Source organism: Vigna unguiculata, chromosome 7 (genome assembly GCF_037176805.1).
Source record: "Vigna unguiculata cultivar grain cowpea cultivar isolate G323 ecotype 2 chromosome 7, ASM3717680v1, whole genome shotgun sequence".
Classification (NCBI taxonomy): domain Eukaryota; kingdom Viridiplantae; phylum Streptophyta; class Magnoliopsida; order Fabales; family Fabaceae; genus Vigna; species Vigna unguiculata.
The window spans coordinates 30,856,253-30,928,341 of NC_140798.1; the positions used below are offsets into that span (position 1 = coordinate 30,856,253).

The following is a 72,089-nucleotide window of genomic DNA, read 5'->3' on the forward strand; positions in this document are numbered from 1 at the left end:
AAGACTCTGCCTGTTGCCTTGGGTTTCTCTATAGCTGGTGCAACTGTCTTTCTCACTATTATATCCTTCTTATTTGGACACTTGTCAGCATAGTGTCCAGGCTGATCGCATATGTAGCATTTACGGATGAAACTTGTTCCTCCTGTTTTGCTTGTCAACTGAGGGCAATTCCTCTTCAAGTGTGCTCCTCCGCACTGATAGCACTTGAACTCTGGCCTGGTCCAAGTAGGTCGGCTGTATGGCTTTTTCATCTGTCTGGCCTCAGCGACACTCTTCTGGCGTCGAGCCACTGGATCAGGATCCTTCTCCAACTGTTCTGCACTCTTAGCCTGCTCCACCAAAACAGGAAATTGTCGTACCCTCAATGGCACAACCACCCTCTTCAGCTCATGCCTAAGACCTCTTTCAAACTTCAAACAACGCCATTCCTCAGTGACGGCTTGCGAGTAGAATCTCGCCAAGTGCTCAAACTTGTTCACATATTCTTGTACCATCATACTCCCTTGCTGCAATGCCAGAAAGTCGGCCTCTCGGTCTTGCTTGGCCATGTCGGGGAAATACTTTTCCAAAAACCTAGTACGGAAATTGGTCCAATTCACCTGCTCAGCCCGGTTCTGCATCTGCTGCTGCATCCCCGTCCACCAGTGTTCCGCATCATCTATCAGTAAATATGAAGCGAAGTTGAGCCTCTGCTCATCCGTACAGTTCATTACACGGAAGATCTTTTCACACTTCCGCATCCAGGCATCAGCTTCATCCGGACTAGCTTTGCTGGAGAACTCAGTAGGTTTGTGGCGTAGAAAGTCCTCCACCCTGACTGGTCCAACTGCTTGTCGGGTTTGAGTAGCTACAGGAGGTTGCATCGCATCGACCATTCGATGGATAGCTTCAGCAATATCCTCCGCTCCAGTGCCATTGCCGTTCCTTCTCCTTCCATTTGTCGCCATCGGAACAAACCAAATACTTCTCTGTAGATACCAACATAGACTGAGCTATTATCTTAATAAATTTCAAAATTAGTAGTCAGCATATTAGCACAACCAATACTATCTAATGCGATACTCTCACTTCCCAAGAGCCCAAAAATCATTTCAGGAAAAGTTTTGCTCTGATACCAAGTGTAACATACCTCCAGGAATATTACTTGGTAAAATAATAATAAAAGGAAAACATACTCATATTCATTAAACATAATTTCCCAAAAAGGTAGGAAATTTAAAACTTCAGTTATATCTTACATCACATATGATTTAAAATTTATCACAGACCACTCATAGTTTTAAAACATAATAAAAACATTTAACATAAATCTTCTTGAAACATTCCATAGACCCCTCTCCGTGCCTATGCAGCTCCTGGCTCACCTGCATCAGTATCTGCTCCCGGATAAAAATTTATCCGATCATCGCCACACACACAAACAGATAGGGTGAGCTATGCATATAAAATGAGTAAATATGAGAAACCCATACCCCAAAAGAATTTCATAATTATTTATGTTTAAACCTTTCAATTCCCTCTCACTCAAGACCCATTATGAGTGTCATGCACATGCTCTTGGTCTCGGGATTTCTTGTGCTCCCACGAACCTCCCCGCTCGTGGTCAAACCTACGAACCTAACTCGTTCGTAGTCCAACCCTACGGACCTCCCCGTCTGTAGTCAAACCATCCGAACCTCACCCGCTCGGACCATGACACGCATGCAATCACCATACTATGGACCTCCCCGCCCATAGCAGCACCAGGACTAACTTGTCCAATATCCCATCATGCGGTCCCAACTCATCACGAACCTCCCCGCTCGTGACCTCATCCGAACACATCCCGGACCCACTAAGAACTTAGTCCTTAAAGCCCAAAGGTTAGCACAACAACCTGCCGCAACAGAAAATAAAACACCGACACTGCCTAGGCAATTGTCAAGTGGAACAACATCACTGACCGCCTGGCGCCACACTCAGCGCTGCCAGGCGCCAGGTTACAGGTACCAAATCAGAAACAACCTCACTTCGCCTGGCGGTAACAAACAACCCGTCAGGCGCCACACATCCACACAACAATACAAGCATCGAATCTCGCCTGGCGAGACCAACCACTAAGGCCAGGTGCTAGCCTAAGGAAGTCCAGAAATTAGAATACTCATTTACAAAGCAATGTCAACGTTACTAACCGACACCTATTACGGTTTTATCACTAATTTTCTCTACAGATGTCTAATTGAGGTGATTCCTTTTTGATTAGAAACTAGACTTCCATATCTTTAATTTGACTACTAAACCACTAGTTTTGGAGGTCTAAGCTATTGGCAATTTAAAAAACGAAAATCAGGGATCCTCTAGCGTTTTTCCAGCTTTCCTGTCCTGACGTCTGCTCATTGTTTCGATCGTTACGTTTTCCATAGACATCCAAAATGAATCTCTACCGTTCAAAGTGAAGAACAACATGTTGTGAAACACCTTACACAATTTCACCTAAATCGGACGGTTAACGAAGCAGGAAATGCAGTTTTACAAAAACTGCACAGACCAGAAAAATCGATGGAGCCTGGCGGCATGAAACTAGCGCTGGGCGGTTCCTGTTCCATGAAAAGTACGAAAAACAGCGTTTTTCATGAATCAGAGCACCACGCCTCACTGGTATGGCGCCTGGCGGTAACCAACGTGCCGCCAGGCGGTTCCTGCTGTTCCAGGAACCCAAACATTTTTCTTTGCACTTGCGAACCTCAACCCTTTCACAACAACTCTGAGTTCAACCAATTTATGACTCTATAGGATACGATTCCATCTTTTAGGATTACAATTCATTCTCTAACACTTCCCATACCCGAATTCATTCACCCTTTCCATTTAAATTAGTGTCGTTTTCGAAATCCCCAATTCATCAACCCTAAAATAACCTTCATGCAATCTTCTTCTCAATTAAACCCCAATTCCACGAATTTCCAATGAAATACGATGTTTAATCATTCATAAATATTAGAACGTGATTTCTCCTTGATTAGAAACCTCCCAGAACCTGTGAAACATCAAAATCGAGCCAAAAGTGGCTCGCGTCGCCTAGCGGGTATTCGTCACCGCTAGGTCCTTCATAAAACCCAGAAAACTGGGTACTCTAACATGCACCGCCTGGCGGTTAAGCCCGTGCCGCCAGGCGGTTTCGTCTCTAGAACCCCCAATTACCCAGAAACAAGATGAATCGCCTGGCGGTGATTCATCACCCGCCAGGCGATTTCTGGAAAATTGCAGAAAATACGAAAATACATGAAATAACATAGTACATGCATTCAAATTTTCATACATTTCATACAAATAAAAACAAGAAATAAAAGATTCGGTTCCAGCTCCCCTAACCTGGATCTAAGCTTCCAAGGAGTTCCTTCAATGGTGGTCTCCTTTTTTCTTCTTCTGCACACCTTTCCTCCAAAATTTTCAGATTTCCCTCTCTTCCACACTTTTCTGCTCTGCATTTTTCAGACTTCCCCTCCCATTTTTATGCAAATTTTCGTCCAACTGAAATGAGGGCTCATTAATGCCACCCCCTTCTATGCCTAGGTTCTAAAAAAATTTAATAAATAAATTAAAAAAATAAAAAAATAAAAAAAAATGTGGAAATTGAACTTCTCTGGCCAAGGTTCGAAGCAAGGACCATTGGTTTCCCCCTCTCACGCTCCAACCACTTAGCCATTCCACTTTTTTTTTGCTAAAAATGCGTATACAATAAAATATAAATTATACTTCCGTTTTCTCTTACTTAAAAGAAAACATTAAAACTCACACAATTTACATACATAGGTCTTGAACCCAAGTCCTCACACACAACCCCAAAGTACTCTCACCACTTGAGCTAGTACTTTGCTACGTCATGTTAGTCCAATTAGCGCTATTTATTTCTTCCCAGATATAAATTAAATATTCATTCTTTATTTTAATTTTTTCTCGGGTCTTACAATATGGACTCTCTGTGATACCAGCACCCCTTAAAGGTCTTCCATAATAAAGAATAGTTGGTGAAGTTGGGACAGGATTTGAGGATGATGATGATGGGGTGTTTGTAGTTAGAAGAGAAAGGATTTCTTCAGGTGATCTTGTAAAGGTGACATACAATTCAATCATTGTGTTGAAAGGGAAAGAAGAATTACATTGCAACATTTGAAAAACATGTTCATCTGTCTTTATTTCAAATGCGTCATAGACAATATTTCCTTCAGAAGTCATGGTGGGTCGTTTGAAGTATAGGTTGTTTATGATTGTGTTTGATTGGCATGGAATGGCTGCACAAACTCTTTGGTTGAGCATGTTGTATGTGTAGTTGTATGGAATGCGAAATATCTGCGGACTCTGACATATAAACTTCACCCCATCCTCATAGAGTTTTATTTCGTCGTTTGTGTATAAGGCAGCTATGTAAGAATTGGTGAAATCCTGAGACTCTGTGATGCCAAACATTTCTGGGGAAAAATGTTTCATCTTACGGTTTTCAATTAAGAAAGAAAAGGAGGAAGGAGATGCCAAGCAATTGATGTGTTGGACACTTGAAAGTTTGCATTTCGTGTAGTGTAGGGATGTGGTATTTATAAGCATAGTAGTTGCACCATTATTGAGTGAATAAAGAAAGAAAAAATTATACAGCTTCAATTCATTACGTACATATGCAATTGTCATATTCAAATAGTACACATACATAGTACAATATTCTCCCATAATGTGATAACTTTATTTGACAATAACATTGTTCAACGATGGCTGCATGTGCCGCATGGTGGCCTCCGTGTTGGTCGTCGAGGTCTTCTCTCAGGTTGTGGGGGAGGAGGAGGGGGTGACTCACTTTCGTCATCAGTATCTTCCACTTCCACAGATTGAGAACGTTCTTCTGAAACATTAAATGAAATTTCAGGTCTGTAGTATGGTTGTGAAGATGAGGGGCCTCGGTATGCAGATGGTGGAGTTAGTGATGATGTCTCAAACATTTGTGATGGAACACCCCCATAGCTGGAAAATTATGGGCCAGATGAACCACCATAATATTGCGATGGACCTGCTCCAAAGTTTGATGGCGGTGGGAAAAAACCATATGAAGTCGGGACCTGTTGAGATGACGATGGAGGATGCATTCTTTGATCCAAATTCCCAAAACCAGGAGTTAGATTTGTGACTGAAGAGGCCTGAAAAAGGTCTATCCGGACGAAGCTGCTGATGTGAAGGCAGATTTTGATATTGCTCGGGCATGTCATACTAAAAGAAAATTAAAAATTAATTGATATTATTGAAAATCAATTATTATTAAAAGTTTAATTAAAATGTTGTGCATGAAAAAAATGATTCACACTTCATCATCGGATGATTGCGCAATAGCCGTGATATACCGAATGGTATGATTTACGTACCATTGCATATAGGGCGAGTTATCACCCAGATGGCCAATTTTGGTGAAAGGTTTGCCCTGAACAATGAAATTATGACTATTATTCCATAACATGATAAACTGATGGTGATATTGCCTCCAATTAATTTCCCCTTTCCTCGGAGATCAATTCGGTGAACCTCATCCAGGTTCATCGGGTCGGATGGGACGTTTTGTCGCCAACCAAACTGTCTGACTACCCGGTCAACTTGGTGAAATTCTATAGTCGCAAAACATATAAGAGGAACCAATGCCCGACTAATGGGAGAAACATTTATGATTATCATGTTGATATGGTGTCCATAAAAACTGCATAAATTAATGTTAATATTAAAAAAAACAAAGGGAATTTCAAGAAACAAAATAGTAGAGCATTGGTGATAACGAACCTGCTTTGGTTGAATTTGATTAATTTTTTTTCGGAACCCCACCACAGTAGTTTGGTCATGGAACACGGAACGTGTTTGCCGACACCACCTCACACTTAAGGGGAACGCAAGGCCAGCTACAATCTCGTGCTCCGTGACTGGTTGTATTTCTGGAGAGATGCATGTGAATCTCTCTCACGCCCAACACTGCAGCAATAACATGCATCCACAATTGTTGTCTTGTTGGAATTTTGTGTTGTGATCCAGTGCACGATACAGACATGCCAATACTGCGAACCCCTAACTAAAATTTGAAATATGATCCAATTCTCTTAACAATGACAAGAACATAAAATGCACGAGATTGGTTGATGTATGTGGCATCAACATGCTGCCAATCAATATGAGGATGTGTGCTCGTGCATACTGTCCAATGGTTGCCAGGGTTACATCATCCAGTAATTCTCGGAATCTGCTATTTAGCAATGATAGCTTTATGCGGTTCCCTGTAATCATATTTTCGGGTGGAATATCCCCCAATAAATCTTGACACAATTGCAGCAGGTTTCCAGAACTTCCATCGGTGACAGGTTCACCATCAATTAGCACCCCCAGTTGTAGTGAAACATCTGCCAGGGTAACAACTGTTTCTCCTAGTGGCATGTGGAAGGTGTGAGTTTCAGTCCTTCACCTTTCACATAATGCTGTTACCATGAGGTGGTTAATCTCCACATTACTCACTTTTAAAACGTGACCAAACCAGCTGCATCAATTAACATTTTGACCTTAGAGTCAATAAGATTTGTATGTTTTAAAATCCAGATAGAATGGCGTCGTGGCAGGAGGACCCTCTCGTTTCCTTACCAAATCTGGTTGGTGATGTGATCGTCTTGATGACGCAATACAGACAAGTTTGCTGGGAGGTTGTTGTTCTGAGCCATAATAAACTACGTAAAAGTATATGAAAAGATTACCAAAATATCATTTAAAGTTAATCAATAACAAAACAAACACAAAAAAGATTATCAAAAAATTGACCGAACCTGTTAGATTGACGGATGATAAATTAATTTTGATACGCTGCAAATCCAACTACAATGGCAAAGCAATGAAGTATTTTGTGATGTGAAATAACTCTTACACCTAACATGGCTATTTAAACTACATCACCATACTATTCATTCACATGCCTCACTTTTCATATTTCTCTCTCTCACATACCAAATGACTTGTCTAAAACATAGCAGCCTATTGTCCTACACCTCCATGCACACCACCACATGGTTTCTTCTATTCACCACACACACCTTTCTCTTCAATAATAATAACTTTCTGAAAGATTCTCACATTATTTTTCAAAGTTACAGGTGCATGAAAGATTCTCTCTCACACCATTATTGTGAATAGTATTACGCAGAAGAGAAAGGATGCATTATTTTGAATAGCAATGTGTAGAAGCGTGAATTATTGTGAGTGCAGAAGCGTGAAGTTGAAATAGTATTATGGCAGGTGCAGCAGTCCAGGAATCACGCTGAAGCGGGAGAATCAAAAGGTGTAAGAAGAAAACGTCATGGGGGTGCGCGTTTTTTAAATTGAAAGTGTATGGGGAGTGCACATTTTCTGAATAGAAAACGTGTGAGGGTGCACGTTTTCTATTAGAAAACGTGTGGGGGTACACGATTTCTCTAAGAAAACGTTTAGGGGGTGCACGTTTTCTTTAAAAGAGATTTTTTTTTTTCTTTTCACACCCCTAACCCACTCCTTTCGCATTCGAACCCACTCCTTTCGATTCTGCAAACTAAAACGCTTATATATCCATGCACCCTACCATTGCTTCTTCTATCAATACTTCTCTACATACCAAGATTCACATCTCAAATATCTTGATCTATATTTCCATACCAACGTGTTCATAATGAGTTCGTGAAATTATGGAGGATCTTCTTCGTCTAATCCAATCGAAGACCAACCTGTCATTCCAGACATTGTCAAAGAGTTTACTTCCGATGATTTTTATGAAGACAACGCAGACGATCAAGAAATTGTTCTGGTTCCTATTATGGATTACAATCCGTATGGGGAAGTCGAACTACAAGAACGCATGCAATTCGATTCAAAAGAGGCAACGGTGTCTGCCATCAAACATTATCACATCACCAATGGATACAACTTCAATGTGGTAGAATCAAAACCGCATCTTTATGTTGCATGATGCATCCATTACAACAATGGATGTCAATGGCGTTTGAGGGCTAGTTATAGTAAAATCAGACATCATTGGGAAATTAAGTCCATTGATGGTACACATACTTGTTTCTCTACATTAATTTCACAAGATCACTGCAATCTGGATTCGACCCAAATTGCTTCCATTGTTTTTCATTTGGTCCGCACAAATCCAAGCATTCGCATCAAAAGCTTGGTCGCAGACATCAAAAGTCATTACGGATACACGGTCACATATAGAAGAGCATGGATTGCGAAGGAGAAAGCAATTACAATGGAGTATGGTGATTGAGACCAATCTTATAATGAAGTTCCAAGATGGTTACTAGCTGCCCAACAAACCAATCCTAAGACAATTTTTCAACTTTTTGGTCCTCCAGTTAATGTTGATGGGTCTTCCGATCGTAGGGCTGACAAAATGCCCTTGTCTCTATCATTAATTAGACATAGATTTGGTTGAGGAGTTACATGCTCTCGTAGTAGTTGAAAAAATCAAATCAATGCCTCTTTTGTCTCACCTTCTACTACTGCAAATGCTAAAGGAAATATGTTTCTATTTCCATCCTGAGCAATTGCAGTTAACAAGGTGACATGATATCTGCCTGTTAAAAAGGTTGCATCCACTTGAACAACAGGTTTACAATACTTAAAACCTTCAATGCATGGTCCAAATGCCCAGAAGCAACGTTTCATAATATATGTGTAACTCCCATCCTCAGCATCAACATTAACTGGAGGACCGGAAAGTTGAAAAATTGTCCCAGGATTGGTTTGTTAGGCAACTAGTAACCATCTTGGAACTTCATTATAAGATTGGTCTCAATCACCATACTCCATTGTAATTGCTTTCTCCTTCGCAATCCATGCTCTTCTATATGTGACCGTGTATCCGTAACGACTTTTGATGTCATCGACCAAGCTTTTGATGCGAATGCTTGGATTTGTGCGGACCAAATGAAAAACAATGGAAACAATTTGGGTTGAATCCAGATTGCAGTGATCCCTTGAAATTAATGTAGAGAAACAAGTATGTGTACCATCAATGGACTTGATTTTCCAATGATGTCTGATTTTACTATAACTAGCCCTCAGACGCCATTGACATTCATTGTTGTAATGGATGCATCGTGCAACATAAAGATGCGGTTTTGATTCTACCACATTGAAGTTGTATCCATTGGTGATGTGATAATGTTTGATGGCAGACACCGTTGCCTCTTTTGAATAGAATTGCATGTGTTCTTGTAGTTCGACTTCCCCATACGGATTGTAATCCATAGTAGGAACTAGAACAATTTCTTGATCATCTGCATTGTCTTCATAAAAATCATCGGAAGTAAACTCTTCGACAATGTCTGGAATGACAGGTTGGTTTTCGATTGGATTAGACGAAAAAGATCCTCCATAATTTCACGAACTCATTATGAACACGTTGGTATGGAAATATAGATCAAGACATTTGAGATGTGAAGCTTGGTATGCAGAGAAGTATTGATAGAAGAAGCAATGGTAGTGTGCATGGATATATAAGCGTTTTAGTTCGCAGAATCGAAAGAAGTGGGTTGGAGTGCGAAAGGAGTGCGTTGGGGGTGCGAAAAGAAAAAAAAATCTCTTTTAAAGAAAACGTGCACCCTTACACGTTTTCTTAGAGAAATCGTGTACCCCCACACGTTTTCTATTCAGAAAATGTGCACTCCCCATACACTTTCAATTTAAAAAACGTGCACCCATGACGTTTTCTTCTTACACCTTTTGATTCTCCCGCTTCAGCGTGATTCCTGGACTGCTGCACCTGCCATAATACTATTTCAACTTCACGCTTCTGCACTCACAATAATTCATGCTTCTGCACATTGCTATTCAAAATAATGCATCATTTCTCTTCTGCATAATACTATTCACAATAATGGTGTGAGAAAGAATTTTTCATGCACCTGCAACTTTGAAAAATAGTGTGAGAATCTTTCAAAAAGTTATTATTATTGAAGAGAAAGGTGTGTGTGATGAATAGAAGAAGCCATGTGGTGGTGTGCGTGGAGGTGTAGGACAATAGGCTGCTATTTTTGAGACAAGTCATTTGGTACGTGAGAGAGAGAAATAAAAAGTGAGGCATGTGAATGAATAGTATGGTGATGTAGTTTAAATAGCCATGTTAGGTGCAAGAGTTATTTCACATCACAAAATACTTCATTGCTTTGCCATTGTAGTTGGATTTGCAGCGTATCAAAATTAATTTATCATCCGTCAATCTAACAGGTTCAGTCAATTTTTTGATAATCTTTTTTGTGTTTGTTTTGTTATTGATTAACTTTAAATGATATTTTGGTAATCTTTTCATATACTTTTACGTAGTTTATTATGGCTCAGAACAACAACCTCCCAGCAAACTTGTCTGTATTGCGTCATCAAGACGATCACATCACCAACCAGATTTGGTAAGGAAACGAGAGGGTCCTCCTGCCACGACGCCATTCTATCTGGATTTTAAAACATACAGATCTTATTGATCCTAGGGTCAGAATGTTAATTGATGCAGCTAGTTTTGGTCACGTTTTAAAAGTGAGTAATGTAGAGATTAACCACCTCATGGTAACAGCATTATGTGAAAGGTGAAGGACTGAAACTCACACCTTCCACATGCCACTAGGAGAAACAACTATTACCCTGGAAGATGTTTCACTACAACTGGGGGTGCTAATTGATGGTGAACCCGTCACCGATGGAAGTTCCGGAAACCTGCTGCAATTGTGTCAAGATTTATTGGGGGATATTCCACCCGAAAATGATTACAGGGAACCGCATAAAGCTATCATTGCTAAATAGCAGATTCCGAGAATTACTGGATGATGCAACCCTGGCAACCATTGGACAGTATGCACGAGCACACATCCTCATATTGATTGGCAGCATGTTGATGCCACATACATCAACCAACCTCGTGCATTTTATGTTCTTGCCATTGTTAAGAGAATTGGATCATATTTCAAATTTTAGTTGGGGGTCCGCAGTATTGGCATGCCTGTATCGTGCATTGGATCACAACATAAAATTCCAACAAGACAACAATTGTGGATGCATGTTATTGCTGCAGTGTTGGGCTTGGGAGAGATTCACATGCATCTCTCCAGAAATACAACCAGTCACGGAGGACGAGATTGTAGCTGGCCTTGCGTTCCCCTAAAGTGTGAGGTGGTGTCGGCAAACACGTTTCGTGTTCCATGACCAAACTACTGTGGGGGGTTCCGAAAAAAAATTGATCAAATTCAACCAAAGCAGGTTCATTATCACCAATGCTCTACTATTTTGTTTCTTGAAATTCCCTTTATTTTTTTTAATATTAACATTAATTTTTGTAGTTTTTATGGACACCATATCAACATGATAATCATAAATGTTTCTCCCATTTGTCGGGCATTGGTTCCTCTTATATGTTTTGCGACTATTGAATTTCACCAAGTTGATCGGGTAGTCAGACAATTTGGTTGGCGACAAAACATCCCATCCGACTTGATGAACCTGGATGAAGTTCACCGAATTGATGTCCGAGGAAGGGGGAAATTAATTGGAGGCAATATCACCATCAGTTTATCATGCTATGAAATAATCGTCATAATTCTATTGTTCAGGACGAACCTTTCACCAAAAGTGGCCATATGCGTGATAACTCGCCCTACATGCAATGGTACATAAATCATATCATCCGGTATATCACGGCTATTGCACAATCATCAGATGATGAAGTGAGAATCATTTTTTTCATGCACAACATTTAATTAAACTTTTTATTATAATTGATTTTCAATAATATCAATTAATTTTTAATTTTCTTTTAGTATGACATGCCCGAGCAATATCAGAATTCGCCTTCACATCAGCAACTTCGTCCTGATAGACCCTTTTCAGGCATCCTTCAATCACAAAATCTAACTCCTGGTCTTGGGAATTGGGATCAAAGAATGCATCCTCCATCGTCATCTCAGCAGGTCCCGACTTCATATGGTTTTTTCCCACCGCCATCAAACTTTGGAGCAGGTCCATCGCAATTTCATGGTGGTTCATCTGGCCCACAATTTTCCAACTATGGGGGTGTTCCATCACAAATGTTTGGGACATCATCACTGACTCCACCATCTGCATACCGAGGCCCCTCATCTTCACAACCATACTACAGACCTGAAATTCCATTTAATGTTTCAGAAGAAGGTTCTCAATCTGTGGAAGTGGAAGATACTGAGGACGAAAGTGAGTCAACCCCTCCTCCCCCACAACCTGAGAGACGACCTCGACGACCCACACGGAGGCCACCATGCGGCACAAGCAGCCATCGTTGAACGTTATTGTCAAATAAAGTTATCACATTATGGGAGAATATTGTACTATGTATGTGTACTATTTGAATATGACAATTGCATATGTACGTAATGAATTGAAGCTGTATAATTTTTTCTTTCTTTATTCACTCAATAATGGTGCAACTACTATGCTTATAAATACCACATCCCTACACTCCACGAAATGCAAACTTTCAAGTGTCCAACACATCAATTGCTTGGCATCTCCTTCCTCCTTTTCTTTCTTAATTGAAAACCGTAAGATGAAACATTTTTCCCCAGAAATGTTTGGCATCACAGAGTCTTAGGATTTCACCAATTCTTACATAGCTGCCTTATACACAAACGATGAAATGAAACTCTATGAGGATGGGGTGAAGTTTATATGTCAGAGTCCGCAGATATTTCGCATTGCATACAACTGCACATACAACATGCTCAACCAAAGAGTTTGTGCAGCCATTCCATGCCAATCAAACACAACCATAAACAACCTATACTTCAAACGACCCACCATGACTTCTGAAGGAAATATTGTCTATGACGCATTTGAAATAAAGACAGATGAACATGTTTTTCAAATGTTGCAATGTAAGTCTTCTTTCCCTTTCAACACAATGATTGAATTGTATGTCACCTTCACAAGATCACCTGAAGAAATCCTTTCTCTTCTAACTACAAACACCTCATCATCATCATCCTCAAACTCTGTCCCAACTTCACCAACTATTCTTTATTATGGAGGACCTTTAAGGGGTGTTGGTAGCACAGAGAGTCCATATGGTTCTGGTCTTGAGTTTGGTTCGGATGCCACGAAAACCTTCTCCATCAGACATGATTGCACCGACAATGAATTATTAGAAACCATAACTCAATTAGTCGAGTGTGGTGATCGTAGAGTTGTCAAACAAATTGACTATCGTCGCGCTTCAACAATACGCAACAGGCGACTATTTCATGACACCGCGAAAATCAAATGTGACTTTGATGTTTCACAGATGATAAGTCGTTGGAAACACGTACAAAGTCTAGACCAATCTGTCAAAAAACCGCGTATCTCTTCCTATATCGAACTTTTCATCCAAACTAGAGATATCATACCACCAACACCTGTCGAAGAATACGAAGATATCAATTCTGGATGGTTTGTGGATCACCGGGGAAGAAGATACAGATGGTTGTCGTAATTCATTTAGTTTTTTTCCTTTGATTTCCATTTTAAGTTATGTGCAACTTGTTAATCATTTTATTTTTCTTTATTTAATGGAATATGTTAAACTTTTTTATTAATGGAGTAGAAATGCTATAAAAATAAATATGTTATGTGTAATCAATTATATGGATCATGTTATCTATCACCACAATTAATTTGCTGCAAAAATGCATACTGTAATCGATTACCATCAAAGTGTAATCGATTACCATCAACAAAATTTGGACATTTGATGCGAAGGTAATCGATTACTTCACAAGTTAATCGATTACGAGTAACCTTAATCGATTAAATAATCGATTACACAAGTTTAAAATTGTAAAATGTAATCGATTACCAAAGCTTGTAATCGATTACTGAAGTAACAGGAGCCCCCTGGAATATAAATCCTAACTTGGTAATCGATTACAAAAGAGCTGTAATCGATTAACGAACTAACAGGAGCCCCTGGAAAATAATTTTTGCCTTGGTAATCGATTACAGAAACCCTGTAATCGATTACACCTGTAGCAGGAGCCACTGGAAAATTATTTTTTCCTTGGTAATCGATTACAGAAAGAAACCCTGTAATCGATTACACCTCTAACAGGAGCCACTGGAAAATTATTTTTGCCTTGATAATCGATTACAGGGAGAAACCCTGTAAGCGATTACGCCTTTAACAGGAGCCACTGGAAAATATTTTTTGCCTTGGTAATCAATTACCGAAACCCTGTAATCGATTACACCTCTATCAGGAGCCCCTGGAAACTTATTTTATAACGTGGTAATCGATTACACAAACCCTGTAATCGATTACACCTCGTCTTCCACTATAAATACAACATTTTCTCTCTCCGCCGCTGCACACCAAAATCCCAACTCGCGCCCCCTTTCCCTTCTTCGTGATTTCACCATTGTGCCTTCATTTCTTAACCAAATCACCTCCCGTTCGTTGCAATCTTTCTCATTTTCAATTCTCTATAAAACCCACCGATTAAAATCTTCAAAAACACCCAAAAATGGTTGAATCTTCAAGGAAATGCAAGACTCAAACTAGTGCTCGTTGCCGCCGTGGTGTCGCCGTCAACGAACCGGAAGAAATAATTGCACCCTCACAACCACAGAGACTCTTCTCTTCCGTAGCACAATATGAAAGATATACTTCAAATTTTCCGACAGAGATATTATTGAACCCAGATATCCTGATGATTTTATTGCTGAGCAAAACTTTGAGTGCTATGATATACTGCACAACTTGGGATTATTACCTTTTTTGACTAATCGTCAATGTTATTATCCAGAGTTAGTTAGAGTATTTTATTCTAACTTACAAATTACTGATGAAGGGGTTATTCTTAGTGAAGTTAAGCATGTCAAGATTAGAATGGATATAAATATGTTTTATCGTATAACCTAGTTGGGCACTCAAGGGGTCTGTTTTGAGGGAAACATGGTGGAGGAATGGAGAGATGATTATTCCAGTCACAATGCAAAACTAATGATTTATCGTAACAATGTAAATATTGGAGGAAGATTACTGGCAGGCCAAATGAAAGTGGAAACATGTATCCTGCACTACATCTTATGTCGATGCCTGGTGCCCCGATCAACTAACCTTGCCCAAGCTACTAAAGAAGACATTATCTTAATGTGGGCAATGCTGACCGGAAGGCAACTTAACTTGGGTCATCTGATTAGATATTGCATGAAAAAGGCATTAAGAGACAATGCCCCTTTACCATATGCTAATCACATTACTGACATTTTGATTAAGTTTAATGTTCCTCTAGAAGATGAACCATTTGAGGAGGTTAATTGGAGAACAGGTCCAATTGGTGCTGAAGTTATTCATTCCTTTGGTTTTGTAAAAAACCAAGATGGTGAATGGATTCATAAACGTGATATGCAGGATGCACCTATTCATGATGATCGCACACCATCTCCACTGCCTCAGCCTACCCAGGATGCATCTATTGCTATGCTTAATGATATTATCCACGAAATCCAAGATCTTCGGGCTTTCGTTGGTTCAAGATTTGACAGTATAGATGCTCGGGTTGGTCAACTTGAGGAAGACATGGCTTATGTGCGGCGCCAATTTCCTCCTTCTTAGATGCATTTTGATGTTTATTTCATTCAAAAACTTTGTATTTGTTTAATGTACTTTCACCTTAACATTATTATGTTAGTACTTTAATTGATTGTAATGTTTTTTTTTCATTATTATCACTGTTTTTAGTTTGATATTCAATTATATCATATGTCATTGCTTTCCTATCCAATAAAATGTTTGTTAACGTTTTTTTTCAAAAAATTACGCATGTAATCGATTATAGTTCGTGCGTAATCGATTACATAACACCCAGAAAACTGCAACGCATTTGCAGTAATCGATTACACCATATGGTAATCGATTACTGCTTCAAAAACGTTACCCCCTGCACGATTACAGCATGCAGTAATTGATTACAACATACGGTAATCGATTACTGCACCAAAAATGTTCAACCCCCACACGATTTCGCCCTTTGACTCGCTTGACCAAGAAAACGTTTGGGGGCTACACGATTTCTTCATACGAAAACGTGCACCCCCCAAACGATTTGCTCATTTCCGTAATTTTTTAAAAAACTGCCTAGTTCCGTAATAATGCAGAGTGATTTGCCTAGAAAGGAAAAAAAACCAAGCATTTGCATCAAAAGCTTGGTCGTTGACATCAAAAGTCGTTACGGATACAAGGTCACATATAGAAGAGCATGGATTGCGAAGGAGAAAGCAATTACAATGAAGTGTGGTGATTGGGACCAATCTTATAATGAAGTTCCCAGATGGTTACTAGCTGCCCAACAAACCAATCCTGGGACAATTTTTCAACTTTCCGGTCCTCCAGTTAATGTTGATGCTGAGGATGGGAGTTCCACATACATTATGGAAGGTTGCTTCTGGGCATTTGGACCATGCATTGAAGGTTTTAAGTATTGTAAACTTGTTGTTCAAGTGGATGGAACCTTTTTAACAGGCAGATATCATGCCACCTTGCTAACTGCAATTGCTCAGGATGGAAATAGAAACATATTTCCTTTGGCATTTGCAATAGTAGAAGGTGAGACAAAAGAGACATTGATTTGGTTTTTTCAACTACTACGAGAGCATGTAACTCCTCAACCAAATCTATGCCTAATTATTGATAGAGGCAAGGGAATTTTGTCAACCCTACGATCGGAAGAAGTTGACTGGGAATCAGACAATCTCCACTCTGTCTACTGCATACGTCATCTGGGTTCCAATTTCAACAACCGCTTCAAAAATGCCGAACTCAATAAACAATTCATTAACTTGGGTACGACATTTTCCTAACTTTACATTCCACATGCACAAAATATTTCCTTTAAACATAATATTTTTTCATTTCATTTTATATTTCTTTTTCACAGCTTATGAAGTCAAACAACCTACCGTGCAAGCAAAACTTTCAGCTATGAGGTCCCAATTCCCACAAGCAATAGCTTGAATTGATAAAATCCCCTTACATAAGTGGTCTCAGGCTTATGATGGGCGGCACAGGTACACGCACATGACAACAAACATGACGATGTGCATGAACTCTGTGCTTAAGGGGGCTCGATCATTACCTATCTGTGCACTATTAAAAATTAATTTCAAAACATAAATGCTTGGTTTGTTGAACGCGACTTAAAGACAGACTCTATGTTAAGAGCTGGTCATCAATATCCAGAAGATGTCACTGCCTTGCTCCAACAAAATCAACAAAAATCTGCATATTGTCATGTTCAACGCTACGATCGAGATAATTCAGAATTCGAGGTGCAAGAGATATCGAGCCTCCATCAATATCGGCCAAAACCAATCTCATTCACTGTCAGATTAAATGATTGGTGGTGTGATTGTGGTCACGTCATAGCTATTTGTTCTTTTGGTCATATGCCACTTTCAAATTTTATCGATCCAGTTTACACCCTTGATTACATAAATAAGGCTTATCAAGTCCAATTCCACCCCCTGCGAAATGAGGACTATTGGTCAACATATACAGGTCCTAATTTCACTCCAGACCCCCAAACTAGGCGCAAGGCTTCTGGACGACCTACAACGACTAGGATCCATAACGAAATGGATCAACCCGTTACGGATAAGCAAAAAAAAATGCTCTTATTGCCGAGGGTCATCATAGGGGACAATGTCCATTTCGCCAATAATTTGTACATTTTTTATTTCAATTAATTTACTTTTCAATGTTTTTTTCTTCTTTCTACAATGTCAAAACTAAGACATTTTTTTATGAACATTAATATTTCTTATGCCTTCATCAACTATAATTTGAAATACTTTATTCTTTGATGGACCAAAAAACTATATAAAATCATTATAAATTATTATACTTGCCTCTGTATCCAATTCTAATTTAATCACTTTTTTTAAAAAAAAAAAATTGGACAGTAATCGATTACAATACCTTTGTAATCGATTACATTTCACTCGAACATAATGCATTAACCATGTAATCGATTACACTTCGTCTGTAATCGATTGCATTACACCCAGAAAACTGCAACGCATGCAGTAATCAATTACAGCATACGGTAATCGATTACTGCATGAAAAACGTAACCCCCGCACGATTTCATGTAAAAATGTGCAGTCCCACAACGATTTCCTTTAAAGATCGTTCACCCTCCACTCCACACGATTTCGCTTGTTGACAAATTCTGAACACAAAACGTTTGGGGGCTACATGATTTCTACATACGAAAACGTGCTCTCCCAAACAATTTGTCCATTTCCATAATTTTTTAAAAAATTGCCTAGTTCTGTAATAATGCAGAGTGATTTGCTAAGAAGGGAAAAAAACCCTCTGTTTCACATAAAGATAGTAAATGAAGTGAGAAAATAGGTGAAAAGTGGATGAATAAGGAAAAGTTGAGAGGAAAGCTGTAGAGAGGAGGGAAAAGGACCGACTCCTTTCTTTTTCATTTTTGTTGAAGAATAGGGTTTTACATATGTAATGCATATTAACAAACAACCAACTAAATATTAACATTGAACTATACTATATAAAACTAAATATTACAAAATCTTGAATACCGACTCAAAGTTTTCTATTTTAAAATTTTACAAAAGCAGAATTGTTAAAGTTGACATTTCATATGCATTATACGATGTCAAGTTATACATTCATCTCAAACAAATATTATTTATAAAATACAACACAATTTATAAATGTAAAACAATTATGACAAGCAATAATTGCAATGCAAAACTTTGTTACGAAAATAGACAATTTTTGAAATGTTTTTCCAGCAATATAAATAAATAAAAAATTGTTATCCCAAACAAGTATTATTCATAATGAATATATCACAAATATAGACATTTTTCAAAAGTTTCACGGTTCTCCTAAAGTAGATATCGCATAAGGCTAACCGTATAAATAATACTCAAATCTTATATTATAACTAGAATCAATTATTTCATTATTAACAAAATCAACGTGACAATCCTATCTCCAATATTATCTGTAATATATTTTATTATATAACAAAATGACATAATTTAATAATAGATAATTATACAAACAACTAGAATATATCTCTCAATAGGTGTCTCTGATGATCAAACTGATAAACTAAGGATCAAAGATTTATATATAATCTCACCTATCATATTACTCTTGTTTACATGCTAACTTAAGTATCATCATGTATAAATGAACCTCCATTCACTATCATGTTTTCTTCTAATTATTGGCTATGATATATACTAAGAAATTGGATGTTCAATGTCATAATGGATTTCATTCACACAAAAATAAAGTAAATTAACCCAACGAAGAATCAAATAAAAATCCGAATAAATCAAAAAGTCCCAAATGCTATTGAAAAAATATGAGCAGGAAAAAAAGATTTTCAAAGTAAAAATAAAATAAATAAACTCCCAATCCAATAAACAGATTTATATTAAAGTTCAACAAAATAGATTTTCTTTACACGCCACACTGTTCCTGAAGACTCACCTGTTGTATACCACGCGGGTTTGATAAACAACAAAGCTTTTCATAATAATTATACTTTTTTAAAATAAACATGTACTTAGTTAGATGTTCACTAATTAGAATGTAAAATAAAAATTAATTATCAAAAGCATTTTCAAACCCAGCAAAATAAACAGCGGCAAATTGAAAGATGACACATACCGCAGCACAAGTAGAAACCCAGCTTCGACATCATCGTTTGAGGAGTGGTAAAGAGAGAAATCCGAATCCGAAGTCGAATGCACGAAAGCAAGTTCTACATAGGAAATGAAAGTTAATAAAGAAAAGAGAAATGACAAGTTTGTGCGTGAATCTAACGCGAAAGAGAGGAACGCAGGTAATGAAGAAATTCCGTTAGATTCACGCACAAACCTGCAATTTGCCTCTGCAATCTCTCTCGTCTGATACAGATATGTAGAGGCAGTAATAGTATCTGTATTTGAATGAGAGTGGGAAGGAGCGACCGTTACACCTAGAAGCTTCTATCGGCTCTCACGCCACAAATAATTGTAGCCGTTGGATCTTATCAAACCCTCAATTTTTTTATCCGTTGTGCGAAATGAAACTACACGGAAATATATTTTGCACACCAAGACCGCTCTGTAGAAACAAATTACAACAAATAATTTACCAAGTGTTGTTGGAATTTGTTATTCAAGAAAAGGAAAAAAATGTGTTAAAGAAATTTACTGTTATCATGGAACGCGTGTTGTTAACGGTAACTTAAACTGGAATGCTCTACAGTGACGAATGCAATAGTGGAGCAACGGGGGATCCAATTAGGTATTAATTACTTTTTATCAGGCCTTTACAAATATTTTGAGTAAAAATACTCAGATAATATCTTCTAAAATAGTAAAATATAGACCACATTTTTTTTATTTAAAAGTAATCATCAGATAATATGTGCAAGCGATTTAAATTTTAATATTTTTTATTAGCAGTGAAGCCCTATACTGGGCTGGGCAAATTAGCAGTATTCCAGATTTTGTTAAAGGTGTATTTGATTTTATGATATTTTTTAATGATTAATCAATTATAAACATGTTTTATCCTTTGAAATCACTTATTAAGCTTTAGAAGACAAAAATGTTTTTATCAATGGTTAGACAAGGAAGTGAATTTTAAAGTCAGGCTCCAAACCAGCTATTTCCCAACTTCATTCTGATCCACATCGAGCTACATTTAAACATTGAATTCCACTTACGGTTCTGTTTTATTCAATAATTTCCAATGTATAAAATAATGTATTAAAAAGACTGTATCGAAGAATACGTATTTTAATTTTAATATTAATTTTCAAAACTTAAGTGTGAGATTAACTTGTTCTTACAAAAATAAAAGTAGAATAAAACTGTTTTGAGATTTTTTTTTTTTGAAAAAAAGAACAAAATAGGCCCAGATGTATTTTAGTTAAAAAAAAAAAGTTAAGCTAAGGCAGTTCATCATGGGTTTTTCTTCCTGCATCCCCAATTTTTCTTCCTACACCCCCAACTTTTTTATAATTTCACTGCTACCCTTTTGGTTTGTAGTTACTGACTTTTAGAAACCAGAGTTACCGGCTTTCAAAACCTGGTGTTACCAGTTTTCAGAACTCGGTGTTACCAGCTTTCAGAATCCAGTGTTACCGGCTTCTGAAAGTAGAATAAAACTGTTTAGATTTTTTTAAAAAAAACAACAAAATAGCCCAGATGTATTTTAGTTTAAAAAAAAGTTTAGCTAAGGCAATTCATCATGAGTTTTTCTTCCTGCACCCCCAATTTTTCTTCCTACACCCCCAACTTTTTTATAATTTCACTACTACCCTATTGGTTTGTAGTTACTGGCTTTCAGAAACTGGAGTTACCAGCTTTCAAAATCCGGTGTTACTGATTTTCAGAACCCGGTGTTACCGACTTTCAGAATTTGGTGTTACCGGCTTTCAGAAATCGGTGTTACCGGCTTTCAGAATCTGATTTTATCGATTTTCAAGATACGAACAGTGGCCAAACATGAATAAAAATTTTATGGGTGCCAAATTTAATTTTTTTATATATAAATTAATTTTCTAGTTAAATAAAAAATTCTTCATTTTCTTTACTTAAACCATTTTCATAAAGTGATTCACGTATGCACTTTTCAATTTCTAATATTTCTAAATCATTGAATTCACGCAACAGAGGTATTTTAATTTCTATTCCAAATCAAGGTTATCCAACTAATTCATTATGTGTAGCAGAATTTGTAATGCAACCCAAGATATATCTATAAATTTTACCATTTCAACAGAAATCACAACAACCTTTAAATTTCATAAATTAAGATTGTACTAATTTGGGTAAAAATATAATTAAGGTTCATGTCAATTTGATAAAAGAATTCCTAGAATCATAATTAGGGTTCATACTAATTTGGGTAAAACTTAATTTGGAAGAAATATTATAGGAGAATCATAAATTTAAGATACATAAATCATAAATTTACTGGTTTTCAGAATTCGGTGTTACCGACTTTCAAAAACCGGTGCTACCAATTTTCAGAATCCAGTGTTATCGACTTTCAGAATATGGTGTTACCGGCTTTCAGAAACCGGTGTTACCGACTTTCAGAAATCGATGTTACCTGCTTTCAGAAATCGGTGTTACTAGCTTTCAGGAAACGGGGTACCGAATTTCATTCTTGGGGGTGCGGGCTACAGAGATATTTAGTTTATAATTTATTTTTATTTTTTTGAAGGATATAATCAAACTTGGAGGTGTAGGAAGAAAAATTGGGGGTGCAGGAAGAAAAACCCGTTCATCATATATGGCCATTTGGGCATGGACTCTGGTTGGTTTCCAAAATAATCTGAATTTAATCCAGGTCATTTCTTCCTACACTTCCAAAATTGTATATTTTTTTTTTTTTTTGCATTTTAAATTATATATTCAAAATACAAAGTAAAAAAATAAATTTTTAATTGCATAATCTAGAATCTAAATATATTTTGAATTCTATAATTTGAAATATAAATTTTATATTCAAAACACAAAAAGGTTGTATTATAATTATGTGTTCCGAAATATATAATATAAAAAATATATTTTAAATTGTACAATTTAAAATACAAGAATTTATAGGGTGCAAAAGAAGTTTATGGAAGGGTAGAAAAAAAAACTGCCTTTAATTCACTTTGTTTGTGAGATTTAATAGGTCATATTGGGTTGATAGCTTTCTTATTGGGCCTCTATTGTGTAAATGACCAGGCTGCAAGTCTGTTTCTGTAAAATGATTAAATCTTTCTTCCTGCAGCTCAATAATTTCTAACTCCCCTCCCTTGTAAAAGTGATTTTCTAGTTGTCCGTTTCCAAAATCTCTTTGAACAAACTTTCCAAAATTTCTGGAACAGAGTTTTCCAAATACATGAAATGCTTCTTGAAATGAGCTTTCCATAATAAAATGTCTCGAACAAGCTTTTCAAAGTATATAATATCTTCTAGAACCAGATTTCTAAAACGACCTTTATAGAAACTTGAGTGTTTTTTTTTTCAGAACAAGCTCTAATTTTCTTTTCTTCCTCTCTAGGAGTGCAATGGAAGCGACAACAGCAATGATGCAGCAGCAGTGGCTTGACTCAGTAAAGAGGGTATTTTAATCTTTTTATACTTTTATAGGGTGCAGTTAGTAATAATGAGGTGTGGAAAGAAAAAGCCGAAAGTTTTCAATGAATGTTTGTGTAACGAATTTTATTCAACAAGTATTTGAAAACAATGGTATTCATCGTGGAGTGTCTACAATAAAATGGGCTTGGGCTTGGGCTTGGGCTTGGGCCTGATGTTATCTTTATTATGGAGAAAGAAAAATCAAAGGAAAAGCCATGATGTTATTATATAGAGGTCGAAGAAAAAGGTGATTGTTTGTTATTGAACGACAGAAAATGATGTTTAAAAGGAGAAAGAAGGAGAGACAGGGTTAAGAAATGGAGCAGAAAGTATTGATTTAGCAGGTAGGAGCTACGTTGTATAGGTGGTAGTTATGATTTGTGATTGAGATTAGATTATATAAATGTTAAGATTTGTATTTTCAAAGCATGGGGCATTTGTGGTAAGAATTGGTAGGTCCATAGCTCCACCTAAAAGTGATTTTTCCAAAAGGGAAATGTAAAATATAATTAAATTGTTAATTATTATTATTATTTTTGAAGTGAGAAGTGAATAAAACTGAATGTATAGACTTAACAAATTTAGGTGTTGACAAGATCACATGATCACTCTTTCTCATGATCCCTGTTTCTTTTATCTAATCTTTATCACTAAAAGCCATGGATTTGGAACATTTCCAACGCCATTCTGCATTTCAAGTGGGACTCACACAACCATTATGACAACTTTAATGCCCATAAATAATAATAATATTATTATTATTATGTCAAACCAATCAAATTGCAAGGTCATCTCATCACCAAGGTAAAAAGGGAAAATATTCCCCACACCCATATCATTTACAGTACAACTTATATTAATATTACTATGTCTGCTTATATTAATACTGTTATTATTACAATTATTTATTACTAATTTTCCCCAACACAAAATTAATAACAGAAAATGAAATGACGTGCGATGCGAGTTCATTAATTGTCGTTGATGATGATGATGATGATGGAGGAATACTGGTACCTTAATTTCCACACTTTTTAAACTTTGAATCAGAGCCAGTGTAGGAATTGGAACATACCGTTTTGAATTAGAAATTTCTGTTAAAAAAAATATTCCCAGATTTATAGAGGTGTCGGTAGGCACCTTTGACCGACGAAAACTATTCCAAGGTCACTGTTTCGCTCATATATAAAAATACATAAATACAAATAAAAGAAAAACACTAATACAAAATATTAATTAGGCATAACACAACTAAGTCTTCACAAAGTTCGATTCTTTAACCACTGTTAAGAGGTAAAACGCATTTGATTTTTTTTTTTTTCAAAAGTAAAAGTGAAGATAGTTAAGTTAAATCTAAAATAAAAATTTGCCTGGCCTAGCCGAAAGAAGACAGTGATAGATAGGATATTGAAGACGTATAATGAAGAAAAAGGAGATAATTAGTGATAGTATATTTTAAAGTGTTTATGGATGTATGTTTGTCTCTTATACTTGACTCAGCAAGGTGTTACTCTTTGGCAAGCAAAAGATATTTTATATATTATTTCCTTGAGAGGGGGTTGAATTTGAATGCTGATGAGAACAAAAGCAGTGTTACTTTTTATTTATTTATTTATTTATTTTAATTTTGACTTGACTCCATGTGGAAGGAGCACCTTGAGGGTGTGAAAACTGATCCAAACGCCAAAATAATTTAAAATGTTGGTTGTTGTTTTCTTACTAAAGAAAAAGGAAAGAAATCGGAACGCGGAAGCTTCATGGGCACTCACGAGTAGGATTTGGCTAAATGCCGGAGCTTCTCTTGCCTTAAATTATGTCAATCTTCTAGAAAGTGTTGTTGTTCCCACAGATTGAGAGGGAAAAGAATAAAGATTTGGTTGATTTAGTTTTTAAATTGGGTCATGAAAAAGGATAAGTTGAGCACTCTAAGAGGGTGATTTGTGAGGAAAAGTAACGGTTAGGTGGGGTAAGAAATCTTATATCAAATATACATGAATCATGAGGGTTTGAGCAACCACTAATGCCACCAATTAACCATTTTTTTTTTCAGCTTATGACCCGCCAATAATGGACCTCCTGTAACTTATCACAACACCAACCAATGGTACGGCTTCCACACCCTATCATTTTTTCTAATATTCTATTTGTTTTCATTTCTTTTTATACTATACCAAAGAAATTTTTTTATAAAGTACTACCTACCCAACACCAACAACAAAAGCTCTTGTCACCCTATTCTCATTTTTTTTTCTTTTGATATAAAACACATTAAAACTTAGGAATTGTTCTAATATAGTGTGGAAACTAATGATGATTGCAATATGCAAGGAAATTAATAACAGTTGAATAATATATAGTGGGGGTTCTGGTGCATCCTCATCACATGCAATTGAGGAGAAAAGAAACGATGTGGCATGCAAGAAGAGCATTGCATTGGCAAGAGAATAACGAAGAATAAAATAAATAAAAAAAAGTGGGAAATATTTATAGAAAAATAGAAATTTAGGCATGAAAATGAGATAATTAGCGTGGACCAGTGACAGTGGTCAATTCTAGGGTTGGGGGACCTGCTACTGCTACTGTTGCTGCTGCATATTGGGCTTGCAAGAGAAGACGGTGACGTATCGCGACAAGACAAAATTAGTTTTTATTATTTATTTTGTTTGTTTTTGTCCCTACATTGAGCACCCCAAACGTATCCCACGAGCAACCAACCCCAATCAAACACAGTCCCAGATTGATACTTGTGTGTGCAAAATCAATGATTTACCAATTATTTTATCTAAACATCCCTCAATCACCGTAACACTCAAAATTTAGAAATCAAAAACCCCGCCCCAGAAACAAGCTCCATCAAATTCCAAACTAATCATAATTTTTAAACAATAATGTATCATGTTTTTTTTTCTATTATACAGGGAGTGTTCGTACAAAAAACTACATTATCTTCACCGGTTTATTATTTCTAACTTGCATGACCCATTTATTGTTTCTTCTACAAGTAAACTCATAGGTAATAATAATAATTCCTCTTTTATTATGATTAATCAATATAATCTTATGATTATCTAAAAACATAATATTCATTTTATGTATTTAATTATTATTTTAGTCAAAGTACATTTTATATAGAGTTGTCTTTAAAGAGTTGCCATAATATTACTTTTTGTTTGCTAAAAGTGATTCATTTAAGTCACATAAAAGGACCCTTTTAAAAAATAGTAAAAGTTATTTTTCTTCACAAAATTCCTGAACTAAACATTGCAACCTTTGAGAGAACTGTCTACTTTGTATGAGATATATGTTTAATAGAAATCAATGAGGCGATGGTCCCCAAAATTTTTTTATTTTTTTTAAATGTTTTTAAAATATTTTTTTAAAATTTTTAAATTTTTTTTTTATTTTTTTTTATAAAATATAATATTTAATATTAATAAATAATAAAATAAAAAATTAAACATAATAAAGAATAATAAAATTTATTGAGAAATTTTTTTTGTTCTTCCTCATCTTAAGTTTCTCACATATTATATTCATCTATTACTCTTGCATCTTTTCTTTTGTTTTTTTGTTTTAAAAAAGAAATAGAAAGTTAGACATAAATTTATTCTTCTCCTGGCTCTTAGCTCTCATCCATTCTTTTTTAAGATAAAAAAGATAACTCTCTTCTTTCTATAGGAAAATATTAGTTTGACATTTAGTTTATTTTTTTCATCTTATTAGTTTTTTTGTATATTTATTTTATTATGAATATAAAAAGAAAAGTGATGTATTATATGTTTTTTCATAACCATTTCTTAAATGTGATTTGATTATCATATTTTTTTTAGCAATTACGTCTCTCAATTCTTTATTAGATTTTGATATATTATTTTTTAGTCTTAATTTTTTTAAATAGGTATATTGATGAAAAATAAAATAATAGGTTCATTTTTTTAAGTGGTAAAAGGAAAGATACTTTGAGGATAAAAATAATACAAATTTACTTCTTCACCTATTTTCAAGCATAATATTAAGAATTCAATTGTTGAATTAGGGAACCATTTCTTAAGATTCAAAGAATTACAAGTGGGAAGTTTCATATTAATTCTTCTGAATTATATAGGCGGAATATTTCATATTAATTCTTTGGAACTTATTATAAGAAAACGTTCTCAAATATGGAAATATCCAGGAAAAGAGATGAAATTAAAAAAAACTTATTTAAAATGAGTTTCATATCAAATACAATTTCAAAACTATAATTTTTTCAAGGAAAAACATACAAGGATTTCAATACTAACTTATATATACTTTTTTTATATTAGTAATAATAATTAAATATATAAAATTTGATTATATTATTTTGGCCCCTTCAAATTTTTTGATCAAGATCCATCACTACTTGAAGGGGAAGAAAACATTCATTGTTGTGGGAAGTACATTTAATGCATCCATAATTATCAAACACATCAAACAAAAAAGAAAGATATTGAAAAAGAGCTAAAGTTGTTCAACGACCCATTTTTTTTTTTTAAAATAACTACTTTCTTCAAAGTTTGTATAAATCTATTTAAGAAAAACAATAAAGAGACATACCATGTTTTATAATGCCAAAACGCTACAAAAAGTTTTAAGCAAAACCAAAGCTTCTAAGCAGAACATTGTTTGTGTTCAATTAGCAAGCTAGAAGAAAGTAATTTTATAGGATACACCCATCAACATCTTATTGATTTTTTTTTTCAACTAAACAATCTCTTAATTCCCATGTCTCATTTATTTGCAAGAATCTCAATTGGAGTTAGCTAAAACTTCCAACACACTATTAAGTATCAACACTAGATAATTGACTTATAAATGCGACATCTGAGTTAGACAAATTTTTGTTACAAATATAATTACTCTTAGGAAATATGGTATTACTAGTGACTCTCAAATTGATTGAAATAGAGAAGATTCCTTCTCTAATGATAATGAATGTATTGTCCTTAGTTATGGAAATATTTTTTTGTGAGGAAGATTTAAGATTGTTAATTTTTCTAGCATCAAAAAGTCATGTGATAAGGACACACAAAATTAAGTATCCATGCATATATAGTAGTGGACATGCTTATTAAAGCCTTATCATTGTAATCATCACCACTATAGTTGTATCATGTCTTTCTCATCCTTTTCTTATTGATAGTTACTGTAGCAATTGAATTTCTTTGTGAGTTCTTCTTTGATGTTTGGTTATGATCCTGCCACTCTGAATATTTTATGATTTCATAGCATCATTCATTTATGTGGTCATCCTTATTACATTGAGTACACTTGTAGTTACATTTTTTAGAATATTTTGATTACTTTGCTTGCTTCCTTGTCATTAGATATGTGAAATCAAAAATCACATCTTCTGCTTTCAAATTTGTTTGTCGAAATGTGTCTTTTCGGATCAAAGCATAACATGCCTCTAAATTAGACACCACTTTGCTTCTCAAGATTTCTCCACAAACTTGCTTAAAATCACTATCTAGTCTAGTCAGAAATATATGCATCTTGAATCTTTCAATTCATTACTTCTAATATGACTTCATATTATCAAGGTCCTTCGTTAATATTTTGTCATGATGGTCTAAATCCCTAAAATTGTCAACCAACTCTCCAAAATATTCAATTGAGGTTCTATTATTTTGTTTTGTAGTGAATATCCTTTGATTTAGCACAAACACTTGTACCTTAAGATAATGGGTTAGCAGAGACACATTTTCATAATGTTTGGCTTCATGGACACGACAAACATCTTTTTGTTTCTAGCATACCATTTTTCATATCCATTATCTTCTTCTATCGAAGGCTTCACCTTCCCACGATGTAGAACAATTTTTCTCTTTCTTTAATGTGCATTTACCTTAATTGTTACCATACATCATAATTGGATTCATTTGAAATAATGTGTATGTTAAACTACTAGTGTAATTGGTTTCTCTATCATCTCTCCAATTAAGATCTCCAAGACCTTAGAGAAAATAATTCTAACCTCTCGTATCAATTTGAAAAATAAAACACATTTAATAATTTCCATTCATATATTTTTGTATACAAATACTCTATTTTTACAATATTTTATTCTTACAACTAATGATTGAATTAAGAAACAATAGCTTTCAGTTTTTTAAAGAATTGATGCCTATAGTTGTGAAAATATTTACAACAGTGTCACCGGTGACATCTTTGAAAATATTTGCACAACTATATGCTTTAGTTCTTTAAAGAAATTAAGCCTATACTAGTATAGACTTCATTATTTTATAACTGAATTGTGCAAATAATTTCAAAAATATCACCGCATTTTGAAAGACTTCATTTTTTCATGAAATCGAAGTCTATACACTAATGCAGGAAAGGGTTTTGGTCACGGTTATTTTGACCATTTCTCTTCGATTTAAGAACTGAGGCATATCCAACAAAGGTAAAAAGGGGTGACCTTTCTGCTTCAGTTGTGAACCGAGGCATGAAATTGAGCATTACTGCCTAGTTTTGGAGGCAATCGAGATATAACAGTCATTAAAAATTAAAAAAAAAGTAGAATCAGAAACTCTAGAGCTTCCATTATCTGCAATCCCACAACCACTGTGTTGCCACCATCTCCACCTCGCGGCACCAGATATGTTCAGACCAGTATGTCAACAATGCACCTGCAATCACCATGCCTAAACGCAAAACGCTCAACGTTGCATCTGTTTGAAGCAAAAACTGATGGTGCAGGCATATTCAACCAAAAACGAAGAAAAAGGCAATAGAATATCGCAAAATAGTGGGATTAAACGTTGGACGACAAGGGCAACAAAGTGGCGATTCGTTAGTGACGCAATTGGTACGAAACTGGTGCAGAGGTGTTGCAGCACAATGAACTCACGATGATTTCGAACAAGGGAACGCTACTTCACGAGGAAGAAGAACGAAGAACAATGTAATCTGAGTTGAATTGGGGATTTTTAACCTAACTTTTTGCCTTAATTATTCGAGCAATTGAGGCATAAAGTCCAATTTTGCCTTAGTTCTAAGGAAGACTGAGGCATAAAGTCCAATTTTGACCATTCTGCCTATGTTTTGAGACCACTTGACACCATATATCTCGAATAGAATACCTAAAACATGTTAGCTTTATGCCTCAGGTGACATGCAACTGAGGCAAAATAGCTTTTATGCCTCAATTTGGAGGGAATCGAGGCCCAATCCCTCTGAATTCAAATAAAAAAATTCAAAGAGTGCAAATTTGAAAAAAATTTGGAGACATTATGCCTCGGTTATGTTAGAACTGAGGCAAAAAACCCTTTATGCCTTGTCGAAACATAAATGTTCGCTAAAATTGTAAAAATGTCGCCACATCTATATATGTTTATGTTAAATAAAGACATTGTAAAAACTCAAATATGCGCAGTTGATTAAGTGATTTCAATATATTTTCTTCACTAATAATTAGATAATTTTCTCTTACATTCCAGAAAAATAGTACCATTAAATAATAATTGAATTTGTAAGGCTGAATTATAATAAATACTAGTCTCATTATCTCTTTTATTTGACTCCAAAGAATTATGTGTGTTCAAGTGATCATACGACCAATGAGTCAATAACGTTAAATACATCAACGTCTTAACATTGTTATTAAAAAAAATGATTTCTAATTATATAAGTTGTTTTATCAGAACGACCTAAATTAAAATCTCCAAATATTTAAGAACAAAAAAAATTCTTCGGAACAAAAATTAAGAATACTTATATGAAACTTTTAGGTTTACCTATGTGACACAAATCTTTAGTAATTTTTGAAATTCAGTTGTTAACCCTATGAGGTCTTTACGTTTCAATCTAGTCATGGTAAATTCTCCATTCTTTGATTTTAATATCTACTAAAAGTTTAAATTATATATGTTGTATTCCTTGATTAATTTTTATCATTCTTTAATCATTTCAAAACTTTTAATATCTTTCTTTTCTCACTTCATCTCACAAATATAAAAAAATCTAAAACAGTTGATTAACTAAAAGAAATTATTTGGCCCTAATAATAATAATAATAATAATAATAATAATAATAATAATAATAATAATAAAAATCCCTTACAACTTGCCGATGGACAAGAGTAGGTAGGACCCATCACCCCTTAAAGACCGGCCACCGTGTATCTTGCTTTGTGTTGCTTTTATCCCAATCTTTTCAGTTTTCTACGTAAACAAACCCTTTTGCGTCTATCCTTTCCCTTTCATTTTTCTTACCTTTTCAAATTTTCAGTACTTATTTCTATGAAAAATATATAATAAATAGAATCTCACTTAATCCTAGAGCTTATTATTTTAAACAGTGTGTGGATTGGACCTTAAGTTAAGGTATTCTTTCTTACGTATTTTTTGGCAGTCAAAATTTGTGTACTACGTACGTACATTAATTAATCACGTGGGTGGTATGTTTATGTGTTCAAAATTAAGTTTTTTTTCTTCTTTTCTTTAAAGATGTTGAAAATGACACTGAATTTATGAAAGAACTACCAAAATATATCCTCTTCTGCAAAACTGTCTCTTCAGTACAAAATAATAAAAGAGAAAAGGAGGAGAGAAAGAAGAAACCAAATGAAAAAATAAATAAATTAGAAAGGTTGTAAAGATAGTGATGTAAAGAATCTAAGAACAATTGGATGACGTACGTATGTGTTACGCATGATGTAAAATTAGATTATTTTCCTAATTAGTTACCTATGATTAATTATAACAAATAATTTTTTATTAAGATATGTTTGTTCAAACAGGGTTTTAAAATTATTAATTTTATTTCAGTATATAAAAGGTAAATTTTTTATTTACAAAATTATGAAAAAATCCTGCATATTGTTATTTTGGAAGATACAATAATTGATGAAAATTTTGTAATTAACTAAGGCTGTGTTTGTTTGGTACGATGATGAATTTAACGGAGAGTGTGAAGATGAATTAAGTCGATGAATATGTATAGTTTTTTAGTGGATTTAAAAGATAAAATGAGTGGACTTGAAAATAAATTTTGTGAAAGTTAGTGAGTAATTTGAGTGATGTGATAGATTAAAAAAATGTTTTAATAGAAAATTTGAAGATTACTAAAATACCCTTGATGGTAAAAATATATAAAATGATTTCTTATATATATTACTTTTATTATTTAGTTATATTTAATTACTATATATATATATATATATATATATATATATATATAATTTGATATATTAATATTATATATATATATATATTTATTTAATTATTATTATTATACATATTTATATATTTTTATTATTAATAATTATTTTATACATATATTATAATAATAATTAGATATATATATATATATATATATATATATTATTACACACTAGCAACATAAACGTAATCAATGTCACTCTCTCACAACACCACCACCAGTTACGTAATTGGTGCCACATACACATACAACATCCCACCGGTTATGTAACTGGTGCTCTCTCACTCACACACCACCTTCTTCCACTATTCACACACACAACCAAACATCTTGCTTCATGTTCCATAACTTTCACCATCCATAATACCACTGCACTCACCTTTAAACTTCAACGAGAGAGATGACAATGGGGAATGTCCACTCCAAAACCTTCCACGATCATTCATAATGAAAAAGATGTGCAAACCTTCCCATTTGATGGCAAAGTCCAAACCCAAGCAACCCAAGCAAATTCAAATGCGAAATCTTGAATCTGTATGTCATCAGGAATCTTCAGGTAGTGGTGCAATAGTTAGGAATCTTGGCAACACACAAGGAAAAGCAATTGCTCAATCCACAGATAACACTCACGTGATTGCATAATATGAACCACGTGCAAGGTTATATTTGTAAAATGTGAAGTATCACTCTCAAATCCTCGCTTGGTAGCAAGGATGAGATAACGCTACGATCCCGCAAATTCGCGCTTCCATTTCTTTGCATATCGACTGAAAAGAACACGCATTTGTATTCAAATCCGTCGTCTTAAATAACTGCAAACAGTGGTATCACTTCAAGCGAACATTGCATAATACTTTTTAGGAAAACAAATTATCTGCAAAAAAAAAATAGTTCAGTTTGTAAATATACCAAAATTATTAAGGCCATAGAAACTCTGTATGTTGGTTATAGACTCAACGGACATAGAAAACCGCATATGACATCCTTGCATCTTTGGCCTCATCCATCAATCTTAGAACTCAAAGTTTGGGTTTTTCAGTTCCAGCTTGATTATTTCTTTATATATATCAATCTTCCAATCTTAAAGAATGTCAATCAACTTGGCACGATCCTCATCATTAGTCGAAGGTGTCTCAAACAATGTCGATGAAGGGCACTGAAGGTTGAAGTGAACAAAGGCATCATTGTAGGCCTGACGATGAGATGCACAGACTTGAGGGTAAAATTGTAGTAGTAGAAGATGAGAGCCTGAAACGAACATGAAGAAGATGAAGCAGAGGCACGAAAGCAATTAGAGTTCATTGTCATAATATTCACAGTCAAATTATATTCGTAATAATCACCAACAAGAATAATAACAAAGATTATAGTTCAAGGTTAACCTTCTTTATGTTTACCAAAAACCCTACAATGGAGAAAAGCATGAAAGTAAGAGTGACGCAAAGAGCACTAGAGCCACCAAAACAAGAGGGAGAACGAGTCGACGAGAGGAGAGATTTCAAGATATCATGTCGGTTATAATGATGAATCAACATTTTTAAAATTAAAAGTTTTATTATAAACTTCTATTTTATTACAAAATTGTCATCGTTTTCACTTGCAATGGCAGTTCTAGTGATAGTCGGTATAGAAAGTTTTGTATTTTGTTACAAAATTGTTTGTACTCCCACTTTCTATGTGAGCTATATCTAAAGTTGACATAGAAAGTCTCATCATATTTACAAATTTGTCATCGCTTCACTTATTATGGCAAGTGGGTTATAACCACCATAATAAGTTGTCATCAAACCCAATATTTACACTAGTGATCTATTAATTTTTGAAAACATTAATGAAAAAAGTTGATAAAATTAAAAATATATTTTTAATAAAAATCATAAAAAGAAAACAAATAGTCAAATTTAAAAATATTTCAAATGTCTCTTTACCTTACTCTTTGAATTTTAATGAAATATTTTTTTTGTACAATAATAAAGATTATAATACACCACTTGAATGAAATTGCATAAAAAAAATTAATTAATAAGGGTCAAATATGTTTGTAGTCCCTAAACTTGAATGTGAAATTGTAATTATTGTTGTCTTAAACTTTGGTATATTTGATCCCAAACTTTAAAAATGAATGCATATAGTCCTTTTAACTTAATGATGTTAATTACTTTTTACATGTTAAATGACATTCTAAACTAACATTTGAGCTCAAACGTGTCAAATGATGTAAACAACTCAAACATCAACTTGAAACGTTGTTTGACATATAAAAAATAATTAGGATTAGAATAACTATATCTATTCATTTTTAAAATTTGAGGACCAAACTGTTAAAGTTTAAGACATGGACAAATTGTAATTTCGCGTTAAAATTTAGGAAGTAGAAGCATATCCAACTCAATTAATATTAATAATTTGAATTTATATATAAATTTTTCATCTTTTGAACTTCAATTTTATCTTGGATGATGATAAAAAAAAAGTTCATTAAAATGACTTTAAATTATTATATTATACTATATTATAGTAAATAAAATTTCTTGAAATGATTGTGGTGATAAAATTACACTTATGAGAATATATTAAAAAATAAAAATAATTATTTAAAAATTCATCAAAACAGTATTTTACATTATAAAAATAAACAATAAATAAAAACATTAAAAAATACGTAAAAATGATGAAATGTATACCCTAAAAATGATTTGATACTCTATTTAATGAAATCATATAAAGAAAAAAAATGCACAATTAAGGAAATGATAGGATAAAAAATGTATTAGATATTTCATAAAACTTTTTCAGATAACAAACTAGTTTGAGAGATAATGAAAATTATTTTAGTTAAACAAAAGTTCTTTAAATGAAACGAAAATTAAGAATCAAAGAGAATAAAAAATGAAAGTTCTTATATTAACTAGTAAATGAAGGTTTACACAATTGAATACTCAAAATTGATAGTCAAACACTCTCATATAAAAAAAAGCAATAAATAAATAAAATTAAAAAGGAATAATAATCAAGTGCGAGACCTAAACACTATTTGATTAACTGAAATTAATGATAAATCATTCGATCCTAATCGCACAAATGTAAGAAAAAAAAAGGAAATGTGATATTAAGGTTGTGATAAAAGAAAAAGTACCTTGGCAGAGTGGATTTTATAGATTTAAAAAAGAATCGTTGTTGATATATTTATAAGTCATAGACATTAATGATAATTACCTCTGTCGTGGAAAGTTAAACTTTTAAAAAATGTTTTTAAAAAGAATCGTTGTCTCTTTTGCACTTACAAAATAATAATAATAAATCTATTAAGAACTTTTAGAGTGGTTTTCACACAACCCTCATTATTTTCCTTACTTTTTGACTTTTAACAACAAATACAAAAAATTTACCACCACTTCTTTTTTTTTTTGGATAATGGCTTTTAATTAATTATTAATTTGCCTTGTTGATGGATTTTTTGCTCTAGTGAAAAGAAAAGGAAAGGGTTATAAGATAAAGCTTAAGAGAATTATATATATATATATATATATATATATATATATATATATTAATTCTTAATGTTACCTAATGAATTATAAATATTTTAGTAATTTAAATGAGAATGAGAATAGGTATTGAAATGACTATGAGGACGATTATAAAACATACATGTACACACCCAAATTCGCATTCATACTTATTTGAAAAAAATTAAATATTACTTATATTAATCAATATGAAAATTCTTCTTCAAAGTGAAAGAGTTCGAATAATAGTTAGTTTACTTGTCATCCTAACTTTTAGTATTTGTTTTAATGTAATCCTTTCTTTTTATAATCAAGTAAATAATAGGTGTTTCCTCCCAATCTTGGAATCAAATGTATTATAAGGATAAAATGATTTTTTTTTTTATTGTGATGAGAATCAAAGTGATGACAAAAATGCTTGAAAAGCTTTGATGTTACAAAGTATAAAAGTGACACATGTCTTTCATGAAGAGAACTCTCGTATTGATAACCTTCCAAATTTAGAGATTGATAAAAGACAAAACTTCCAATGTTTGATTTCCTTTTTTCTAGTAATTAGTCGATAATATTTTTTATAATAGCTGGTTTTTACTTAAAAAGGAGTTTGTTTTGTATTTTTTTCATCATGAGTTTGGTTTTAATTTTCATATATTTTGCTTTTTCAGTTTTAATTCTAATGAATTGTTTCATGTGGTGATGTATATAATGATTAATTTTGAATTTACCGTCTAACTAAGATGTTATATGTGTTTCGGGTATAGGAACCAAGCATCTATTGTCAACACTCAAATTACCATTTAATCCTTTTTATCTGCGTTCTTCTTAATTAGTTCGTCAAATCCTCCGTTCAATATAATATTTCCCTTCCTTCGTTCGGTCAAGCGGGCGATCGGTGTACCTGTCTAAAAGGCTTTGATGCTTAAGTTAGTTAAGGCCGATCGGCGGGTAATAATAACTGTTGTAATAAATGCGACCTCACCCACCTACCTCAGGCCCCTATTTATAGTTTTCGGTATGGGCCTATCCTATGATTAGGGTTTCTTAATCATGGCCCAATTGCTTTTTAATTTTGATTACTGACTTGTATTATCTTAATTAATTTCTAACTGACTGATCCAGGTTTTGGCTTGGCTGACCGAGGGTCGTACGGCCTGACGGGTGTCCTTATGGTGAGAGGGTCTCCATGGAGATAGAGACAAAGTTCAAATGGAACTAAAGGCGGAGGGAGTGCCTAGTCCGTCTAACCGACAAGTAGTCGATTTAGCGTGTTCAGAGCTGAGACTCCGAAGGGATTGTCACCTCAGCGTCTAAGGTGAGGTCCGCCTGTAGCGGGCGGCCTGCAACTGCTTGACCTTGGTCCGCTTAGCCGATTTGCCGATGAGCCATACATTACACTATAAATTTACAATCATGTCAGCCAACAATTTAAAAAGAAAACGAAAATCCTTACATCCTCAGCAAACTATAACATGAGGAAATGTATATAAAAAATTGAGAGAAGATTTCGTATCCAAAACCTTCAAAATTTGAATTTTGCAGCATAAATAATTCTATACAATAATTATAGATAGAATAGGGAATAGGGAATAGTGTAGTAGTAGGGACCATTGGAAGTTAATTAAATTTATAAGGGACGAAGGAAGTTGATTTTTCTGCGGGCATGCATCCAGAAGAATAGGTGACGTACAACAAGGTACATCCCTAACAGATCTTCAACATTCACAGAAGCTATTCATTCCAGAAAACTCCAACACCTTATTTATTATTACAGAATCGCACTCTAAGTATAAAGGACCTCTCTCTCTCACCCTTCAAAACTTTATGTTCATTTGTAAACATATACATTCATGCCCAACAAAAATCAATATCTTCAAATGAGAGAACAACAAATTCTAATTATTGAGACGCATGCTGTATAGCAGTCAAGTACTTACACACGGAAACCATGTCAGCATGCTTCTCGTGGTCGTGGCTCACTTAAAACCACACGTGCATAACCTTTTTCCATTCCTTCCACATCTTCTTCCTATGCTACTTTTTTCCTTTTTTTTCTTATCTTTTTACTTTCAAACACTAATCCACATACACAAAAATCAACGATAAACGATGCAAGTTGAAGAACATTTTAGTAAGGGTTTTTTATAGTTTTGCCCGGAAGAAAATTACATCCACCGACAATACATAGGTATGCTGATTTTCTTAAACATATTCACACAACTTAAGGTTTGTGGCTCCGAATCCTTTATGTGTGACTTCCTCCCTCGGATATGGTCGGTTTAGCAACAAAAGTTTTTATGAATACTATTCTCTTACACACTAAACTATAACCAGATCAGTTTCTTTCCAATTTATACACCAAATCGAAATCAATCAGCCAAAGCTTCCATCAGCAATGAGGTATATTCTCATTGGAACACTCACTTTGGTACAATTCCCTGTTTAACCATAAACGAATCATATTTTATGGTAAGTGTATCAATGGATGAAAAATAATCCTCTACTGCATTCTAGTTTTCCTCCCTCTATACTTCTTTTAACTTTTGTTTGTTTTTATACACCAAACAAAATACAACATGTAGTAAATTAGGTTTCCCTTTACATTTACGAGAACTTACTTTTTTTGGGAATTTCAAATGTTGATTTCACAAGAGTCAAGAGGAGGAAATTAGGCACACCGATTTAATCAATATATTTAAGGATTTTAGGATTAGTTTTTGTTTAGCCATGTCACTGCCATCTTCTTCTTTTTTTACGACTTTCTTCCTAACCTATTCACGAATCCCTGTGCTACTTTGGTTTGCAAGACAAGTTGGCGTAATACCAAAACCCGCTGCAAAAAGCTTCATGAAAGAAAATATAATAATGAAAAAGGTAGGTTGAAAAAGAAAAAAGGAAACTAAAGAATTAAGAAAACGACGATAAACTTTGAAGGAGTGATCAGATTTCGTAGATCACTTGCACACGAGTGAACACTATTATTACAATTTGGCATTTTTAGAAAAGACGGAGAGTAAAAAAAAAAAAAAATCATTTAACGCCGTTAGAATCTAGGATATGGCGGAACCCCGTTCACACACACCTTAAACCAGTTAAGGGGTCAAATGCTACGTATGAAAGCGTCGACCATGGCATGCATTGATTGCCACCGGCTCAGCTTTGTCCGTACCAGTCCATGACCTACACTTGCCGGTCAAATCTCGCCTTCATTTCTATCTTTGTTCCTTCCACACAGTTTTCACTTTCTTCTAAATCCAAAAGTACTCATAAACTTTCTCTCTCTCTCTTTCACACACACCTAAGCTATAAACCAGATCAACCCTACCTCTCTCCACTTCTTACTAGTGTTAAGTTCGAGTCTGTGGCGTGTGAGAGATGAAGGATTTGAGCATTTGAGAGATCAACTCGTTTGGTATATGGAGAAGAAGGAGATGGTTGTGAAGACTGAGGATGCTGTTGGGTCCTCTTCTTTCCCTTGTTATAATTCAAACGTTTATCCATTCTCGAACGCCTTTGATTTCTCTGAGGTGGAAAAGAGCTCTTTAGGGTTTATGGAGCTACTGGGTGTGCAGGATTACAGTCCTCTGCTTGAGTTGCCTCAACTTTCCACCGTTTCTGCGCCTCATCACTCCACAGTTAAGGCTCCATCTGATAACGGAAAAGAGTGTTCCGAGGTGTTGAACCACCAACCCGCCACTCCCAACTCTTCTTCCATTTCATCTGCATCCAGTGATGCTGTCAATGATGAACAGAATAAGACTCTAGACCAAGTTGAAGAAGATGACGACGAAGAAGAAGAAGGACAACACAAGACTAAGAAACAGTGGGTTTTTTCTATTTATCTCATCACTTTTTCTTTTCTCGGGGATTGCTGGATTTTTTTTTTCTAGTGGAAAGATTACTGATATATATGCACGGTGGACTGTTTTTAATTCTGTGGAAGAAAGTATTCAGTATTTTTTTATTGGTATCTTCTCAGCGAAGACTACCTTAGTCTAGTATAACTTTTGTTTTCATTTTTTGTGGTTGTTGGGGGCGGGGCGATGAAGCTTTCGTTTTCAAAAGTTAATTTTACAAATGAATGGTTGATGGGATGTGAAGAACACAGAATTTGGTATATAAAGTACGTGTTTTTATATGCTGTTTGGGTTGAATATGTGGCAAGGGAGAAGGTGTTTGACGATCCAATTAGATAAAGTAACGAGATCATGGGGTACATTTTGTTTTGCTTAGTTATGTTTTGCTTTTGAGATAAAATAAGAATACATGTGATGTGGTTGATGTGTGAGGAAGGTTCTAAGATTTGATGGTTTCTGGGATCTGGTTCTTATTGGGTTTAGGTTGAAGCCCAAGAAGACAAATCAGAAGAGACAGAGAGAACCAAGATTCGCGTTCATGACGAAAAGCGAGGTCGATCATCTGGAAGATGGGTACAGATGGAGGAAGTACGGTCAAAAGGCCGTGAAAAACAGCCCTTTTCCCAGGTAACATCCGATTTAATTCTCCCGGTAAACTCTAATCTCAACTCTTACACTGCCTGCACCTACCTACTTTTCCTTCCTTCCCTACTTTTATCTTAATTCGTTTAATTCACTCACAAGTTACACCAAACAAATTAATTAATTAATTAATCAATTAAATAGCCTTAACATTTGGAATATACTATGTGTGGATCACATGTAGGAGCTACTATCGTTGCACCAGTGTCTCATGTAATGTGAAGAAACGCGTGGAGCGATCTTTCACTGATCCAAGCGTGGTAGTCACAACCTACGAAGGCCAACACACACATCCAAGCCCAGTTATGCCTCGCTCAGGTGTCCCCGCGGGATACGCTACCAACTTTGCTTCAGTTTTTCCACAACCAGGAAACTACTTATCCCAGTATCAGCAGCAGCAGCACCACCAACATCAACAACAACTTATTTTCAACACATTGTCCTCTTTGGGCTTCCCTTACAACGATTCTTCCACTGCAAAGAACGCGGGTTTTCCTCAAGAGAGACGGCTTTGTAATCCGGGGACGAATGCATTTCTAAGAGACCATGGACTTCTTCAAGATGTTGTTCCCTCGCACATGTTGAAAGAAGAGTAGAGATGATAACTCCATTACTCATGCTTCTATGTGGTTTATTTTTTGCTGACTTTTTCCTATGAGAGTTAGGTGAGAACTCTAGTACTGGTACATGTAATTTTTCTTCCTGACCGATGGTAATATTAGTGATCATGATCATATATATATACACTTGTAAAACCCAGTTTATAGCTTTTTGCACATAGCCCATCGATGATTACTATGTCTGTATAACAAGATGGATTATGATCTAATGCAGGGACTACTCCTGGTTGTAGTTTATTTTTGCTTCGGTGTTAATTTTCTTATTATGGTATAGAAAAAACAATCCTCCTCCCAAGAAAAGAAGAGAAAGAAAAGGGAAGAAAGCATTGATTGGTGGGTTGGGGCGTGTGTGGAAATGATAAAAAAGAAATAGGCAAATAGACTTGTGTCTTCTTTTTAATATTCTGAGTCTGACTCCTGGTTTTGTCTTGTATTTTTGTTTGTTCTAGTTGAAGGAATGTGCATTGATTTCACAGATGTACAGCAGTGAAGATTGTTAGGTTAAGGTTTTTAAACGGGAACGAACAATTGGTGTAGAAACTTGGTTTGGCTTGTTTTGTTTTTTGAAATTAGGAGGATATGGTGGTAAAAGCGTTGTCCCAATATGGAGAGGAGGTTATAAATGGGAAGAGAGATTCAACTACTCTCCGATCCATTTTGAGGTGCGTGAGTTAATGGCTCTCTGTATCCTGCACGCGATGCAATCTATTCACGGATTGAAGAGTGGCGGAGACGGGGGGAATTAAAGAAGAACATAAACAAAAGGAGAAAAAATTATACAAGCTTAGCATATCGAGTGTGATATGGTCACTATGATGGAATAGATCTTGATAACGACACATGTTAGCTTTATTTATGAAGGTATCAAAGATAGGTCTCGTGCTCGTTTACAAGTTTTGTTTTATCGAGCAGGTGAGGCTCTCATTGTGAACAAGAATAATTGAAGTTTTTGATATATAGCCGTTCACGGATAGATAGGCATAGGCTAACATATTGTGAGATGTTACATACGACACGCCACCGTCAAACAAACCACTGGGACCAGCTCTCTCTTTTTCTCTTCTACGCTTTCGTTTTCTTTCTCTTTAACGCCAAATGCCAAATACATTGCATCCAATTCAAATCCTTCACCACGAAGTGGGCAATCATCGGTTGGTTACCCTGCTCTCTTCTTCTAAAGCCAAAATTGTCTCTTCATTTCCCTATTTCTTCCATTATTTCGGCCTAGGCCTTCTTGTTGACTTCATTAAACAAATAATATATTAAACTTTGTTTACAAAGGGAATAAATAACCCCACCGATCCTTTTAGAAACCACAAGAACTTCTTCCTCCATCAATCAGAATTTCAACATGAAAAGCAACACGACTTCATGAAACGGATATTTTGGCTCCGTTTATCACATGGTATATCACTACAACAACGCCTTTTATGTCCAATTTCAATGTAGAAAATATTTTTTCCTAGTTAAAGTTTTGGCAATGCAACGAGCAGACAGCGAATCTTAATCGTGTGGTGCCTACAGTAGTAGTGGAGCCACACTTCTTATCTTGCCTCGTAGGCTTAATTTAGTTTCTTATTCCTCTCTCACCCACAAGCAATATCCAAGTACGAATAAAAATCTAAAGATTTCTTTGATTGACAAGCCGAGTATGAACGTGAATCAACAGCAGCAATAACCTGCCCCCACCAAAGAAATGGAAAAGCCTGGCACCGCATCATGAAATGCGAATAGCACGCCTTATTCAGAAAAATAAAATAAAATGTCCATGCTAATTTTTGGTGTGCTTGTGGGAGGGGGCCTGTTTTACAATCACCTGAATTATGCTACCTCAACAGGTTTAAACAGTTCTAATTAACATCATTTCAGTGGACCATTTACTTATGTAGCCATCAATTCAACAAACTACCCACACAGTATATCAGTGAACTTCCTCCAAGAATGAAAATAAAATTGCAAAAAGGTTAACCAATAACAAGATTTAGCTGCTGCAAGTAAATTGAGAAAGTGAGTATATTACGATTACAAAATACTTTAATTTAAATCACCAATGGGTAGTTCTTCTCTTTCTTAGAACTCTACTTAATTACTTGAGAGGAGTTAAATCCTAAATAACCAAATACAATAGCTTATGATACAAGAAAGGGTGCGTTTGTAGAATACCAGAGTGTATCAAGTTGGTTATGTAACTTACAATTTTTTTATATTTGTTTGATTCAGTTATCAAGACTCATAGAGTCATAGCACTGCAGCAGTAGAGTTAAAAGTGAATAACATTTGAATAGTTTTTCTGTCAGACAGAGGCGGATGTTAGGTGTTTTCTTTTGAGCCGTATAAAGAATCTCAGTGATAAATTTTGATATCAAACCAGAAGATAAAATTTGAAGCAATTTTAAAAGTCTCAATGATAACATAATAACTTTCAACAATCTGGTAATTCAGGCGACCGAGAATAATGTAATTAAACCTGCCGAACAATGGAACTTGTTTCTGACAGCCGCTGAACATGATTTGTTCCTGCATAATTCCATCAAGTTAAATAAAGTAGCAGACTAAGGTTTAGCACCAAATAAAGGTCACTCTGTAAAATAAACATGAGTAAATTAGTTTATAGTTTAAAAAATTAGCTTTCACCATATGATCAAGTTTCAAGAAGCAAAAACTTGGCATGTGCAAGTGCCAGAAATGGTAAGAGCCTAACCATCCTCAATGCCTCGCAAAAATACAAAATAATTCATTTGAAGCAGCCAGAATATAATTATCTACGCAGGGAGGGGAAGGGAAAAGAGAGGAGGGCAATCGCTAATGGTTTTGAATGTACGATACTACCAATACACCATTTTGACCCAATAAACCCTGTTTTGGTTACTCCTGCAGAAGATCTGTAAAGTAGAATTATTGAAATAGGAATATGACATCAGAATGCACAGGAAGATTGTCATATTTGTGCAAAAATAAAGAAATGATACCATAACATATGCCATTGAAAGACAACTAAGTTTATTCATAAATCAGAGATAAAGCAAGACGAAATTCAATGGGACTACATTACACTTTTGAAACGATGATCGACCAATTAGAAACATGGTTTCCAAAATCGGTCTGTAGCCTGAGGTTTTTGGATTCATCGTGAACACACTGCAATTTAAAACTTTGATTAGAAAGAATCTGAGATTAAAGAGGATAAGAAGCTTGCTGATTTCTTAGATATAGCTGAGTGTGATAGTGGAACTGATTTCAGAGTGTACCTGTTGTCTATAAGCATTTTTGTTGAGAGCAAGAAGATGAAAAGTGCGAATGAGACCAGCTATAACCCTTGTGCTCTTCCTGCTATTTCTGTCACTCTTTCCATCATACAAGGCTTCTCCCACTGCACAGACTTAAAGAGTAATAATCATCGCACACTAAAGCTGCAGAAACATTGCACAAACAAAAAGGGTTAAAACATTACTCCGCTGCCACAAGCTACACGGATGTAACAGTACTTACAAGAATTGCTGCGAAAAACGTCACCAGAAAAAAACACTAATGCTGATGCAAATTAAAGAAGGTGAAATAAACTAGAAAATTGTCAAATTAGATAATTCACTTCAAACATTTCTGAAGTAGTCGGAACTGATCCTAAATTATGCAACCCCATCAAATAATGAAAAAAAAAAAAAAAAACAAACTTGAAGCATCAATTGAAGGGTTTAAGAAAGATCAAAGTTACCCATATGCAGAAATTGAGGGCTATTATGGATTGTGACTAAAAGTGAGAATGAACACACATTTAAGAGTTGAATAAGTAAAAGTATCGGCTAAACGACGCCACTCCACGTCTTCCATATCAGAAACTCAATTCACAACGATGATTGATTGCAGTTACTTCCATATCGATTACCAACCACTCTTCTGGAGAAGAAGAAGAAGAAAAAAAAAGTGATAGATATTGATTAATTAGAAAAAAGGATTCAATTCCTAAAACTTCTACGGTATCTTCTCTCCACCGGCAAGATTGCAAAAAGAATTGGATAATGTTTAGAACTGCTTGTACCTGTAGAAGTTGGAATTCGGGCCAGGACAAGGCATGATTAGCAAACCCTTTTTTGTTGTTGAAAATTGAAATTGTGATGCTCTGTGCACAAATTAAACTATTAGCTTGTTTGACTCTTCCGATTCTAAAAAATCATCGAGGTATTATACTTCTGAGGACAATTGAATGTTGGAAAAACTTAGAAAATCCGCGTTACAAAACAATCGAGGATTGTTTATACATTGTTATTTTAAATTTTTTTGAATTTTTTTTGAATTTTTTTTAAATTTAAAAAAAAATTAAAAATTTGTAACATCTTGAGTTGATATCATGTCACGTGACAATGACAAGTGTCACGTAATACTACATGACAGTTACATTATTATATGTCACGGTGCAGCATGTGTCATTGTTTTAATCTTAAATTGGTCCCATAATTTTATTTATTTTACTTTAATTCAGTACCAAATTTTTAAAAAATTAAACAATTTCATCGCTCACTAAATCAAAACAAAATTTAATTATTATATAAATGTTTTACAAATATTTATAACAAAATTAAATTTATTAAATTTATATTTTAAATCAAACTTGATTTTAAAAAATTTCAAATTTATTTGTTTTAAATCGTTAAAAAATTATTTAAAATTATCTTAACATTTGAATCTATAATAATATATAAAAATATATCTTCTTTTCTGTCCAAATTTCATTATTTCAATTTTATCCTTAACTATTTCAAAAATTAATTATTTTATAAATAATTTATTTTTAATCGTTATTTTAAAAACTTTTTATGTGTATATATTTTATTTTTTTATTTTACATTTAAAATTATTTTAAAAATTAATTATACATTTTTTATTGATCTTAACTTTAATTTTTATGAAAATTTTAAAGTGCGAACACACGTGTTGTGTGTTCGCTAGTTTGTATAATTGTTATTTTTAAACTAAGTCAAACATTTATATTAAATTATTGAATTTTATACATATTAGACATATACAATTATTTAAAATATAAATTTAAATAAAAAAAAAATAGAATTAAAGTACTATGTAATAAAATATCAATATAAATAAAGTTTAAAGTAAAAAGAAAATTTAAAAATTTAAAAATAGTTGATAAATTTATTTTATTTTATAAAAAAACAATCAATAAACAAGTTTAACATATTTATTAATTTTAATTTTTTTTATATTAATAACTTTAAAACAATTTTATATTAAATTTAATAAAAAATTTAAATTTAAATAAATTTAATCTTATTAAAAATATTTAATAAACTAACTACATAATTTAACCTTTTTTATAATAATGACAGAAAAAAATATATAGCCATTTTTAACTAGTCAGAGGGTAACATCTTTTATAAACAAAGTACATAATTCTTCAAACCTTCATTCGTGTGTGTCTATATATATATATTCTTGCAAGAAAGAAAAAGTTTTATTTAAAAGTAGAGATGTCAAAATGGATTTCAACCCGTGAGCTAATCTGGCTCATCACTCGAACTAGGTTATATTTAGAAAAATTCAGTTTTTTAAAAAGTGGATTGAATTCAACTCAACTCACTTGATCCACGAGCTAAACGGGTTCGAGTCGGATTGACCCACTTAACCCACCAAAAAAAATTTACAATTTTTTAATTTTTTTAATTAATTATTTATTACTACTAATGATATATGTTCACAATTTCATATTTTTAAATACTAAAATATTGCTCAATAATATTTGAATAGTATTTATACTAAATTACTCAAACAATCGTCTTATGAACAAATTTTTTTTAAATTAGCATGACAAAAATATGTAGTTTTTTATTTATATTTTTGTTGGATAGCATGGCAAAAAATATGTAATATTAGCAATGTTTTCTTAGACTATGTGGACGCTTTCTTGAAAACAATTCATCATATATTGGTGGTGAGCATAATGAGAACATTGGTTCTTGATTTTACTGTGATTGTCATATCATGAGTTACTTAAAAAATTATTTAAATATTTGAGTATTTAAAAATAAATACATAAATAATTTTTTTTATGTGGGTTGGTGAGTCAACCTACTTATCCCATCAACCCGTGGTGGGTTGAGTCGGGTTGTAAAATTTTTGGCTCACCATAAAATGAGTCGGATTGGATTTTTGATTTTTGATTTTTGTATCAATGATATAAAATTAGTTAGAATTGATATTTTAATAAAAAAATCGGTATATGTGAATTAAAAAGTAAAAATTTGACACTAAGAAACAACTAATTATAGTTTTCCGTTGGAGAATTGATTTTATTCAATCAGTGTGAATTGTTGCTTCTGCGACGCTTGAATCAAACATACACTAAAACTATGTTTCTTCTAGTGATTATCTATTCTTCTCAATTTTAAAATAATTCTTTATTAAAATATAGTAATTTATTATAAAATATAATTCTCTTATTTAAATTTATTTATACTAAATTTTAATTATAAGTTAATTTCTTTTCATCCTGAAGTATATTATGTTTGAAATTTATTATATGTGTCAAAAGAATAGTATATATCTTTTCTTTTAATCTATATCATATATTTTCAAAATAAGTAATTTGAAACAAATAAATGTTTTATAAACTAAAACAATCAATATAGACAATGAGACCAAAATTAAGCAAAAAAGATTTTAAAACCAAAACATAGAATGTAATATTTAACAAACCAAGATACATTTATGCTTTTTCTTTATTTTTAATTTTATTTTTCCTTATTCCCGTTTTTGCATTTATGATATACATATTTTTTTCCAACCAATAAAAATTAATATGGTATTTTCCTTATCAGAAACTAATTTCGAACTCAACTTTTAAAAATATTAAAAATATTTTTTAATAACATTAATTTTATTTCTAACTTGTTGGCTTAAAATAAATTATATTTAATAAAGAGAATTTATATGATACTAGATTGAACTCAAACCAAAATGTCATGGCGTTTACACTTAAGTTGACTCATGTACATAGTACATTCATAATAGATCACCATGTAAGTAACAAACCATGTAAATATACTAGAGTTCTACGTTATGGTATTCACTTCTCTTTATATTATAAAACTCTTTTTTTCCTCTTCTCTTTATATATACAATTGATTGCAATGCCAATGCTATGTACATTTTCAATGTCAATAATAAGAATATATAATTGTTTTCCTCTCTGGTCTCTTTTTTTTGTTATCCTTTGTTTCTTTGCGAAGTATAGCGAAATATAACGTTTTCAACAGCAAAGATTATTTTAGTAAAATGTTTTCAATAATAATATAATTTGTGATAAAGAAAATATATAAATTTTAAAAAACTGTTAAATCAAGCACGGTGCACAGAGATGTAAATGACCTTTGAGTATGGAATGAGGAGGAACAAAAATTCCCGGTCAAATTTGCATACTATAAATTAAAAACTCTATTTTTGGGAGAATTATGAGCTGTTTAATATCTTATGGAGTTTAAAAGTAACCTATCACCATAATATTTTGCATGAAGAAGAATAAATAGAATTATAATAAAAATAAATATGAGGAGGAGAGGATCACAATTACTAGAAATATCATGTTTTTCTATGTGAGTTAGACGAGGAAAACAAAGTACACTTCTTCTTAACTTGAAAAATTACAAAAAAAATTGTGAAACTTGTGTAATAAATGAGAAAGTGCGAGGAGAGTATAACATAATTAGTAAAAATATACATTTTGGCGGCTTTCAATAAAAAAAAAAGTTATAAAAAGGTTTATAAATATCAATTATTTGGAATGCATGAAATAAAATTGTATTTAAATAAGGAAAAATGAAGAAAATTTTACTTTAGTGTGATTGGATGTTTGGACATGAATGAAATATAAAGTCTGTAATGTCTATTTTTCTTATAATAATTGAAATTTGTATTCTATTGAATACATCAAATCAGGAACTTAGAATCATCTAATCAGATTTTGATGTGGAAGAATCTAATAATTTATATCTCCAATGGTGTTGTGTAGATAATTTTACAGAGCATTAATCCATGGAAAATGATATTTTAACCCACTTTTTTTGACTCATTTTTAACCCATTGTTTTAATCATCATTAGATCATCCTTTTTTATTTTTTTTAGTGATGTGATGTGATGATCTAATGGTGATTGAAGTGATGGGTTAAAAGTGAGTCAAAAAAAGTGGGTTAAAGTATCATTGTTCTTATTCCATTACAGGATAGATTTCTACTAATAGTGAAACACCCTTCTAATTTACCTCAGAGTACAATCAAGGAACAAAATACTGCATGAAACAAACACATTTACAAAACGTACAAGGAGAACAATATGCACTAATTTGAATAGCTATTTGGAATACTTGAGAACTAAAAAAGAGAAAGTTCAAAAAAGATAATAGATGATTTTCCATGTGTAAAGTTTTGGACCTGCAATTCAAACATTGGACTTGATATATGTAAATTCTTCTTTTGGTCCCAAACTTTGTTGTTATATAGACTTATTTAGGTTGATTTGGGTTTCCTAATAATCAATGTAAAATCCGATGAGACACCCAAAACGCGTCTGTTGTATATATATTTATATTGTTTGCTGGTAAAAAAATAAATAAATAAACAATCATTTCAGAGAAATAAGATTGGATAAATACTAAGGACAGATTACACAGAACCTCAGACAAAACTAGAAACAACACTTCTCAATAATAATAGCCAAGACTTGTCTATTACACCATCCTTCTGACATAATAAAATTTCCTTCTATGACTATTTTGGTTTCTAAACTCATCAGAGTTCATGACACCTACTAGGAACACTAGAAAAATCATTACAAATACTGCGGATCTTGAGCACTTACGAATTCCAAACCGCACAAGCCAATTCTTGTTACGAATCACACGTCCTTTTTTGGCAGAAATAGCAGCTCTTTTCTCCAACAATTTCCTCCCAATGTGGTAGCAAGAACAAACATTGACAGTTGCAAATTCAGCTTGTTGCATGCTGAATGCATTAGCATCAGAATCCTCATACAACCCACTCACAAGCCTCCGTCTTCCAAAATCAAACCCAATAACTTCAAGAGCCAGTTTATCAACACCACAACTTCTCAAATGAGCCATGCCCAATGCATCAGCAGCCAATGGTCCTAGTTCCACTGCATTTCTGCATCTAATCCCAAACTGCGTCTCCAACATTTCCATCTTTCCCCTAATGCCAACGCCAACAAAAGTATACTCCGGCCAACAAAGAAAATTCATCAGTGATTCGGGAATCGAATTCAGATGCAACAAAGGAATAATAATGCATGTAAATTCATCACAAAGATATAGTGTGCTACTTTTTCCTATATCCAAACCGACAACCTTGGATATACTGTCGTAAAAAACAAATTCCAGAACACTATTGATACCCTCTTTGCTCCTTGTTACATAAGTTGTAATGCGCTTTCCATTCACGTCAAATTCATTCTCAGAATCCATTGAAACAAGTTGAAACTGAGTACTATTAGCTAAAGACTAACCTGGATTCATTCACAAAACAAAGGTGAGGACTATATATAGAGATACAGAAGAACGCAGTTACCGTTGTAACACACTAGAACAATCTTGAATGGGGTTTGATGCAGGAAGCTCAAGGGACTAAACCAAACATCATCGCGAAATACAACGGCAGGAGGGAAATAAATTCCAAATTAAATGCGTCGTATTATCTTTGCTTAGTTCCGAGATTAATCAATCAGATTTATTATCAATGGCTTGAAGGTTCCAAGGTGGAAATCGTTGCAAAGGATAAATAAAAAAAAGTCAATAATTTCCAATTTTTAGTCTCATTATTTATTTCTTGATACGGTTTAGTGTCATCATCGATTAATATATTTCATTATTTTTTTAAGAGAATCAATAATTAACACCGAATCACATTAAAAATATAAGAATGAGAATAAAAAATAAAAATTATATTATAATTTTTCAAATAAAAATTTTAAATACTCGCTTTTGAGATATCAAAAGAAGAAAAGAGAAAAGAAGTTTACCTTTTAATATATATATATATATATATATTATATATATATATATATATAATCTAATATAAATTATATAGTATTTTATTTTTCATTTTAAAATTTAAACATTTTATTCGGCGTTTCCTCCTCTTTTATAACGCAATTTAACAATTTTAGAAGAAAATTTATTTATCTGTCAACATAAACGATTAAAATAAAATTTTAATTACAACTTTTTTAATAATACTCATATGTCGATAAATTTCTTAATCACATTTTTTTACTTCCAAAATTACATTAAGTAAAAATAAAGAAAGCAGATCATAGAAAAATAAATGAGAAATAAGTTAACAAATTAATAATAGTAAAGGATTAAAAATAAAATAATTAAATGTATAAATCATGTTCAAAATTTTACATCTTTCCTAGTCTTTCTACCATGCTATGCACAGACATTTTATATTAGCGTTAAGTGGCTATTTAAAGTTGAGATACTTGACAGGATTGAAAAGAAAATTCAAAATATCGTATTTGGATAATAGATATCCTATTTTTCTCCTAATTTATTTATATATTTATATTTCTAATATTTAAGTAAACAAGCCAACTTAGTAATACTCTACGGTTATCTAGAGAGGTTTTGATCTAAGTAATCTAAACTCTTTCAGTTAAAAATCCATGATAATACTATAAATAATTATTTATATATTTAATATTGTATGTATTGTTTTCTAATACAAATACATGATTTGAGCGTTAAAGTGTTATTGGAAACGCTTCCGTGCTTTAGACCTAGAAATACTCGGATTGAAAGAAAGATTGTAGCAGAGGAGTATTTCTAGTAGACATGGATCTTGTGTTTGCGTAAGAAAAATGAGAAGTTAAATTTGATTAAAAATCAAAGGAAAAAAAGTATTTAATTATTTTTTTATCTTGTTTTTGTTAAAAAATATTAAGTTGGTAATAAATTTTTTTTTTAATTTAATAATAACTATTTTAAAAATGATTCAACTTGATTATTTTCATTATTATTATACAAACAATGTTAGTATTATGTGCAATTTGTGATTTTTATAAATTTTTTAATTTAGAAAAATTGTTTTCTTATATGGTACCGACACATTAGACTGTTATTTACTGATTACACCAATTGTGTAACATGACACAATTAAGAGATGAGAGATGAAAAAATTCAAAAAAGTTAAATTAAAAAGAAAACAAATTAATATGCGATGATGACTTTGATACTGTTTGTAGAGTACTAATGTGAAAAACCAAATATAATCGCTGTTAAAAAAAGTTAAAACAAAATTGAAACAAAAAAAATTAAAAGACTGACATAATACTTTTCGACAAAAATAAAGACTAATAAAAGACTAAAAGAATAATACAAAAGACAAAAACACTCGGGCCTAATTGCCTTGAATCCGAGGGATTTTCTTCTTGCACCTCTTAAATTAAAAATTACCAATTTTACCGCTTACCGCTTAGTCAAAGTGAAAACTTTAGGTATCTCACTCTTTCATTTTACACCTGTGGGTCCCCTACGTCTTCCTGCACCTCGATCACCTATATCTTCCTGAACCCACGGTTCCTGCACCTCTATCTCTTATGACTACGAAAATGCCTTCCTAAATATTTAATTCGAAAATTATTTTTATGATCCGGATCGAATACTTTAGAAGGTGTTTCTGAATTCATACATGCCTTTCAAAACACCTAATTACATATATATTTTGCCATCTTCACTATAATATATATATATATATATATATATATAATTATTTTTAATAACTTTCTTTTACAACTTTAATATTATTTTCTAATTAATTTTCATTTTTTTATTTTCTTTTTTTCAATATTTTAAAACCATTTAAAAAATGATATCATATGTTATAAAAAAATTGTAAAAATTTAGTAATAAAAATATCATTATCCTATGTACGGTCATAGGAATAATCACGAGTAATATTAAATACTCATTCTTAAAATGAAATCACATTACACAATGAGTTGATTAACCAGTAGTTACAATTAAAACTGTATTAGACATCAGTGTTTCTAGTCCCAAATATAGACAATCATATGGTTGCAGCAAACAAAAAAATTTATTCTTTGGGACCAGTTCACAAAGTTCTTAAACCAACTAGTAATCCAATTGCAACATGCAGTCACCCTAATTGATTCATGGCCATGTTATGATAAAGAATACATTTGGAGAAACCTCAAGTGAACACGTGGCTATTGTGATCATTTGTTAGAAGAAGCACTAGTAACTAGGAGTAAAAAGGTCCATTATGATTGAGTGACTGAGTGAGGATATTTGTTTTGAAAGGAGATGTCATCAGAAGTGTGGAATTGCCTTCTTCCCTAACGAGAGAGTGATTTTGATTTCTTTTCGCTTTTGTTGTCCTATGTCTTTAAGAATACTCCTAATATACTAACAGTGATAATAATACAGGGATTTCTGTTCCGACAGTATTCTCTTTGACATTATTTCTAATTTTTTCTCTAGAACCATTACACGCCATTACTAAAATTCTTGAATTGGGTTGATGCTTGCATTTGAGAGGAATTTTTTTTGGAACTGGACACACGTACCAATAACAGAGGTCAATAGATCATACAAAGCTAAGACAATTCATCAACATATAGCAACATCCGCATTGTTAGGTACAATTACCGATAGATTTTACATGAAGAAGACCGCAGAAACACAAGTTGATTTTGGCTGAAGAGAACGAAAAATAATACAAATTAGGTATCTCTTAACAGACATCATTACAATAAAATAAAAAACTTTCGAACAAGTAACTCATCAAACTTTTTTCATTGCGATAAAATAAATTAAAGACAGAATAATGAACATCATCAAGTAGAAGGTTCAAGCAATTTGGTTCCAACTTTATAATAAGAGTAAACATTAACAGTAGCTAGTTTAGCAAGCTTTTTGCTTAGTCGATACTGACCCCAATCCTTAAAGACAGCAGTTAAAGGTCTATGTCTTCGAAGATCAAGGTTATTAACCACACGGGTTAGTTCATCGATGCCACAACCACTCAAACGAGGCATCTTCATGACAGTAGCAGCTAAAGGCCCTAGATCCACTGCATTTTTGCATCTAATCCCATACTCATCGTCCAACTTATACAAATCATCTTTAATGCCAACACCCACGAAAGTATAATCCGGAAGATGAAGAAAATTGAGCAGAGACACGGGAATGGAATCCATATGTAGCAGTTGGATAATAAGACACGAGGATCCATCACAAAGATGCAGTGTGGCACATTTGGTTTTATCCGAATCCTGTTTTAGATGATACTCAATATCGATCCCAATAACTTTCACTTGCTTCGACGCTGAGGAAACCAAAAATGAATCCAGAACGTCAAGGATTGCACTCTTCTTCTTGGTGACATTGGTCTCAATTTCCTCTCCGTTGAGATTGAAACATTGAACAGAGTCCATATTCGTATGAACTACAACCCCACTTTGAAAACAAAGAGCAGAAATGTCACAGCTATATATAGGCATCATGAGATATGCTGAACGTGTGACTTTCCAATTCTTATATCATCTAATGAATGGGTTTGATGGGGAAGCGCAAGGGTCTGTTTGCAGCTCATAATAAATGACGTAATCCAAACGTGGAAGTAACTCTGGCATTTATCTGTAAATATTACAATCATGCTATATTACTCATACCTACTTTCTAAAATGTCTTTATTATTTGAAATAAATAATATAAAGTTTTTATCTTACTGTAATTTAAGAATATAAGAATTCATGGTATCAAAATATAACTCAATAACTTTAATTTTAAACATAATAAGAATAGAATTAAAATATCTACCGTCTAATTTATTATTTTTAACTTTCTTGAAATATAGAGGTCTAAAGAATAGAAACTATTATGATTATACGAAAAATTAAAAGCCAGAAAACAAAGTATTTTATGATTATTTTTATTTAAATTGTTCGAAATTTTCACGTTTAATATTCCACTACAAGCCCCATTAATAAGTCTCATTAATATTTGAATAATTTAATTTTTTTTACTTCAATAACGTTCAAGATTTTGTCTCGTTAGCAATATGAGTCGAATAAAAGATAACTAAAATATACCCGATTATTATTTTTGTCAAATACAAAATGCATGTTGTATTCCAACTATTTAATTAATTTAAACATAAAGTCATGCAACTGTGTGTAATATATATTTTCTAATCTAATTTCGTTGCATTAATTAATTTCATAAGGTCTGAACTTAAAAATTATAACCCTAGGAGTACATATAAGTACAAGTAGACAAGTTTTTGGTTTTTTTTTTTAATGGCAAAGAAATTTCAAAAGCTATGATCATTTTTGTTTAAAGCTTTTACAAAATAGAAAAGTATAAATAAATCACTAGAAAACTTCAACACATCACACATTAACATTAATCATCACAATTAATAATTAAGTGATACTTGACATTGAACTAAAATTCTTTAAATATACAGATAAATTTTATAGAAATTAAAATTATACATTCACAAAACTAAAACTAAATTTAAATGTAATATTATGTACATTTTCAATATTAAAAATAAGAAATTATAACTGGTTTCCCCTATTTGTTCTCTTCATTTCATTTCCTCAGGCTTCTTTATAAAGTAGAGTGAAAACTTAAACGGAAATGATATTTTAACAAATTTTTTTGACTTGTTTTTGACAATACTGATGTGGCAAGGGAGTTTTAAATTTTTTTATTGCAAATGCTTTAATGAAACTAACTGTTACACGTGTGGGAGTGACTAACTTAGGCAAAGTGAAATAGAGAGAATGAAGTGGTGGAGACAAAGAGACGGAACGAAGTGCTGGAAAGTGGTGGAAAGGAAGAACCATTGCAGACAGCGAGAGAGAGAGAGAGACAGAGAGAAGTGAAGCATTGCAGACAAGTGCTGGAAAGTGTGAAGCATTACATCCGTGTGTGTGGGTAACCGGAGACAGCGGCTACCGGAAGTCATCGACGACAACCATTTCATCGTCCCCACCGTAGCATTGATCCGTTGTTGTGAGTCCATTACACCTCTTTCCCTCTGCGTATTCGTCGAAAGGTGTTCCTCCAAAACCCTTATTTTGTTTGTTTAATTTTTCCATCATCCAATCTTCATTCAGTGAAGTGGGTGGCTGTCATACTTACCAAATACGAAAATACTGAAGTCATACGTAATTGGGGAGTAAAGCATTAAAATGTGGGGAGTAATGTTGGAAATTATGTTTCGAGGATGCAGATTTTTTTAAAAATAATTTAAATGTGCTATTGGGTACACACAATTCACTAACTTAAAAAAAATTCATCATCCAATTTTCATTCACTGATGTGGCTGCTCTCTTACTTGACAATTGCCAAAATATTCAACTCATATGTAAGTGGGGAGTAAAACATTAATATGTGGGAAGTTACGTTCAACACTGTGTTTCAAGGTTACAGATATTCTTAAAAGTAATTTAAAGATCGTTTTGGGAACACATTATTCAGTCACTTAAAAAATTTCCCATCATCCAATCTCCATTAAGTGAAGTGGGTGGTTGTCTTACTTGCCAATTGCAAAAATGTTGAAGTCATACGTAACTGAGGAGTAAAGCATTAAAATGTGGGGAGTAACGTTGGACATTACGTTTCGAGGTTGCATATTTTTTTAAAAATAATTTAAATATGCTATTGGGTTCAAACAATTCAGTGACTTAAAAAAAATTCATCATCCAATTTCCATTCACTGACGTGGATGCTTTCTTAATTGACAATTGTCAAAATACTGACGTCATACGTAAGTGGGGAGTAAAGCATTAATATGTGGGGAAATAAGTTGAACATTATGTTTCGAGGTTACAGATTTTTTTAAAAAATAATTTAAATATCGTATTGGGATGACATCATTCACTAACATAAAAATATTTTCCATCATCCAATTTCCATTCACTTAAGTGGGTGGGTGGTTGTTTAACTTGACAATTGCCAAAATACTAAAGTCATATGTAAGTGGGAAGTAAAGCATTAATATGTGGGAAGTTAATTTGAACATTATGTTTCGAGGTTACAAATATTTTTAAAAGTAATTTAAATATCGTATTGGGATGACATCATTCACTAACTTAAAAATATTTTCCATCATCCAATTTCCATTCACTCAAGTGGATGGGTGGTTGTCTGACTTGACAATTGCCGAAATACTCAACTCATATGTAAGTGGGGAGTAAAGCGTTACTATGTGGGTAGTTCAGTTGGACATTATCTTTCGAGGTTGCAGGTTTTTTTAAAACTAATTTAAATATCGTATTTTCAGTCACTTAAAAAAATTTTCCATCATACAATTTCCATTCACTGACGTCGGTGCTTTCTTACTTGACAATTGTCAAAATACTCAACTCATATGTAAGTGAGGAATAAAGCATTAATATGTGGGGAGTTATGTTGAAGATTATGTTTCTAGGTTACAGTTTTTTAAAGTAATTTAAATATCGTATTGGGATCGCATCATTCACACACTTATAAAAATTTCCTGTCATCCAATTTCTATTCACTCAAGTGGGTGGGTGGTTGTTTTGACAATTGCCAAAATAGTCAAGTCAAACGTAAGTGGGGAGTAAACCATTACTTTGTGGGGAGTTTAGTTGGACATTATGTTTCGAGGTTGCAGATTTTTTTAAAATTAATTTAAATATCGTATTGGGTTCACATTATTCATTCACTTAAAAAAAAAATCCATCATCCAATTTCCATTCAATGACGTCTGTGCTTTTTTACTTGACAATTAACAAAATACTCAATTCATACGTAAGTGGGGAGTGACACATTAATATGTGGGGAGTGATGTTTGTTCTTATGTTTCGAGGTTGCGGACTTTTTTTAATAGTAATTTAAATATCGTATTTGGGTTCATCCAATTTACATTATTCACTCGCTTAAAAATATTTTCCATCATCTAATTTTCATTCACTGAAGTGGATGGTTGGTTGTCTTGATAATTGCCAAAATACTCCAGTCATACGTAAGTAGGGAGTGACGCATCAATATGTGCGGAGTGATGTTGGTTATTATGTTTCCAGGTTGAAGATTTTTTTAAGAGTAATTTAAATATCATATTTGGGTTCACATTATTCACTCGCTTAAAAATATTTTCCATCATCCAATTTCATATCACTGACGTGGGTGCTTTCTTAATTGACAATTGCCAAAATACTCAAGTCAACCCGTAAGTGGGGAGTCAACCACTAATATGTGGGGAGCAGTGCTGCAAATTCCTAATTGCACTTGCAGGTGGTTAAAAAATTGAAATATCATAACACACATTGTTCTACATACAATTTCAATAATCGAAAAACTGCATATCAACCATAGTCTGTGCGTGCTTATGTTGCTTAAAAATTCTAAAAATCCTCAACTCATTTGTAAGTGGGGAGTGAACAATTATTATGTGGGGAGTAGTGTTGTAAATTCTGGACTGCAATTGCATCTTTTAAAAAGATTTCAATATGGTTTTGTGATCACACAATGCATTCACTTACACACATTGTACATCATACAATTTCCATAACCTGAACAATGTATATTGACTAACATGGGTGCTTTTGGTCCTTCAAAAATATAAATTAAGTCAAAGCTTAAATAAGTGGGGACTAAAGCGTTAAAATCTAGGGAGTATTGTTACAATTTTTACACTACAATTGCATATTTATAAAAACTGTCAACATATAAATGAACAACAGAGTTCCAAATTAATATTCAACCAAACTTCAACAACAACTATGTCGTTCATGTGGGGACCCATTACAAAAACTCAGGGGATTCTTCCCCACCAAATCAGTTTTGCAAACTTCCATAAAAAACGAAAAAAAAAACAATTTCCCACCAAAGGTAACAACTTTACAAAAAAAAAAATCATTCATCATCATCGAAGACGCTATGGAAATCTGTAATGGAAGCACAACAAACTTACAATGCAACGGTGTGGATGATGAAATCCTTCCCGTCGACGACTACAGTTCGCCATAGTCTCCGCAAACCCACACAAACCGCTGGAAAAGCACACCGAACTCACAATGCAACGGTCTAGATGAATGATATTGAATGAGAATAGTGAAAGTGGCCTCCAGTGTGGACTATCAAATAGTTGCCGTCGAGCACTTCTAGTGGTCGCTGTCTCTTGTTACCCACATAGAGGGTTCCAATGCTTCTTCCGTTGCAGCACTTCGTTCCTTCTCTCTCTGTCTCCACCACTTCATTCTCTCTCTCTCTCTTCCGCTCTCTCTCTCTCACTTTGTCTTAGCAAACCTCCCGCACGTGTAAAGGTTAGTTTCATTAAAACATTTGCAATAAATAATTTAAAACTCCCTTACCACGTCAGTATTGTCAAAAATGAGTAAAAAAAATTGTTAAAATATTATTTCCGAAACTTAAAAAAGAAAAAAAAGTTGTGCACGGAGATAAGAGAAGGAAAAAAAAAGATCTAACCAAAATTTTTCTAACAAAAATATTTAAATAATATTAATAATAATAATATTATTAGTATTAACTTGTAACGAAAAACACATAAATTCAGTAAAAGGTAGAGATTACACAAGACCTCAAACAACATAACTAAAACACTAACACAAAAAAGGGCTTCAACGTCACCTGTTTAACGTCTGCTCAAAAGAACACCCACGTAAAAAATGACCGGTGGCAGTTTTGTAAATAACTGGACAAATTTAACGTCGGCCCATATGAGCCCCGACGTCAAGTAACGTCGGCCCAGCTGCGCCCCGACGTCACGTTCAAAAGGACGTCGGCCCCTAAAATCCCCGACGTCACGTTACGTCGGCCCCAGAGCTACCCGACGTCAAGTGACGTCAGCCCTTGTACACCAGACGTCAAATTACGTCGGCTAGGCACAGCACAGACGTTAATTTTTTCCTAAAACCAGCGCGAACCCCTCTCCTCCCCTCTGTTACGTTGCGCGTTCTTCTCCTCCGTGCCGGCGACAACGAGAGCCTCCATTGCAGGTCAGTTTCTTCGATTTCCACCGCTGAAAATTGTTGGGTTTTGATTTGTGGATTGATTTAGGAGTTTTGAACCGAATATTTTTCGTTTTCGTCCCCATTTTGCAGTGTTATTCTTCGTCTCCGTGGTGGGTGAAACGGAATATTGGCCTCGCACATTCTCCCCTCCGTGCCGGCGACGACGCCATTGCAGGTACAGTTTATCATTTTTCACTACTGAAAGTTGTTGGATTTTGCTTTGTGGATTGGTTTTGAGTTTTGAGCCCAATATTTATCGTTTTCGTTCCCATTTGGTAGTGTTTTTCTTTCCCATATTTGGCCAACCATTAGCACGTTCGGCCCCTAAGACCACTCTCCTCCAACTTCGATTTTGGTTTTGCAAGAAGAGGTTAGCTACTTTTATCCTTCTTTTTGCATTTTGTAAGTGTGTTCATATTGTATGTATAAAATTGAATTTTTTTTTTACCGTTGTAGTTTAATATTTTTAATAATTTTTAGTTATTTTTTTGGGTCTACTTTTTTATTTTGAATTTTTGTATTAATATTTACATAATTTTGAAAGAAATTTATGTTTATTGTTAGATTTCTTTTATTTAAAATATTTTCAATTTTATTTGATTTTTTAATATTATGGTTGCATTGTTGTTTTATATATGAAGATTTATTATAATTTTAATCAAATACTAAGTGAACCTTAGTTCCCGTTTAAGATTTAGTACAAATGATTAAATTTTTAATCGTTTGTATTAAATCTTGAATTGTCCGATCGGACAGTTTGGAAGAATTATTTTTCATAATTTGTTATAATGCATACATTGAGGTTTATGCATAAATTTCACAAAATTTCGGTTGAGGCTAATTTGTGTTGTTCTCTGGATGCATACTTGATTGTGATCATGATTAATCACTTTCATTTCGTGTACTTCAGAGACCAATGCGAAATGCTGTCGAAATTTTGTGAAATTTATGATATTTGACTTATTTGTATGTGTTAGAAAATTATGAAAAATAATTTTTTCGAATGGGTAGGGCCTCACCTTGTGAGACTTAAAAGTTTGAGATTGATTGAGTTTTTTACGAACATATAGTATGGATCGAAGCTGGATGAATGAGCGTCGCATAAGTGAAAAGTATGAGAAGGGGGTTTCTGAGTTTTTGCAATATGTTCAAGAACACGCAATCTCAAGTAACGGGACATATTTTTGTCCTTGTGTTCGTTGTCTTAATCAAATACGTCATGACTTAGGAACAATGCGTGATCATCTATTCATCTTTGGTATAATGAGAAGTTATACACTTTGGACTTGGCATGGAGAAGTATTAGACAAGCCTACAACATCACGAGGAACAGATTATGTAGACGACTGGATGAATGATCATTTAGAAGATATGGTACGTGATGTTGGGGAGGAGAATTTTGGAAAAGTTCATTTATATGATTCTCTTAAGTCCGATTCAGAGGAACAATTGTACCCAGGATGCACTAACTTTACGCGACTGTCAGCAACTTTGAAATTATTCAGTTTAAAAGCAAGGCATGGATGGACGGATACAAGTTTCACAGAATTGTTGGAGTTGTTAAAGGAGATGCTTCCAGAAAATAACACGTTACCTATCCGTAATTACGAAGCGAAGAAAGTTTTATGTCCAATGGGTTTGGAATATCAAAAGATACATGCATGCCCAAATGATTGTGTTTTATACAGAGACGAGTTTGCTTCACTGAAGGCGTGTCCAACATGTGGTTTATCGCGGTTTAAAAAGAAAATTGATGGAAATAGTGGCGATGAAGACAAAGATGGTCCACCTGCTAAGGTGATGTGGTACCTTCCTATAATTCCTAGATTCAAACGACTATTTTCCATTAAAGAAGATGCAAAAAACCTGAAATGGCACGTTGATGGAAGAAAGTGTGATAATCTTCTTCGACACCCAGCTGATTCTCCACAATGGAAGAAGATTGATGAAACATTTCCAGAATTTGGTGCTGAGCCAAGAAACTTAAGACTTGGACTTGCTACAGATGGTATGAATCCTTATGGGAACTTAAGTAGCAAACATAGTTCATGGCCAGTTTTGCTGATGATTTACAATTTATCTCACATAGCCACCAGATGGAGGGACTTCAAGGCAAGGCTCACACGTTTATATGTGTTTGGAGATAGACAACATGACACTCCTTGTGAGAAGTACAAAATCTCGGAGGAGGAATGGATGCAATTTCGTGCATGTAGAGAGTCTGGAGACTGGCAGGTTTGTTTGTTAAATTTGTTTATAGTGACACTAGTCATACATTTCTGTATTCAAACTATTAAATAATGTTATGTGTGACAGGAAAAAAGGACAGCAGCCCAACAAAGACAAAGGCTTAATGATACACCACATGTACTCTCTCGAGGTGGTTATGCATTATTGGAGAAAAAATTGAAAAAGTCGCGTGCACAGTCTCTGGGACTTGAGTCCCCTGACCTAGTGGATGCAATTCCTAGGTACGAGATGTGGAAGGCTGCTCGGACTAAGTCCGATGGGCAAATGACATCACAATCAGCTCAAATCATATCTCAAAAAATAGTAAGTACAAACCTTATTTGACTATCATAGTTCATATGTTTCTCCTTTTGATTAAACTTTCTTTTGTGGTGTAGGATGAATTAATTGAGCAAGAGACTCAGGGTTCGTTTGTTGGCCATGGTCGGGACGATATACTCACAACGGCAATTGGAAGGCCAGAGCACCCAGGACGTGTGCGTGGTGTTGGAGGTTCCATTGGTCTTCGAGATTACTTTGGTCCTCCACAAAGAAGTAATGAATCGTTGAGTCAAGAGGCCTTGAGGAAGATGGAGCAACAAATGGAGGAAAGATTCAACCAACGCATGGGAATTATGGAGCAACGTTTTATGGAACAACTTCAACAGCAACAACAAATACAAAGAACACTTGAAGAAAAGCTTCAGTCCATGCAACAACAGAACATGGAATTACCCACTCAAGCTCCAACAGGACAACGTGTGAGTACAAAAGGCTCATGCTCTGGTGTAGATCATACTGACTACACAAGTTTGTATGAGCTATTGGTTGATGAAGACCCCCCGCGCGTAGTGGCCATAGGACGACAACTGCAGGGTGGGGAGACTATCCATGGTGTTCCTCTATTGCCCCAGTATGCGCGTGTGATGATTGATGAAGTTCGAGATCCCCATGCTCAAGTGCCTGTGCCAACTTCAGAAATCCAATTTGTTGGGGAAGCTTTAGGCACATTTATGGCTTGGCCTAAAGCACTGATCATGCCATACTTTAGCCCACCAAAGGTATTATGACATCATGTTTTTAGTAGTTCAATCTTACAATTTATAAAACTTTTAACGTCAAACCTTTCTAAATCTTTATTTCAGTCCACTCGTCCTGAAAAACAGCCGGTCCGACGTCCACGTGTTATACGTGAAGATGATGAAATGGCAGAAGCAGAAGATGATCCTCTAGGAAAGCTGCTTCTCAAATTACACAAGTTGAAAAGAGGACCGGTAGAGCTAGAGTGGGAGTTAAGAGTATTTGGCCTCCATTGTCATGTCCCATTGTACATAACCCTGAATGATGCACTAGAGATCATTACAGGAGACAAGATGTTAAATATTTCAGTCATACAACTATGGTGCATGTAAGATTTTTTTTCATTGTATTTCATATTTAAAGCAAGGAATTGGTACCTTTTAATATTATACCTAATTGTCTTTTTATAGGTACATGGACAAAGTCATTGTGGACCAAGGTCGATCTTCCGTCTATGGATTCATTGAACCTCAAACAATTCAACCTTCGGGAAACTCACCTGACCACATCAAACTTTATTTGCAAACATGGATGGTTGAGTCAAATAGAGAGATCTACTTTGCACCATACATTGATTCGTAAGTGTTTTTGCTAATAATATTTTGTGAAGTATTATTAATTATTTTGGCTAAGTACTTGTCATTGATGGTAGGTATCATTGGCAACTTTGTCTCATCATTCCAAGACAATGCCTAGTTGTATGGTTTTGTTCATGCCATAGGAAGATTCCACCAGCTTTTAAAAACATGTTACAAGAGTAAGTATTATTTTTTTTTTCAATCCTAACCTATGTATCTACTTAGTTATAAAAACTTATATATGTTTTATGTTTCCAAAATTTCATTAGAATTGTGGGTAAACCTAGAGGCCAACAACTTAAAGTCATATATCCAAAGGTTAGAACTCATTCATTTTAAAGTTATTAATTTCTGTATGTCAACTTATGACTTTGATGTGTTTATTTTATTTGTAATGTTCAGTGTAACAAGCAAGAAGATTCATGGGAATGTGGATATTATGTCATGTCTTGGATAAGAACAATCATTCGAGCTGCAGTTAAAGATGAATGGATAGAGGTAATTATATATATCTTTCACATATTATCAATCATATCAAACTTTAAAGAATGATATTCATATGTATTGAAATTGTATTACTTTTTCAGCGATTCAAGAATCCATCACCTCTGCCAGATGACATTATCCACACACTAAGACAGGAATGGGCAGCATATCTATTGGAGAGATGGGGTTGATACCACATGAATTAGAACTCGTCTTAAAAACTTTATTGTACAAGAATTTCATGTTGAAACTTTTAGTTTGTTGTTATTTATATTAGTTTAGAATATATGTTGAAACTTTAGTTCTATTATATATAACTGTAACTCTAAAATTGTGCTGAAAGTATTATGAAATTGTTCTGGGAATTTTCTGATTTTCAGGTGTGTGGATATTGTAAAAACAGTCAAATATTTAAAAAAAAAATGGAGCAGTTTGACGTCTGTCAGGGTCTGTCAGACGTTAAATAACGTCGGCCCTGGTACAGTCCGACGTTATTTAACGTCTGACAGTCCCTGACAGACGTCAAACTGCTCAGGTTTTTCCCTCTTCCTGGCGCGAAAATTGACGTCTGCTATCACTGGCCCCGACGTTGGATAACGTCGGACTACTAAAGGACCGACGTCAAGTGACGTCTGCTGTTTTTCCGACGTTATTTTGACGTCACCCGATACGACGTCGGTGTTTGGGCAGACGTCAAAGGTCGAAAATATCGGACGTTAAAAGGCTTTTTTGTGTTAGTGAAACCAGTTCTCATTAATAATAGTCAAAACTTGTCTATTCTACCATCTTCTTACATAATAAGCTTTTCCTGGTTCAGCATTTTGGTTTACTAAATTTACCAGAGTTCATATATATCCAAAGGAACAGTAGAAAAATCTTCTTTTTAGGAATCACAGGTCCTCTCTTGGCAGAAGACTAACCTGAATTCATTCCCGAAGCAAAGGTGAATGCTATATATATAGATAATGTGATAAAAATGGGAGCGGATTCATTGACACTCATTTTCAATTTTCAAAAAAAATAATAATAATAAAAAAGAGATGAACCTGCTCCCGTTGTAACATTCTATAACTATCTCATGCATTGGGTTTCACGCAAGAAGCTGAAGGGACTAAGCCAAACACCGTTGTGAAATACAACTTCACAGAGGAAAATAAACTTTAAATGCGGTATATTATCTTCCCTAGTTCCAAGATATTTATGAGATTTATTATCGGTAGCTTGAAGGTTCCAGTGTAGAAATCATTGCAAAAGGTAAATGCTGGCTTTTAAAATATCAAAAGTTCGAAAGATAAAAAAAATCAAATTTTATCTTAAAAAAAAAAATAGTTATAGGTTTAATTAAGCTTGAAGTTTCTCTTAAATTTAAGAATTTCTAATTGAATTTTAATAAATTTGTATAGCCCACTAAAAATTATATTTTTTAATTAAGTTTTTCTAGTTTTATTTTGTTTAGTGTGATGTGAATCTTCTAATCATTCGTTCGTCATATGTTATTTAATAATTTAACAATAAAGTTAATAAATTTAAAATATTTTAATAATTTTATAAACTATTTATATATATCACATAAACAATTTCTAATTTATCGATTAAATAAGTCTTACGATACATATTAGATAATTATGTTTCTATTTATGTTCATGTTGTTTTTATTATGTTTGTTGACACAAATTTAAGAGATTTATTTGTGAAAAAATGTTTTATTAAAATCAATTATATAAATTTTTCTAAGAATATACATTCTAGGCACTTTTCTTCATTAAATTATATTCAAAGGTCTAATTTTTTACATCAAAAAAAACTCAAAAAATAAATTTTAAATAAAAAACCTATTTTTTAAGTTTTTTTTAAGCCTCAAAACTCTTGAGCCGCCAATATATGTGTTTATATATATATATATATATATATATATATATATATATATATATATATATATATATATATATATATATATATATATATAAAGGTATATAGGTGTGCTTATGATTTTGTTAAAATTATTACTAAGTATATGAAAATTACGTATTTGAACCCGTTTTTTGTTGCTCTATTGATAGACCTATGTGTAGTTGAGAGTGTACAAATACAACACTTGACTTGAAAAGTAAATTGCCATCACTAACTTAGGGTCTTAGATCCATTACTACATACACCGATTAAATGAGTATAACAAAAAATATTACCTAAGTCATTTCATACATTGATTAGATGAGTATAAGAATATAGACAACTATGTTCATACATTAAAATATTCTAGCAATACATATTAGACGAGTCTTGCAATACATATTAGACGAGTCTATTCATGCAGTACTTAGACGAGTCTAGTAATATAAATTATAGGTTAAATTATACCTTTGGTCCCCATTTTTGTAGCAAAATATCAACTTGATCCCTCTATTTTTTTTATCTCAATTTGGTCCATGTTTTGGGAAATTTGATGCAATCAAGTCCTTTTCGTTAGAGGTGTGGTAACGGCGTTAAATGAGATGTCACGTGTCAGTTCCTAAATTTATTAATTTTTTTTGATTTTTTTTTAAATTATTTTTAAAAAATTACAAATTTGCCACGTGTCAAGCTGACATCATGCCACATGACAGTGACAGTGTGATGTGACAATGACAGTGCCACGTGTCACTATTATGTCAGATGTCATTTTCCTATTCTAAATTTGGTCCAGTATTTTAATTTTTGTTTCAATTTAGTCCCAATTTTTGTAAAAATTGAGCAATTTTGTCCCTCTTCAAATTGAAACCAAATTTAATTTCTATATAAATGTACACAGATATTTCTATCAAAATTTATATTTCAAGTAATAATAATAATATTATTATTATTATTATTATCATTATTATTTTTTTAATTATGCACACAATTTAATATTGTTAGTAATAATAATTATTATAATAATTTAATTATTTTTTGTGTTTCAATTTCACAATTAACATTAGTACTTTTATGTTATCATGTATATTGTTATTATTAATACATTTTATTAGTTCTTAATATTATTATTGTAAATTATTATTATTATTTATTAAAATTAATTATTATTATTATTATTATTATTATCATTATTAACATTAATATATGAAAAATAGTTAAATTTCATGTATATACTAGTTTAATTTATAACTTGTAAATATTAAAGCATTTAATATCTAACTATATATAAAGAGATTTCATTTTTTGTGTCCATAATTACTTATTCCTAATCTACCCTTTACAATAAAATTATTTATTTATTTTTTAAATTAATGGTTATTTTAATAAGTTTTCTATAAAACTCACTATTAAAAAATTCATATTTCTTGACAATTTTGTTTTGAATTTTTTTTTGTAAGAAATACTTATAAATTTTGCTATGAAAAATAATTTGCAGGAAATTACTTCCTATTATTTTTCAAAATATTTTGTATAAAACACTTTTCGCAATAAATTTTGTAAGAAATATTTGCGAATTTTATAATTTTGTAGGAAATAATTACTCACGAAGGAATTACCTGCCAACTAAAATTCTTAGAAAAAATAGTAGGAAAAAGTTTTTTCTTGCAAATTTTTTTATCAAATTTGCAAGAAAATTTTCATGTAATATGAGAATTTCTAATAGTGACTATTCTAACAATTTTTTTTTTCTCATTCATTAACGATTATTTTCTCTTCCTTACTCCATTTAGAGCACTTTGTTTTTTAGAAAACATAGATTTACGTATTTACTTTGTATATTACCTTAGTGATATTACAATTAGAGTTGTTAAAATGGAATGGAACTCCTAAGCCAACCCGGCTCACTATAGGATTGGGTTGGTTGAAATTTTTTTACAAGTGTCACAAGTGTTTTTTATTTTTTTTATTAAGTTGAGTTTTACAATTGGGTCATGTTAGGTTTTTCTTTTTATCCAACACATAAATAATTTGTATTTTTTTTGTTTGTATTTGGATAGTATTAAAGTTTATTTAGATTTTAATTAGAATTAAAATTTAGTTTTGACTGAAAAAAATAAAAAAAATTGTATTTTTTTAATTAAGTAAACCTATGAGCCAACCCGTTTAACCCGTCAAGCCGTGGTGGGCCGGGCCGGGTTCAAATTTTTTTGGCTCGCTAAAAGGTGAGCTGGGTTGGGTTGGCTCACTAAATCATCAACCCGCGGTGGGTCGAGACGGTCAGACCGGGTTACCCATTTTGACAACTCTAATTACAATATCATCACCTACTAATATAATATCATATATATATTTAAAAGATGCGTACACATATGTGTAATAACGCCAACGTTTACGCTAATATTTTATAATTCAAATATGTAAATGAGATTATAATAACAAACAGACCATTAATTAAAATTTACGGGTAAATTGGTAAAATAGTATGTGAGAATGTACCTTTTCTTGCAAATCTTCTCTATTATGAGGAGATGGGTTTCATCCACTCTTTACCAAATTTGACCTCACAAATTCCTAAAAATCACTTGAAACAAATCAGGGATATCTTCTCCTTCCCTTTCACTTGAACATTACATCCCTAGAAGCAAACTAACCATAAAGGATTTGACTCGTACCAATGAGTGGATTAAAAAAAGAATGAAGTATACTCAAAGATTGTTTTTGTCAAATATAAAATGCATATTATATTTCCAATAAGGTCATGATAGAAAGAGTGGTGGCTCAAAGTTTTGAAATGCCTAAAACAAACTTAAAAAATAAGGTATCTTATTTAAAATTTATTTTTTGAAATTTCTTCGATGTAAAATTATTTATTAGATTGTCATGATTAACTACTTCTCTTTCAATATTGTTACTTTCATCTATATCTATATTGTTATTATCTTGTTCATTTAAAGAGCACTCACATGTATTTTTTAATTCATTTTCTTATCTATTTTTATAAATTTATTAGTTCCTTTTTATGATGTAGTTAAAGCCTCAACTATTCTCTTTGTATAGATATTTTAATAGTCTGATTCAAATTTTCTAATTGACATATCCATATATTTTTATGTAAAACAAAAAATTATAATATATTAAACACTACTAAAGATAAGTATGTAAAAAATAATAATGAGTTAAAACAATAAAAATATGATTTTGGTTGTCAAGAAAGTAAACTCGATAGTAGACTTGTATTGAAGTCCCAAGTTTCTTTTTCCTTCTCAAGTCTCAAATTTTTCACATACATGCAGACTTGTGTGAAATTTGCAAGTTCAATATGTCACTTAAAGTCTCATTAGTATTTGAATGATTTTTTTTTCTTCGGGAACTTTAAGGTTGTGTTTGCTTTCAAGGATGAATTTGAGAAAAAAGTGAGTAGATGAATTTGAGGAGATTGAGAGAGAAGAGTGAGATTGTTTGCTTTAAGGGATGGAAAGATGAAAATGAAGGAGTTTGAAGATAAAGTTTACGAAATTTTATGAATGATTTGACATATATGATAGATAAAAAAAACATATATTTTAATAGATAAAATTGTTATATTATAATTTTATCCTTATGGTTAAAATTAACATAAAATTAAGGTTAAAATACATATTTGGTCTCAGTTTTCATTTAGTTTTGTTAATTCAATCATAATGTTCTTTTGTTCAATCAAGTTTCAATTTTCTTCAACTTTGTTCAATTTGATCTTTTTTTTGTTAACTTCGTTTAAATAATTAACGGTAATGAATAATGACTATTACGAGTCACAACTATGTTGTTAATTTAAACAAAACATTATTAATATATACCTAACACTACTGCAAAAGAAATTTCTAAGACAAAGTAAATTAATATCATCCATGTGAGAATTGTCTCAAAAAGCTAAAACTTGTCATTGATGTTGAAACTATTAACTATCAAATAAGTGCTTTTTGAGATTGATACTTTTAATGAGTTTCTAAAAACATGAGAGTTGTGTTCTTTTTGATAGATTGATTTGGAGAAGAAGGAGAGGAAGAGAGTAGAATGATTAGAGGATGAAGATGATGTTGTTTCTTTTAAAGGATTTGAAAGTCATTTTGGAGTGGACCAGAGAGTGAAGTTTCTAAAAGTTTGTGATTGAATTGATTAATCTGACATATTAAAAAAAATTAATAGATAAAAAAGTTAAATTATCAAAACGTCCCTGAAGTTAAAAGTAATATAAAATGATAGGTTAGCATTATTTTTATAAATTTTATTGGATGATTGAAATTTAAAAAAAAAATATTTATAAAAAATAAATAATACAATATATTTGGTAAGAAAATAAATTTAACATTTACATATTAAATGCTTACGTAAGAAATAATTTATTTACATGACAATTTTTTTTTTTAACAGTAACGAAGATAATTTAGTATTTTTTCTTACATCATCCTCTAATTTCACCTTATATAGGATGATTTCATAAGAATATTACTAATCCTCTCTCGTCATCCTCTTATCACCTGAAAAAAACACACACCTCGTATTCTTCTCTTTCTAATTTGTACAGTAAATTAGTGCGAAGAAAGACACCGGAGAAAAAGGGGCTACTTCCAATCTGAAAATGCATCCTTAACGCTGTGTTTACTTGAGTGAATGAGTTTGAGAGAGAGGGAGTGGTTGGGTTTGAATGGATTTGAGAGTAAATTGTGTGTTGTTTTTTAAAGGAATTTAGAGGTGATAATGAATGGATTTGGAAGTAAAGTTTATGAAATTTGAGAGTGATTTTATTGATATGATAATTGTAAAAAAATGTTTTAATAGAAGTAATAGATAGATTACCATATTGTCTTTTTATATAAAATGTAGTATAAATTGATATTTGTATGAATTACATTTATTTTCTTAATTTTTTTAATACTAAAATTGTAAAAAAAATTTGCTTTGGGATTGGACCTGCAGAAAGCTAGATTGGATCTCCTCCATGGTTAAATCCGTTCCAACATCAAATTTGGATCAGATCCTGTCTCCACAAACCTCTAGGTGGATTGGTTTCAAAGTTCATGGATCAGATCCCTTAAGAGGATAAAACGGTATTTGCTCAAACAATTCCTTCAAATTTGCTTCCAATAAGCGAGATTAAAAAAGTAGTGCATCCTGCAAATTATCGCCTTCACTCGTTCCGCAATCAACTCAAACGAACTTAATTCTCACCTTTTAATCCATCCTACCATCTCCTTCTAAATAGGAAATTATGTCAAGCAAACACACCCTAAAGAAAATTGTGGAAAGATGGGCACCTCTCACCATTGTTGGTAGAATATAAAATTGAGAACAAATTATTTTGCACGTAAATAAAATATAAAAGTTGTCTTTGTCATCTATAATAGACTTACACATAGACCTTTAACCTTACACATTAGACCTTTAACCGCTCTCATTTAGGATTTGAGTGTGAACATGAAAAAAAAAAACTAGCCAAAATAGCTACCACTAATGTTTACTCTTATTATGAAGTTGGGAGAAATTTGTAGGTATCTCGTATTAAAATTGTATCCAACAACGAGAGCTTTAACACCTGCAGTGATGATGTTAATCGTTCTATCTCTAATTTATTTTATTTTATTAAAATTTGTAGGTATCTCGTATCAATTATTTTTCTTGAAATATATAAATTACAGATCTAAAGAATAGAAAATATTATATATTATACAAAACATAAAAGACCAGAAGACAAAGTATTTTATGATAATTTTTATTTAAATTGTATGCAATT

The 72,089-nt window shown here is 33.0% G+C and overlaps 6 protein-coding genes across 11 annotated transcripts; 3 read left to right on the forward strand and 3 right to left on the reverse strand.

Moving 5' to 3' along the window:
• The first annotated feature begins 39,119 nt into the window (after window positions 1-39,119).
• Window positions 39,120-41,239, forward strand: LOC114190406 (WRKY transcription factor 68-like). The gene is made up of 3 exons (XM_028079274.2): window positions 39,120-39,706; window positions 40,224-40,367; window positions 40,567-41,239. Exons 1-3 carry the CDS (start codon window positions 39,300-39,302, stop codon window positions 40,976-40,978), a joined length of 963 nt encoding a protein of 320 aa, XP_027935075.2. The 5' UTR covers window positions 39,120-39,299; the 3' UTR covers window positions 40,979-41,239.
• A 2,140-nt stretch (window positions 41,240-43,379) lies between these two features.
• LOC114190407 (uncharacterized) lies at window positions 43,380-45,250 on the reverse strand. 6 transcript variants are annotated; one of them, XM_028079276.2, is made up of 5 exons: window positions 45,039-45,250; window positions 44,773-44,896; window positions 44,251-44,372; window positions 44,055-44,140; window positions 43,380-43,519 (listed from the first exon to the last, which is right to left on the reverse strand). In XM_028079276.2, exons 2-5 carry the CDS (start codon window positions 44,828-44,830, stop codon window positions 43,441-43,443), a joined length of 345 nt encoding a protein of 114 aa, XP_027935077.2. In that variant the 5' UTR covers window positions 44,831-44,896; window positions 45,039-45,250; the 3' UTR covers window positions 43,380-43,440. The 6 variants fall into 6 exon arrangements, 2 of the variants coding, with proteins under 2 accessions (XP_027935077.2, XP_085532044.1); XM_085675918.1 differs by having other exon boundaries at window positions 44,715-44,896; XR_003605799.2 differs by lacking the exon at window positions 43,380-43,519 and having other exon boundaries at window positions 43,981-44,140; window positions 44,251-44,412.
• Window positions 45,251-49,685: 4,435 nt separating this feature from the next.
• Window positions 49,686-50,680, reverse strand: LOC146884786 (uncharacterized). Its single transcript, XM_085675546.1, has one exon. It carries the CDS (start codon window positions 50,485-50,487, stop codon window positions 49,735-49,737), a length of 753 nt encoding a protein of 250 aa, XP_085531672.1. The 5' UTR covers window positions 50,488-50,680; the 3' UTR covers window positions 49,686-49,734.
• A 3,202-nt stretch (window positions 50,681-53,882) lies between these two features.
• Window positions 53,883-54,482, reverse strand: LOC146884787 (3'-5' exonuclease-like). The gene has a single exon (XM_085676030.1). It carries the CDS (start codon window positions 54,480-54,482, stop codon window positions 53,883-53,885), a length of 600 nt encoding a protein of 199 aa, XP_085532156.1.
• Window positions 54,483-61,127: 6,645 nt separating this feature from the next.
• On the forward strand, window positions 61,128-62,357 carry LOC146884788 (uncharacterized). Its single transcript, XM_085676031.1, has one exon. It carries the CDS (start codon window positions 61,128-61,130, stop codon window positions 62,355-62,357), a length of 1,230 nt encoding a protein of 409 aa, XP_085532157.1.
• Window positions 62,358-62,372: 15 nt separating this feature from the next.
• Window positions 62,373-64,620, forward strand: LOC114165591 (uncharacterized). The gene is made up of 8 exons (XM_085676032.1): window positions 62,373-62,609; window positions 62,684-63,346; window positions 63,431-63,693; window positions 63,776-63,943; window positions 64,018-64,122; window positions 64,213-64,261; window positions 64,346-64,441; window positions 64,531-64,620. Exons 1-8 carry the CDS (start codon window positions 62,535-62,537, stop codon window positions 64,618-64,620), a joined length of 1,509 nt encoding a protein of 502 aa, XP_085532158.1. The 5' UTR covers window positions 62,373-62,534.
• The last annotated feature ends 7,469 nt before the right edge of the window (window positions 64,621-72,089 follow it).

Coding starts and splice junctions, on each gene's coding strand:
- LOC114190406 (XM_028079274.2), top strand. CDS start 39,300: ATGGAGAAGAAGGAGATGGTTGTGAAGACTGAGGATGCTGTTGGGTCC. Junction 39,707..40,223: donor CAACACAAGACTAAGAAACA/GTGGGTTTTTTC, acceptor TATTGGGTTTAG/GTTGAAGCCCAAGAAGACAA. Junction 40,368..40,566: donor AAAAACAGCCCTTTTCCCAG/GTAACATCCGAT, acceptor GATCACATGTAG/GAGCTACTATCGTTGCACCA.
- LOC114190407 (XM_028079276.2), bottom strand. CDS start 44,830: ATGGAAGACGTGGAGTGGCGTCGTTTAGCCGATACTTTTACTTATTCA. Junction 44,373..44,772: donor TACTTATTCAACTCTTAAAT/GTGTGTTCATTC, acceptor AAGTCTGTGCAG/TGGGAGAAGCCTTGTATGAT. Junction 44,141..44,250: donor AAAATGCTTATAGACAACAG/GTACACTCTGAA, acceptor TTTAAATTGCAG/TGTGTTCACGATGAATCCAA.
- LOC146884786 (XM_085675546.1), bottom strand. CDS start 50,487: ATGGATTCTGAGAATGAATTTGACGTGAATGGAAAGCGCATTACAACT.
- LOC146884787 (XM_085676030.1), bottom strand. CDS start 54,482: ATGGACTCTGTTCAATGTTTCAATCTCAACGGAGAGGAAATTGAGACC.
- LOC146884788 (XM_085676031.1), top strand. CDS start 61,128: ATGGATCGAAGCTGGATGAATGAGCGTCGCATAAGTGAAAAGTATGAG.
- LOC114165591 (XM_085676032.1), top strand. CDS start 62,535: ATGTGGAAGGCTGCTCGGACTAAGTCCGATGGGCAAATGACATCACAA. Junction 62,610..62,683: donor AAATCATATCTCAAAAAATA/GTAAGTACAAAC, acceptor TTTGTGGTGTAG/GATGAATTAATTGAGCAAGA. Junction 64,262..64,345: donor TTAAAGTCATATATCCAAAG/GTTAGAACTCAT, acceptor TGTAATGTTCAG/TGTAACAAGCAAGAAGATTC.